The 72,089-nt window shown below is 33.6% G+C and overlaps 2 protein-coding genes and 1 long non-coding RNA gene across 3 annotated transcripts in view; 1 reads left to right on the top strand and 2 right to left on the bottom strand.

Moving 5' to 3' along the window:
- LOC100786427 (pectinesterase PPME1) overlaps window positions 1-330 on the top strand; it is a 1,897-nt gene extending 1,567 nt beyond the window's left edge. Inside the window, exon 4 of the mRNA XM_003517841.4 lies at window positions 1-330. This exon is cut by the window's left edge and continues 195 nt beyond it. The gene's annotated coding sequence lies outside the window, so the exon portion shown is untranslated.
- A 30,696-nt stretch (window positions 331-31,026) lies between these two features.
- LOC121173413 (uncharacterized) lies at window positions 31,027-35,614 on the bottom strand. Its single transcript, XR_005888241.1, has 4 exons — window positions 35,452-35,614; window positions 32,851-34,889; window positions 32,695-32,770; window positions 31,027-32,019 (listed from the first exon to the last, which is right to left on the bottom strand). It is a non-coding gene; the product is annotated as an uncharacterized lncRNA (long non-coding RNA).
- Window positions 35,615-38,129: 2,515 nt separating this feature from the next.
- LOC100785017 (heat shock protein 90-5, chloroplastic) lies at window positions 38,130-47,226 on the bottom strand. The gene is made up of 19 exons (XM_003516602.5): window positions 46,795-47,226; window positions 45,815-45,888; window positions 45,481-45,606; window positions 45,294-45,387; window positions 45,115-45,198; window positions 44,868-45,011; window positions 44,390-44,506; window positions 42,502-42,549; window positions 42,322-42,402; window positions 42,102-42,206; window positions 41,882-42,022; window positions 41,228-41,320; window positions 41,011-41,088; window positions 40,668-40,922; window positions 40,280-40,382; window positions 40,007-40,181; window positions 39,795-39,900; window positions 38,835-38,924; window positions 38,130-38,665 (listed from the first exon to the last, which is right to left on the bottom strand). The coding sequence occupies exons 1-19, from the start codon at window positions 47,056-47,058 to the stop codon at window positions 38,462-38,464; spliced, it is 2,382 nt and encodes a 793-aa protein (XP_003516650.1). The 5' UTR covers window positions 47,059-47,226; the 3' UTR covers window positions 38,130-38,461.
- Between the last annotated feature and the right edge of the window lie 24,863 nt (window positions 47,227-72,089).

Below are 72,089 nucleotides of genomic sequence, written 5' to 3'. Positions count from 1 at the left end.
AGGAATGACAATGCACCCCATATTTTAGTGGATGGTGAATTAGAAAAATGCTATTCCAATTAAATAGTAGATTGCTCAAGTTGTTGAGTTTCGGTGTCTTGTAATTTATTTGTTTTATACTTGACATATTAAAATTAAGTGAGGTCCTTATAAATTTAGATTAGTCGATACGCAAGTGGTGCATTTTGGTGTTCATGCACACTATATATCGTAACACCCTTGGTAAAAATGATTGAAAGCTTATTATAGTTCTAGCTTTAAGCTTTTAGAAAGATATAATGTAGTCAATATATGTCCCTGTAAATTCATGTAAATGAGAAATAACGTATTTTAATTTATTTAATTTCAAATGAAATAGATGTTTTGTATTGTGGATATAGCTTAAATTATTGAAATAGATACAAATAATTTGGATAATAATTATAACAAGTTTAAAATATAATAAAAATCCTTACATGATGTATTAGTTTAGCTAAAAGTATATGAAGTGGGAGTTGAAAGCTTTGGTTCAAATTTTTCAAGCACGTTATATGTCTTATGTGTGACCATCCTATTTCGATAAAAATAAAGTAGAAAAGTTAACAAAAAAAACCGAAAAAAATGATAAAAATAGTATAAAAAAAGCAAAAAGGTATTTTTCTATATTTAGTTTGATATAGTCCAATTCTATTTCTTTTGACTCTTTTATGACTTAGTTCTAAAATTAGTTTAAAAAATAATAAGAGTAAAAATAATAATAACAAAATTTGAATAAAAAAATCCATTTACTTCAATTAATAGAATACAAAATTTATTTTTTTTTATAAAATAAAAATCCAAAATTTAAATTAGAGAATCAATAAAATTAGTGGCTTTTGTTTTACTTTTTTTTTTTATCATTTTTCTTAAATTTTCCACATTGTCTCCTTCCCTCTCTCCCTCTCCCTCTCCCTCTCCCTCTCAAGTCACCCACTATTTCTCCATAACACACTTGCATGTCACACACAAGATTTCACACACACACACACACAAAAATAAAGGTTAAATTATGTTTTTATCCATCTACTTATTTATGAAATTCAAATGAGTCTCTAAATTTTTAAAATGTTTAATTTAATCTTGATATCAATATAGTTGGGATCTCTTTCATTATTGTGAGTGATGTCTTTGCTTGTCCCTTATTGTCTTAAAAATTGCTCAATTTAATCCTCTTATTAAAAAAAATTAATGGTACCCTTCAGTCTAAATAAAACTAAACTAATGATGTTAGGGAATATATATCTAACAGTGATTTTTCTTTTAGGGAACATATCTAATGGTGATATCAACACAATTTGTGGAGATTACAAAAAACCAATAAATTATATTTTTAATATAATAAAACTATAATACATATACTGACAATTCTAAACCATCACTATAATAATACTTATAAATTATAATAAAATTAATTATAATGAAATAATAATAATAATTACTGAATTAATTGATTGGTATTTTATTTAAATGATAATAAAATAATATTAATTATATAATAAATTATAATTTCATCATTTAAAATAAATATCATAATTATTTTATTACGCTTTATAAAAAAAACATAATATTACAAGTATTACAAAGTTTATAATACTTATATTTACAAATAATTATTCCAAAAATAAAATAATATAATTAAAATTTAAAATATTAATATTAATAACATGATAAATATTATAAAAAGTTAAACTATAAAATTAGTATATAAATTATAAATATGTATTGTTATTTTAATATAAAAGTTTTTGTTAATATTTATTTTATACAATATACTCATATTGATATAACAAAATATTTTAATTTAATATATTTCAATTTAAATATAAATTTATTATAATATGATATATTAATTTTACATTTTGTATATTAAATATAATATAATATATCAATATTAATATTAATATAATTTAAATATTAATTTAATCTAATAATTTTATTTTAATTTCATGAATTAATTTACAAAATTAATTTTTTTAATTTAAACTTAAAAATTATTAAATTATTATATTGGCATTTTTAAAACCGTTGGTTTGAAAACCACTTATTGGCACAAAAGTAAAAATTGACATATATATGTTCAGCTTGACTGTCAGCATCATTATCCATCTAACGAAAACGATAAGAAGTTTTTTTTTAAAATAAATAAATGATCGAATTGAACATTTAAAAAGCACAGATGCCAAAAGTAAACTTGACTTGCCTATTTAACACAAATGAACTTTTGAGAGTTGATATAAACAGAATGGAGGGGGCAAAGAAAATTACGAAGAAGGAGAAGGAAAAGGAGAGTAGAACTTTCGATAGGACATAGAGCTTAACGTCAAAACTTGGAGTTAGAGATTGTTTTTCAAGTAGCTTAACATTGAAAACTAAGATGCTAGAGTTATAGTGATTAACTATATTCCCACTAGAAAAATGCATTTTAACGACCCAGAACTATTGGTGACAACGAGCGAGCCACTAGCAACTGATTTTGCGACCGAACTTTCATTTTAGGAATGCCTACAACATTTTGTTTTGATCTCTGTTGAACATTTTGTTACTTTTAGAGACCGAATTTTTGTTTTCATTTACTGGCTTTTAAATTTCAAAATGGCCACCAAATTGGGATTGCAATGTTAGGAAACTACAAAGCTCATACCAGTTTAGCGACTGAAAATTATTTGATAATATTCAGTCACTATTTTGATATGATTATTTTCACCATTACTATTATTTAATATTAATATTAATAATATTGTATATATTTCATATATAATCAAAATGTAAGTAATAATAATAACATAATAACCATAAAATATTTAGGATGCAATTTTTTTTTAAATTAATTATTTTTCTTTTTTTAAAGAAGACCTAACATAAAAATAAAAAAGTCTTACAACATAAAAGGAACTTTACTTATTGTCATGTTAATTGTGGTTAAACATTATTTATATAATTAAAATTATAAATAATAATAGATCTATAATATTTTTGGGTAAAAAATAAACCTAAAAATAAATAAAAACATATATTACAAATAGCAAAAAGAATAAGAATATAATGTTAGAAATACAATATGACCCAATAAGACCTAAGTATAACACCGATGATTAACCTACCCAATAAAGTCCAAATATAAAACTAATGATTCACTAAAGGCCAAGTGCAATACAAATAATTGATCAAGCCCAATAAGACCTAAGTATAAAACTAAAGATTGATGAAGACCAAATAAAGTTGAAGTGAAACGTTGATGATTGTCAAAGGCTCAAGTGTAATTCTGATAATTGACCAAGGTCCAATAAGGCTTATGTATAAAATTAATGATGGACAAGGCCCAATAAAACTGAAGCATAAAACTAATTATTGATTAAGGTCCAATAAAACTCAAATGAACATGATTAACTATGATCCAATAAAACTTTAGTGTAACACATTTTATTGGTTACAACCCAATAAGATTTAGTAAGACTCAAGTGTAACACTAGTTAATATATTTTCACAATCAAATTAATTAATTATAAAATGAGTAACTATATAATTAATAAATTTTAAATTATTTATTGTAAATTAAAAATATAATTTATGTATTAACAATTTTGAATTTTTCTAAGTATAAACAATAATTTTCAGACATTTTGTCACTAAATTCAAAGTATAAACATAGTTAATATATATTTTCATGATCAAATTAATTAATTTTAAAATTTGAGTATTTATATAAATGGTATGTTTTAAACTATTTATTGTATATTAAAAATATATTTTTTATATTTAAGTTTTTATTTATTATAATTATAAATTATATAAAATAAAATAAATATTTATCTTGTAATATATTCAAATTAATATATTAATATACTACTACTAAAATAATATTTAATAACATTACTTAAGAATTTAAACATAGACATGATATCATATATAATTATAATATTATATTATATTTTATCTTACATTATACATAATACATGATACTAGTCATGGGGTATAACTCAGTTGGTTGAATCGAGTGTGTAAGTTATTGTTAAATCTCTTACGTTATCTTCGATTTCCACTAATAAAAAAATAATACATGATAATAGCATAAATTATTTATTTTGTTTAATCAAGATTTTGTTTATTGAACACACTTTTCTTAGTTAAATCTCAAAACTATCCCTATACTTGACATGTGTAAAGAAAGAATGAGGGTCAGGGATGTAATTTAGCTAGCCTAAATGATTATATAGATATTATTACTAGATAAATTATTAGATTAAATTTTATATTATATTATATTTTTCTCTTAAAAACTCATTCAAAAATATATAATATTATATTATTTTTAGTAGGAAAGAAAAATCAACAAGTTACTCATATTGAAGTTGGTTGACTTATAAAAAAATGGTTGCTTGAGACCCTAAATCCAATTCATAGCCCTAAACCCAAATTCGTATATGCATCGTCTCGTCGCGCAACTACTTGTGTCGCCAGCCTCATCCTCGCCGCGGTTGTGTGCGTCGGCCTCGTCCTTGTCACTGCTTGCATGTGCTATAAGACCTCATATCTTCAATCCTTCTTTTCATTTTTTTAGCCCTCATCCTCGTCCCTGTTTCCATTCCTATGCAGCTCAGAGTTCAATATATGAACATCTTCTTGAGTTTTTGTTAGCTTTGTTCCCCTGTAATGTGATGGTCACTTGAATAAAATTCTTCTTATTTTGACTCATGTGCCTGATTACATGAGGATACAGCTTCTTGATTTTATACGGAATTGGTAATTTCCCTTTCAAAGCAAAACTACAAAACATGCGCGCCATAGAATCCTAGAAAACAAAATTGTGAAATCGTCGACCACCTTCTTCTAGCCACACCGCCATGGGTTTACCGAGACCCTTGTTGAGACCACCTTCTCATGCTACCACTAAGCGCTTCAATGACCACAACATTTCCCTATATGATAAAATCTGAAATCCCTAACCTTCCATTTGCAAACAAGGCTCAAGCTCACATTCACATTCTCTGGTTTCGATCATTGATGCAATGATTCTCTAGTTTGAATTCTAAACTCTTTCTTTGGTTTGTACATCAATCCCTAACCCTTTCTCATTGTTGCATAGTTAAAAATTGGTACAAATTCAAAATCCCTATTTTTGCTCAGTGCCAAAAAAGAAGTTGGTTCAGTCTTATGCTAAGGTACCTATCATACTGGTTGATTTCAATCATAATTGATTATGGTTTTTTGAGATTTTGACTCAATTGCTTTTGCAAATGATAACCTTTCAATCAGTGTTAATATGATTTGGTGTTGCATTGATTCTATCTATAATTTGGAATGCCATATTGCTCTTTTGAAGGCTTGTAAATAATGATTAATAGAAAAGCAAAACACACACACATAAGTGGTAGAAGCTAGTAAAGAATGGGAGCTAGGAAGAGAAAATAGAAAGGTTTTGATTTATTTTCAATTCTCAATGTGTATTATTTTTTTCTAAATTCTTTGATCATATTGTGGAACTGCTATGATAAACTTAAGTGGCATTGCTCTAAATTCTCAATGTGAAGATTATTGATATGTCATGAACCATATTAGAGATAAGTATGCAGTTAGTTCAATTGCTTCTTTTCTGTTAGTTAGTTAGAGTTAGTTGAGGTGTTAACATCTGTGTAACTATCTATATATAAACATATGTACTATCTTGTTGAGCAAGATATCATACTCAGATTACACTCAATTTATTGTTTTTCTCTTTTCTCTCATACGTATCCCAAACTCTAATGTGTTAGGTTTGAATGATCCACTGACCATGGGACGACCTACCATATCTTAGATTTTGATGTTTACAAAAGTATAAATTATTGATGTACTTATGAGTTGTTAAGTATGCAAGATTAACTTCGTAAATAAGTTCACTCCATATTATACCAACATCTACAACTCTAGTAAGTCACATTCATACTTAAAATGGAAAACAATCAAATCACTTACTGTGAATATTAGTGTTTTCACATTGAGCTATTCTTAGTTATGTCCATTGGACTTTAAATCACTAACACACTTATTTTATATCCTCACAAGTGACATCCAACAACGTACTAAATTTTTGTTAACCACAAAAGGAAGTGCATGATTTTTCATCAAACTTGTTTTTCTCATCAGTGGATGACTCCTTTATTTCTATCTTTCTAAGCTTGTGATTAGAGTTTCTATTTATAAAAAAATTAGCATCTTTGATTAACACATTATTCAACCCCCTTCTAGTGTGATTGTTGTTATTTTAGTTGGTATCAGAGTTCAGCCTCACAGGTTGAGTATTTAAAAATACTAAAGAAAAGATCTAGAAATCAAAGAAAGAAATGGAAGAAGGATACTCTACCAACAAACCACTCATGTTTAGAGGTGTCAAATATGACTACTGGAAGGACATATGATAGCTCACTTCGAGTCCATTCACATTGATCTATAGGATATGGTAGAAAAATGGAAATCACATTCCATATGACGATGAGTTAAACAAAATTCCAAGAAGCTAGTGGGCAGAGGAGATAAAACTCATATTTTTTGCTGAACTCCAAGGCTCAGAACGTTATGTTATGCGCCTTATTTGAAGAAGAATACACCAAAGTACATAGCTTCAAGACTGCCAAGCAAATGTGGGACACTCTTGCTGTAACCTACAAAGGAACATCACAGGTAAAAAGGTATAAACTAAGTCTTCTCACTCGTAAGTATGAACTCTTCTCTATGGAAGAAGGCGAAGACATACAAAGTATGTTTAGACGCTTTCAAATCATTCCTAATGAATTAAGATTTCTAGGAAGAACTTACGACAACTATGATTATATTAACAAAATCTTGAGAAGTTTGTCTAGAAAATGGAGACCACAAGTAACAACGCTAAAGGCTCTAAAGAATCTTAAGTCTATGTCCCTTGAAGAACTAGTTGATACTCTTAAGGTTCATGAACAAGAACTTCAGCAGGACGAAGAACTTAAGAAAGAAAAGTCTTTGGCTCTCAACAGTCAAAAGATCAAGAAAGTGTCATCGTCCAGAGAGCAAGCATCCAGAAGCTTGTTGAAAACCCTCAAAGCATAAAATTATTCTAATGAAGATGAACTTGTCTTCATCTCATGAAATATTTGCAAGATGTGGAAAAATAAAGGCAGATCCAGATGGAAGAACTCTTCAAAAAGGGTGCTCAAGGAAAGGAAAGACAAAGATGAAAGCTCCATAATATGCTATGAATGCAAGAAACCTTGACATTTCAAATTTGAATGCCCAAAACTGGAGAAGTCTCAAGACAAGAACAAACACTACAAAAACAAGGAAAAGAAAGATCTCATGAGCACCTAAGAAGGTCTGGATGACACCTCGTCTGATGAAGATGAAAAAGAAGCCAATCTATGTCTTATGGAAGATACAACTTCTAAAGAATCTAAATCAGACCAGGAGGATTAGGTAAATATTAACGATCCTGAATCTCTTAAAAAGGATTATCATGAACTACTATCAAACTCATCCATTCATTTAAAAGCTTACAAAAACTTGCGACAAGATTTTAAAAAGTTGTTCAAAGATCATAAGGAACTTGAAAAAATCCTTAGATAAAGTAGATGTTTCTTTAGATAAGTCCACTCAGACAAGTGATGCTTGTGAAATTTTCAAGGATAAAGAATCCAAGCTATGTCTTGAGAATGAGACAATTGCCAAAGAAAAATCTACTCTATTAGAGAACTTTTAGGAGTTGGAAAACAAATTGAAAGGTTTATAAAAGGACCTAAAGGAACTAAACAAACTTTACGATCATCAAAGTGAAGATAGACATGATCTATGGATGGAATATGCACAAGCACCCAAAGATTATGAGGACCTTATAATAAGTAAACATAATCTTTGGGTGGAATGTGAAGAACATAAAAGATCTGTGAAATTCTTAAATGAAAAGCTTTTGAAGAATGAAGAACTTAAAGGTCAACCTCAAGATGTTGTAAAACTTAATGAGGAAATTGGAACCTTAAAATCTACATTGGCCAAATTTGTCAATGGAACAGAAAATCTTGACAAACTGTTAAGATATAGTCAATGTCCCTCGGACAGATCTAGCAATGAATATGAAGGAAAGATTTATGTTCATGATGAAGACACTATTATTTGTTACTTTTATGGTAAAGTTGGACATTAGACATCCAAATGTAGGGATCGACCTAGAATAGGTACGTCCAATGCATTCAAAGCTAACACAAGAGGACTCAAAAATATTTGAGTACCTAAGAAAAGAATAATTCTTGTTGCAGATGTCTTTAACAGTAGGAAGCAAATGCCTATCATGGTACCAGGGCAGTGGCTGCTCATGTCACATGACAGGAGAAAATTTTATGTTCCAATGCCTGACTCCCTATCATGGTGGAACCGTCACATTCAGAGGGAACCAAAAAGGAAGAATAACAGGAATGGGTAAGATAGGTATTCATCTACATCCCTCTATTGATAATGTTTTATTTATTGAAGGGATCAAACACAATCTAGTGAGCATAAGTCAATTATGTGACAGTGGATATGATGTTTCCTTTAACAAAGATGAGTGTATCATCCAAAACAGAGATAGGTCCCAACTCTTTTGGAGGGAATCAAAAAGGAAGAATAACTGGAATGGGTAAGATAGGTATTCATCCATATCCCTCTATTGATAATGCTTTTTTATTGAAAGGCTCAAATACAATTTGGTGAGCATAAGTCAATTATGTGACAGTGGATGTGATGTTTCCTATAACAAAGATGAGCATATCGTCCAGAATAGAGACGGGTCCCTACTCTTCTCTATCAAGAGAAAAGGTAACCTCTATAAGATAAAGTTAGGAGAACTATCAGATCAAAAGGTATCATGCATGCTATCTGTCAAGGAAAATTATTAGTTGTGACATAAAAACTTGTCATGCTTGTTGGAGGTTAATCTCCAAACTGCAAAAGGACAACCTCATAAGAGGATTACCAAGTATGTCATATAAAGATGATTTACTTTATAAGGCATGTCGAAAAGGGAAACAAATTAAAAACTTTTTTCTAGTAAAAACATTGTTTCCTTCTCAAAACCTTTGGAGTTGTTACAACTTAATCTGTTTGATCCAACCGGAACAACATCCACCAATGGAAAAAGGTATGGACTTTTCATAGTGGGCAACTGCTCTAGACGGACATAGGTCATGTTCCTAGCACACAAGGATAAGTCTTTTAGTGTCTTCTTTAAATTTTGTAAAAGAGTTCAAAATGAAAAGGGAGTTTGCATTACCTCAACCAGAAGTGATCATGGGGAGAATTTGAGAATGAAAAATTTCAGCTGTTCTATGAAGAAAACAACGTTCTTCATAATTTTTCAACTCCTAGAATACCTCAACTGGATTGGGTAGTTGAAAGAAAGAACAAATAGATCTCTACAAGAGATGGCCCGAACCATGCTCAATGATAATTTAACCCCTAAGAACTTATGGGTTGAAGCAATGAATATCGCATGCTATCTGCAAAACAAAATTTATATAAGACCAATACTTAAAAAGACTCCATATGAACTGTGGAACGGATGAAAACCCAACATATAATACTTCCATCCATTCGGATGTAAATGTTTCATTCTTAACACTAAAGATAACTTAAGAAAGTTTAACTCAAAAAGGGATAATGGAACATTTCTTGGATTCTCTGAAACATTTAAGGCATTCAAAGTGTACAACTCAAGAACCTTGGTAGTTGAGGAAGCTATTCATGTGAAGTATAACAAAAATGAGCATAATAAAAATTTATCAAAGCTAAATGATTCTTTTGCAAATCTTAGATTGGATGATGGTATTGAAGAAAAAGTGTCATCCAGTCAAAGTTTAGAAGATGGAGTGTCCACTCAACATCTAGATGATCCTCAAGAAGAATCAAGGGAACCCACTGGACGCATCTTAAGAAAGAATCATCCAGAAAGCCAAATCATTGGTGACCCAAAAGATCGTCTACAAATAAGATCATCATCACTTAGATCACAAGGGCACACTGGATTTATTTCAGAAGTAGAACTCAAACATATTGATGATGCAATGCAAGATGATAAGTGGGTAAAAGCTATAAAAAAAGAACTTGATCAATTTCAAAAGAATGGTGTCTAGAAGTTAGTAGAACTACTAAAAGGAAATAAGGTTATTGGAGAGAAATGGGTCTTCTGTAACAAACTGGACAAAAATGATAAGGTTGTGAGGAACAAGGCAAGGCTAGTAGCCAAAGGGTACTCACAACAGGAAGGTATAAATTACAAGAAACTATGTATTTGTGGCTCATCTAGAGGCAATATGAATTTTACTTTCATTTGCAGCTTATAGCAATATGAAGTAGTATCAGATAGATGTAAAAAGCGCATTCCTAAACGGATTAATCCAAGAGGAAGTTTATATTGAACAACCTCGAAGATTTGAGAGTGACACTTTTCTTCATCATGTTTTTAAACTTCACAAAGCTCTATATGGACTCAAGCAAGCTCCTAGAGCGTGGTATGAAAAATTGAGTTCTTTTCTTCTAAAAAATGGCTTTGAATGAGGAAAAGTGGACACAACACTGTTCCATAAAGATTACGACTCACAGTTTATATTGGTCCAAATATATGTAGATGACATTATTTTTTGTGCTACTAATGAAATGTTGTGTGAGGATTTTTCAAAGCTAATGCAAACATAATTTGAAATGAGCATGATGGGAGAGTTAAAATTCTTCCTTGGACTATAAATAAAGCAAACAAGCAGTGGAATTTACATTCATCAAATCAAGTATGCAAAAGAACTCTTCAAGAAGTTCAATATCAACAATGCAAAAGAAATTAGACACATATGTATCCAAAAACATATCTTGGACTAGACGAAGAATCAACAAAGGTGGATGATTGTATCACTGCTATATCTCACAACGTTCAAACCCAATATTATGTTCAATGTTTGCTTGTGTGCGAGATTTCAAAAAGAACCAAGGGAAGTTCATCTAACTACAGTTAAACACATTTTTGGATATCTGATTGGAACTTCTAATCTTGGTTTGTGGTTCAAAGGAAAGGAAGATTTCAGGCTCACAAGCTTTTGTGATGTTGACTATGTTGGAGACAAAGTTGAAAGGAAAAGCACAACTGGAAGATGTCACTTCATTGGTGGAAAATTGGTTGCATTGATATGCAAGAAGCAAGGTTCAACTACGTTGTCCATTGTTGAAGCATAACACATGCTAGCTACCAGCTGTTGTGCTCAACTACTTTGGATTAAGTACCAACTTGAGGACTACAACATCTATGAAAGTAAAATTCCCATTTTTTGTTATAACAAAGTTGTCAGTAGTCTTTCAAAGAATCCAACATTGCATTCAAGGGCAAAAACATATAGAAATTAAGCATCATTTTATAAGAGACCATGTTCAGAATGGGACAATGGATCTACAGTTTGTACCCATTGATGATCAACTTGCTAATATTTTCACAAAACCCCTCGTTGAGGAAAAACTGATTTTGTTAAGAAATCAGCTTGGAATGGTTTTTATAAATGAATGACTTAATATCTATATGTCATCCATCATTTCATAAAAGGACATATCATTCAATATCTCTTAGCACACACAATCATTCAACATATGGACGCTCACTTAACGTTTGCATTAATTAAGTAAAACATATTGTTTGTGTTAGTGAACATTGTAGCGTATGTGCTAAGTCATCTCTTGAATGGTGGGCCTAATGATTGCCTTTCAAAAGCCCATACAAAACCCTATACAAAGACTCTTAAACACATTTCACTCTCTAACAAAAAAACTCTTCGTCTTCAATCTTTGAAACACAAACCCTAGCCTTGAAAATCTCTTCATGTCTTTTGAGAACTCACCCACAGTAGAGATCATTCCAACCATGGAGATAACCCTGATAATGAATCGTCAATCCACATAGAGCACTTCTTTGATATTCAAGAACTTGAAAAAGTTGGTCTCAACAAGACCCTTCTCTTTTGCGGGGCAAGACACTTCTTCAACGAACCTCAAACTACTTACCTAGAACTCATTAGGATGTTCAACAGAAAAACTAAGTTTAGAAGTAATAAGGTGATTGTATCCAAAGTTCTTGAAGTACAGATACCAGTGTCCAGTGACTCCATTCCTGATGGCTCTCTTATTCTTTCTCAAAGTAAGTACATTGGAGATCTCTTGCAGAAGACAAAAATGACTAAAACTCAGCCTATATCTTCTCCTATGGTAGCAAATTGCAAGCTAACCAAGGCAAGACCAGATTGCTTTTCCGATCCTACTTTGTACAGATCAGTTGTAGGAGCCTTGCAGTTGTGGAAGCAATGTTTTCCAAGATTATTTTGATGATGCCAAAGACTCAAGTCAAGAATCAAGAGTCAAGAAAGTTTCAAAAATCAAAGAGTTGTTCAATAAAAGCAAGCTTCAAGAATCAAAGAGTCGTTCAATCAAGATTCAAGATTCAAGTAAAGAATCAAGAGAAGACTCAATTAAGATAAGTATTAAAAGAGTTTTTTTCAAAATATTGAATAGCACAATTTTGTTCAAAAGAATTTTTCAAAGAAAAATCTTTTACCAAGAGTTTTACTCTCTGGTAATCGATTACCAGAAGGCAGTAATCGATTACCAGTAGCCAACATTCTTTTAAACTGATTTACAAAGCTGTAATCGATTACCATAAGCATGTAATCGATTACCAATGTTTTAAAACGTTAGATTTCAAATTTCAAAAGTCACAACTTGTGATAAAACATTTTCAAATCATTTCAAACTTGTGTAATCGATTACACAATACTTGTAATCGATTACCAGTGTTTCTAAACGCTGGTTTTCAAATTTAAACATGAAGAGTCACATCTATTGATGTGTAATCAATTACACTACAATGATAATCGATTACTAGTGACTTATTTTGAAAATTAAATTACCAAAAGTCACAATTCTTAAAGTGACTAGTTTCTAAAGATGTTTCAAAAGTCACAACCTTTAAAGTGACTAGTTTTCAAAAGAGTCACAACTTTTAAAGTAACTAGTTTTTCAAAAGAGTCACAACTTTTAAAAAGTGACTAGTTTTAAAGAAATTTCCAAGAGTCATAAACTTTTAACTTGAGTTATCAAATGACTATAAATATGTGACCATGGCACGAATTTTAAAGGAGACAATTTTCAGATTTCTTTCATTCATTCAAAGCATTCTTCTAAGAGTTTTTGTTCAAAACTTTCTTTATTCAAGAAAAGTTCATTGGCCAAAAACTTGTGCTATTTTTCTTCTTCATTCCTTCTCTCTCTTGCCAATAGATTCAAAGGACTAACCGCCTGAGAATTCTTTTGTTTCTTCCTTCTCCCTCTTGCCAAAAGATTCAAAGGACTAACCGTCTGAGAATTCTTTTGATTCTTCCTCTTCCCTTTAAACAAAAGATTTCAAAGGACTAACCGCCTGATATATCTTTTGTTTCCCCTTACAAATATTCAAGGGACTAACCGCCTGAAAATTCTTTGTCTTAACACATTGGAGGGTACATCCTTTGTGGTACAAGTAGAGCACACATCTACTTGGGTTATAATATTGAGAACAAGAGAGGGTACACCCCTTATGGATCAATTCAAGTGGAGGGTACATCCATTTGGTTGTTCAAAGAGAACAAGGGAGGGTACATCCCTTGTGGATCTTTGCTTGTAAAGGATTTTACAAGGTTATTGGAAATCTCAAGAACCAGTGGTTGCTTGGGGACTGGACGTAGGCACGGGTTGTGGCTGAACCAGTATAAATCTTGTGTTTGTTCTTCTTCTTCCCTACACTCTTTATCTTTCCGCTGTGTACTTTTATTTCCGCTTTAATTTTTTCTAAGTTATTGTTTTTGTTCTTTACTTTCTCATAACTTAGTAGTAAAGCCTAATTGAATCTAGTAACATTAAGAAGGATAAATTTTTAATTAGTCAAGACACGTTCATAATTAATTTAACCCCCCCTTCTTAATTATTCCGAGGCCACTTGATCCAACAACAGTACTCTACAATCACCCACCCTAAACTGAGCTATGTAGTTAATAAACTGTGTCAATTCATTTCATACCCTCTTAAAGCTCATTGGACAACTATCAAGAGAATATTGAGATGCCTAAAAGGTACTCTACATCATGGATTACACTTAAGGTCAGTACTTTCAACTAATTCTATTCCTATTAGAGGCCTTTGTGATGATGATTAGGTTTCAGATCTAGAAGATCAAATCCACCTCAGGTGCAGCCCTTTATTTTGGTCCAAACTCAGTGTCTTGGTGGTCCAGCAAGCAACAAACAGTAGCAAGGTCAAGTACAGAAGTTAAGTACAGGAATTTGGCACAAGCTACAACAAAGATGTCCTAGATTCAAACTCTTTTGTAACAAAGTTGAATGTTTCTTTCCCTACACCAATTATTTTTTGTTATAATGAAAGTGTTGTCTCCTTATCTAACAATCTAGTGCTCCACTCTCAAACTAAGCATATGGAGATTGATGTGTTCTTTGTTCGTGAAAGAGTCCTAGCAAAGCAACTTCTGGTTTGACATGTTCCAACTATTGATCAATGGGCAGATGCTTTGACAAAGCCTTTGGCACCTTCTAGGTTTATGTTTCTAAGAAACAAACTCAATGTGGCTGAATTCCATTCTGGAAATCACCCACCTTGAGTTTGAGGGGGGTATTAGAGATAAGTATGCAATTAGTTCAACTACTTCTTTTTCTATTAGTTAATTAGAGTTAGTTGAGATGTTAACAATTGTGTAACTATCTATATATAGACATGGGTACTATCTTGTTAAGAAGCTATCATAATCAAATTATACTCAATCTATTGTCTATCTCTTTTCTCTCAAATCTATTACAAACTCTAATAAACCATGTTAATGAATTGATTGTAAGAACAATATAATATAACTTAGACAATGGTTGTTATGAAATGGAAATAAGGATATTGGGTTGAAGAAATTTAGGCATGACTTTCTAATTCAACTTGTGAAACAGTTGTAATTTCATATAATTAAGTCTGATTATGTTGACTAGAAGTTGATTTGATTATCAATCCTTAACATTCCATATGAATATCAAATTGCCTTAAAGTCGTTCTTGAATTCTAAATTACAATTGATAATTCTGGTTTGCTGAGTTAAGGATAGATTTTTTTGAATCAATCAGAATTAAACTAGTGACACTAACTCAAACATGGTTTGAAATTGTGATTGATTGAAAGAAGAAAAAAAACGCAAGTACCTTTTAATCCCACTTTGTAGTCAAGTCTTAACTGAAGATTTGCCTAATCAAGGAAAAGCAAAGACTAAACTTATTATACAATATGTAGGTATCTTTTCTATTAATTGATGCTTTTGAATGGCTTTAGGTAGTAGAATATGTATAGTTAAAATAGTTCCACTTTTCCAATTTATTAATTCACTAGCTTTTCTTTTACTAACTTTTCATTTATCTTGTATATATGTTTTTGGAGGAGAGCTTTTCATAATCTACAAGGGTAGTGTAGATGGGTTCAAGCTACTAGGAAGAAATCTGTAAATTGGTTAACTATGTTGGTGAAAACTTTGTAATGGTATCAGTTAAGGTGTACTTAGTTTTTGTTAGTTTTGTTTCTGCAGTTTTGCAAGCAATTTCTTGTGTGGTGATTGTGGATACCTCTTTAAATGTGCTTATCAATGCTTTTAGCATTTTTTTGTGTAGTATCTAAGAGAAACTTGAGTATGTGAACTGAGTCACAAATCAATGATTTGTCCGATGAAGTGCAATAACTGATAGTGATAGTTGATTACATTATTTTTAAATTCCATACCTGATAGTCTATACTTGGTAGTGATCATCTATATTAATTTAAGAGTTCAATTACAATTCATTTTCAAATTATGTGTTATATATGAAAATAATGCCATACTTGGTAGTGATTCCTTATTGTTCCTGGATTTTTTTAAGTTGCTTGGTTTGAATAGAACTTAACTATGCTTTGTGTTGGACAAGTGGCCTCAATAACTTAAGTGGGGGGTGAATTAAGTTTTAGATGATATACGATAGACTTAGAATGCAGAAGAAGAAGAAGAAGAAGAAGCAATCCATTTAATAATGTTCTATTAATTGCGCAAGACAAAGTAAACTGCAATAAAATAATTGAGATAAAGGAAAAGAGAAATGCAAACTCTATTTATACTGGTTCGGCCACTTCCCGTGCCTACGTCCAGTCCTCAAGCAACCCACTTAAGATTTTCACTATCTTTATAAAACTCTTTTACAACTTCTGAACCACCTAGGGATCCCTCTCCCTTGTGTTCAGGATTCTCACAATTCAAGAGACAAACAGTCTCTTGATCACAACAAATCTTTTCAGAAAATACAAATGTTTTTCTCTCTTTTAGAGAAGATGATACAAGTTGAAGATCTTAGAAGAATACTCAATTGATTTGCAAGTGTTTGACCAATGATTTGTTTTTGAGAGAATAAGACAATAAGGTTCTGAAAAACTCTTAAGATTTTCGTAGACAAGTCACATATTTATAGGCCCTTAGTGACTTTTCAGGAACTTTTCAAGAGATGTGACTTTTTAGAATATTTTTCAAAATTTTCTAACTAGTAATCGATTACAGCTTCTTGGTCATCGATTACACAGTTACACATTGAAGGGTCATGACTTTTCAATTTGAATTTCTGAAGTTTCGTTACTGGTAATCGATTACAAGCAAGTGGTAATCGATTATAGTATTTTAAAATTGAAATTTCAAACCTCTTTTTGAAAAGTCTTAATAGTAATCTGTCTCTCGTAATCGATTACAATGCCTGGTAATCGATTACTACTGGAAAAAATATTTATTTGTACTTAAAAACTATTTCAAGACGTTTTATAAAATCATTTGGAAATCAAATTTTGAGGCCAAACCTTCTTTAACCAATATGAGATTCTTTTAACAAATAAACTAAGTTGTCTTTTTCTTGATCTTGAATTTTGACTTGAAGTAATCTTTGTGTTGCTTACATCTTGGCATCATCAAAACCTTCATACATATATATTCACATTCTCTCCCTTTTTGATGATGACAACCATCTGAAAGAATGTATAGAAAATATTTCTTTGCAATACGATCACTCCCCCTTAAAGTTGAAATCATTGCTTAGTAGATTAAATATTTTCAGAATATATACCATGTACCTTACATAATTCTCTCCCCCATTGGCAACATCAAAAAGAAGGAAGCACCGTAAAAATAAACAAACATTCACATGGTCCACAAAGATCCAGATATGTCCAGAATTGATCAATCATTCACATAAGAATCAACCAAGTGTTAAACATATCAAGTCCAAAACAGAATTATAAATGACCAAATCATTCACATAATAAGAATCAACCAAGTGCTAAATATATTATGTCCAAAACAAAATTATAACTGGTCAAATCCTAAACCAATGCAAAAAGTTTGAAATTAAGAAAATTATTATTTTGTAAATTGTCATTAGCGATACAGTTAATTGTGCGTGTACAAACCACAAGGAATTTCATTATATCCTATAAAGAATTGCACCACACTTTGGAGACTTACACCTTCTCTCTTCTTTGTAGCATAACCAATACTGCCATTTGCACCAACAAAGGATTACTAGAATAATATAACCATTGGAATACTTAGACTAGGCCTAGAGACTGCACCACCAAAATCACAGTTCCACATAAAGTAGGAGAAGTCATAGGCAAAGTTGATAGTCCCTCTACAATTCCAAGAAACAATAGTACTCATAAATAAATATAAAAAATTGATCAGTCTTATTACAGACCTCAATGTTTAGTCGACGTGTTATTTTGTAAGTTGAAAGCCTACACTTTTATTATGAATAGCTACATAAATGGATTTGTCCACACAAAAAAAGCTACATAAATGGATTCTATTTTTTATACTATTTATTTCCATGAAGTGATCATGTGTATGCTTTGTTTCACTACAATACAATGTTAGTTAGTTGGCGGATACAACAATGCCCATACATCAGCAATAAAAACTAATTAACATTAAATCCAACTATGTAAATTTATTAATCCAAATCAGCTACCAAGGTAACTTGTACGTTCAGCTTCAATCATTGAACGATGAATATTGTATTATTCTGCATAGGTACCACATGCCACCCAACTGTCTGATGTGTTCTTGTTTTAGTTTTCTGCCCCCATAAAGTCAATTGTCCTTTTACTTTAACCCATTTTGGATCCTCATGACATCAATGTATGACTTCCCTTGCAGTTCACGTTTAAAGTACCCTGTATAGAAATCTTCTACACTAATCTATTGAAAGTTGTAGGTCTTGTAGGAGTAATGAGGTCGTGTTGGACCTAAAACTGAAATCAATCTTGGACTGTTAAATGTAGCAATGGAAATCCTTTCCTTCTTTGAGTTAATTGTAGCTATATGTTCAATGTTTCGGTAAATACTATTGGTCCTTATCTGCCAATTAAACCATTGAGGATATGTATTTATGCTCTTACCAAAATTCGGAATCGTGACACGTCAGGGTAGATGTGGTTGATTAGGGTCCCGAACTTCACACGTCGGCTTGGAGAGGTACTTTTGACAAGAAGGGGGACCTGCAAAATAAAGGACTCTGACACTCAAGTAAGAATATGAGTGAGGAAAGTAAAGCAAGTATATGCTTAAGTAATGCTCGTATGAGAGAGAAAGAGAGAGAGGGGCACAAGCTTGTTGTCGTGTGCTGAGTGTATGATTGAATGTTGTGTAGAGGGGTTCGATGGAACTTGTATTTATATTAGTTGAGTGTGGTTGTTGGTCCTTGTTTGTAGGAGCTATTGTAGCCTTTGCAGATAATTCTCAGTTGTAGATAATAGCCAGGAACTTATAGATAATGTTAGAGATAAACATTTGCTTATAAATAAAAGGTAGAAGATAATCATACCTTGTAGATAATGTGTGGGCTTATAGATAATTAAATGCCTGCCAACAGATAAGATATTTGAATGTATTCAAATATAAGTAGGTTAGAGATAACCTGTTCGTTGGGGAGCCCGACTGCTAAGGGCTAGGCGTTCACGCTCCTTTAGCAGGACTGACGTGGAGGGTAGACACGTGTCTCTAAGTGCCACGTAGGATGTCACGTGTATTTTGTGGGTCCTGGATAGTATATAAGCCCCCCAAGCTCTAAATCAACTTGCGTGCGAAAGAGATTGTCCAGTGCTGAAGAAGATTGTTCCGTGTTGAGGGAGTCTGCCTGATGTCCGAGGTAGTAGTCTTGACAAGCAGAAGGTGGCGAGTGTTGCCCGGTGTTAAGAGTGGTAACCCCGACGAGTGTGGGAGTTATAGGTCTGAAAGGCTTGTCAAACCCCCGAGCTTGGACAGGTGTTGTCCAGGCTATACTTTTGTCAAGTTGTTCGGGGTGGACATATTTTTGGCTTTGCAGGCGAGGTCTAACATGTCAGGTGAGCAAAGTTTGATAACCTGTGGAGAATTGACCAATGACGCATCCATCCTGGATTTTGGCGAGACTCACTAAGGGCGGACACTAGGTTTTACGAGTTATTGGAGAATCAAGACTCACCAAGGGAGAGCCTTGGATTTGTTGAGTCTAGTGTATCGCACATGTCGTGCTCTTGCATACATGTCACTTCATGGAGTGACATGTTCTAGAGATGTAGTGTCGTACTCTTGCATACGTCTCACTCGTGGAGGGGCACATACCCCCTCCGAGCCAAAGCATATTTGTTTTCTAAAAACAACACAAAAAACAACAAAAACAAAATAGAAACCCCGGGTAGGAACCACCGCTAAACCGGTGGGAAGAGCAATACAAACAACATATGCATAAAGTTGGGCAACAATGAAAAAAAGAAAATAAAATCCGCCAAAGGCGAGTGAAGAAAAAAAAGAGAGACAAAAGATCTCCAGATCTTACAAGGGAGGCAGAAAAGTGCAATAAGGATTAATGTATAAGACAAAAGGAGTAGAGTGATGTAAGCTCCATTGGAGCTTGTAGGCCTAAGATCTTTTTCATCAATGGATTCCTTTGCTTCTTGGAAGATGAATGGCAGAATAATGGAGAAGGAAGAGTGAGAGGAGACGCCACTTCAAGGAGAAGATGAGTCTAGAAGAAGCTCACCACCATAGGAGACCATGGATAAGAGCTTGGAGGAAGAAGGAGATGAATGAAGGGAGAGGGAGAGAAGAGCACGAAATTTTGTGCTCTAAAAAAGCTCTTAAATCTAAAGTTAATATTCAAATGATCAAAGTTTAAAAAAATGCACACACATGACCTCTATTTATAGCCTAAGTGTCACACAAAATTGGAGGGAAATTTCAATTTCAATTCAAATTTTACTTGAATTTGAAATTGAATTTGTGGAGCCAAACTTTGGAGCCAAAATTTCACTAATTATGATTAGTGAATTTTGTTATGGTTCAGCCCACTAATCCAAGATCAATTCCAAGATTCTCCACTAAGTGTGCTTAGGTGTCATGAGACATGTAAAGCATGAAGGACATGCACAAAGTGAGACTATATGATGTGGCAATGGGGTGTAGTAAGCAAATGCTCACCTCTCCCTCTAAAATTTAATTGGATTAGGCTTCTACCAATTCAATTAAATTTATTTCCAACCACACACATCAAATATTCATTTAGTGCATGTAAAATTACAAAACTACCCCTAATACAAAAACTAGTCTAGGTGCCCTAAAATACAAGGGCTGAAAAATCCTATATTTCTAGGGTACCCTACCTACATTATGGAGCCCTAAATACAAGGCCAAAAAATAATGAAATCCTAATATAATATGTACAAAGATAAGTGGGCTCATACTTAGCCCATGGGCCTAAAATCTACCCTAAGGCTCATGAGAACCTTAGGACCTTCTCTTGCATCTCTGTCCCAATCTTTTTGGAGTCTTCTATCCAATGCCCTTGGGGGGTAGGATTGCATCATTCCCTCCCCCTTGAAAAGGATTTGACCTCAAATCCAGAGGTTCTTGAAACTCATGGATTCTTTCCACAACACCTGTAAAAAGAATAAAAACATATGTATTAATGATGTTGGATATGTTAGAGTACGGTAAGGACTGAAAACCCCTTTCCTGGCCATCTTCCCATGAGAGAATATAGTTCCTCACCAACTCAATGAGTGGTGTTACAAGTATAGAAAAATATGGGACAAAATTTTTGTAAAAGTTTGTTAAGATATTGAAGCCCCAAATTTCCCTTATACTTGGTGGAGTAGGCCACTCAGGAATCACCTTTATTCTCTTAGGGTCCATGGGAAGCCCTTGATCACTATTTAAAAAGTTAAGGAAAGTAATGGAATAAAACATACCTTTTTTTATTTTCATGTTGATTATTCCTACAAAAAATTACGACAAACCTAAGGTGTCCCACATGAGCACCTAGGTTTGCATTGAAACAAAAAATAAGAACAAACCTACTTAATGAGTCCCTATGTACACAAATCATGAAGATGTTGGGTGCATGAGTAATTTTACAAAAGAGGGTTACACCACTCAACACATTCATCATACCACCTATCATAGGGATTTGGTGCCTCATAATACCTATTATGGGCACCAACAAAGCACAAAGATTTAAGCTCTTACGAACCAAACCCTCATCCAACAACTCCTTTACTTGAGGAATAACCTCAAGCTCAAGAGGTATGGCGGTGCTAAGAGATGTTTCCCTTGATAGGAGAAGGTAGAAAGATTGTTTAAGAATGAGTGCTCTTTTAATATCACATTTTGTTGCAAAATGATTTTCCTTCTTAACAATCTTCTTGGAGGAATCTTTTTCCTCTTTTTCCTTCCCCTTGGCCTTTGTAGACAAGGCCTTACTATCCTTCTTTTTATTTTGTTTTTCTATCTTTTCTTCCTCATGCCTCTTATCTTTCATAGTTAGTTGATCTTTGGCCACCTGCGAAGGTGTTTGAGGATGCAACACAAATTTAGTGCAAAGATGGGTGAGGGTAATCTCATTAGTTAGGCCATTGTAAATGATATTCCTATCAAATTGCCACGACCTTCCTAAAAGAATATGTCCTGCCTCCATGGGAACTATATCACAATTGACTTCATCCTTATATGTCACAATGGAGAGAGGTACCTTCACTTGTTGGTTAACTATCATTTCCCCTTGCTCATTGAGCCATTGAAGTTTATAAGGTTTTGGGTAGGGAATGATAGTGAGGTGCAACTTGGAAACTAATCTTGTGCTACAACAATTGCAACAAGATCCACTATCCACAATGAGAGAACAAGTTTTATCTAAAATTTTGCATCTTGTATGAAAGATGTTCTCTCTTTAGGACTGAGATAGATCACAAGATTGACCTCCAAGGAGCCTTCTAACCATTAAGAGGTCACCTTCTTCATGGGGGTAGACTTCATCACTAGACTCTTCACCCCTTACATCATCTTCACTTCCACTAGAGGAAGGGCAAGAAGTAGTCTCCTCTTGACTACTATAAATGTCTTGACCCCTCATGATCATGGTTTTCTTTGTGGGGCATTGAGAGGCAATGTGACCTCTCCCAAGACATTTGAAGCATTTAATGTTGCTAGTCCTTTCTTGGGAACTAGTCTTAGGGGTGTATTTCTCTATGGTCTTACCCTTATCTTCCTTGGGTTTTGAAGGTGCAGCCCCCAAAATTCTATGGGCTTGGTCCTTCCTTAGATGAGAGTGAAAGCCATAAGATTTTGAAGAAGGCTTTCTTTTAAGTTGTTGCTCCACTCTTATACAAAGTTGGACTAGCTCATCTAGGTCCCTATATGGAAGGAGTTCAACCTTGTCCCTCACTTCTATATTAAGCCCACTAAGGAACCTATCTATGCTTGTTCTTTCCTCCTCCCTAAGTCCAGCTCTTAAAAAGAGTAGTTCCATTTGTTGTCTACATTCTTCAACACTCATACTCCCTTGTCTAAGCCTTTGGAGCTTGTTCATAAGCTCCCTTTCATAGTAGGAGGGAATGTGCCTCTTCCTAAGGGCACTCTTAAGATCATTCCAATACTCTACTGGAGGATCCCCATGAATCCTTCGTTCCCTAACAACGGAAGTCCACCAATAGAGGGCATACCCTTGAAAGATAAGGGTAGCCAATGGAACTTTTCTCTCTTTGCTAATATGATGGTAAGCAAAGAGTTGTTCAACCTTCATTTCCCAATCTAAGTAGGCCTCAACATTATCTTTTCCATGGAAATATGGGAGGCTAATGTTAACCTCTTGAGGTCTTCTATCATTTTCTCTTATTTGGGAGTGATGTTTAGTATGTGAACTATGGCGCCCTCTATAATAGTCGCTAAGTTCTTCACTTAAACTCTTGCAAGAGTCATGACTACTATAGGAGGCATGTTTTTCTCTTTTCATTTCTTTCATTATTTTTCTTCTTTCTTCCTCTCTTATTTTCTCTCTTTCATCTTGACTTATTTCTTCCACTCTTTTTTTACTTTTTTCTTTTCTCTCTTGTTTTTCTTTCCACAACTTAAAGGATCTCAACTCATCTAATATCTTATACAAGGGGTCCTTAGGAGTAGAACCCTCACCATTAACACTAGATGAAGAATGAAGACTCATGTTGGTTCTTAAGTTATGGCTCTTTCTTGTTGGGGGTTTGAAAAAAAAAAGGTAAAAGAAACTATGGTTGAAACTAGCCAAAATAAACACTAAAAGAGGTGTGAAAGATAAGGTAAAAATTAATTGGTAAAAGACAAACTATCTAGGCGGTTTGACAATGGAGGGTAAAGGAAATAAGCTATGAAAATAAGCAAGAAATTAAAGTGCAAGAAATGCAAACTAGGCGGATCCTAAGAGTGTTTGGATGACCTCATTTAAGGTTCCCAACAAAACACTCACTATTCTAAGGGAAAATTGCCTAAAATTATTACACACAAATGGAAGTAGGGTGACCTATTGGAGGCTCCCAACTTACTTCCAATGAAAGGCCTTTTTGTTACAAAATTTGAAAGCAAAGAAAACTGCCAATTACAAATTACAAAAAAAAAAGTCCTCAATTTTGGTGGCTATTCTCTCTTTTGTGTTTCACTCAATTTGGAGTGCTTCTTATTCCAATAGCTCTTAAGGTGGTTGGCCCCTTACTTCTTGACTCAAATTCTTCAAGGAATGACGCCAATCCTCCTTTCCAATTCCCTATATGCAACTCACAAACAAGGAAACAAAGAGACAAGCAATAACCAAAGACCAAAAAATGAGATGAAAGCTAAACCAAAAGATTTTTGACAAGACAAATTTTCAAGGATGATTCAACTATTAAAGCAATTAAAAGCACATAAAAGTAAGGTAGGACTCAAAGAGAAACTTAGAATGGCTCTAGCGTAGAGTAAAAAAACTAAAAACAAAGAAAAGACTCAAGAAACCTCTAGTTTTGGCACTTGTTTTCACAATAATTTTCAATTGAAATTTAAGGACTAGGATTGGTATAAAATAGGCACCAATTATAGAACAAATTTTGAGCCAAAACAACAAGCACACTTCCCTTTCACTTTTTTTTCCTGGACACTGATTTTTCAGCCAACTTGTGTTATTTTTCCTTTTATCCAAATTGCTTGGTTCTTTTTTCATAATTTTGGTCCAGATGTCTAGAAAATTCAGTAACAATTTCAGATCCAAAAACGTAGTTACCAATTCCCAGTAATTTATACAAGTTCGTATGTTCAAGTTGCCAGCACCAGCGATTTCAACCTAGAAATCAAGAGTAGTGGTTATGTTGCTTAAGGCTTGGATAGTTACAATTTGTGTTTGCTTATGCTCAATTATCTTGAATAAAACAATTCAAGAGAGCTTAAGACTTATTTTGATTCACAAATCCAGCCACAACTCAACTTCATCATAGGCATCATGTAGGAAACTTAGAAAACAAAAAAAAAAGTTCAACAACAAGACTACTTCTAGGAATTGATGTAGAACATGTTATGAACTAAATAACATGTATGAATTAGACTCAAAATTCAAAAGATAGGCTAAGAATGACAAGAATACATGAATAAATGTATCTAGAATTCAATCAACAAAATAAAAATTGAACACAAACTTAGAACATAATGTGACAATTACTATGACTAAACATGACTCTAAGACAACATGGATTAAGTGATTTACACTTAGATTTTTGTGTTTTTTTTTCTAATCAATATTTTGGAAGAAAATTTAGATCTAAGGTTCGGATCAAGAATATTATGAATGAAAAATGATAGAACCTAAAATCAACACAAAAACATTATTGAAGAGTAGATCTACAAAATTTGAACCATAGAAATGCAAGAACAAGTATAGATCTAAGATTTAATCGGTTTATTTTTTTGAATCTACTCTAAATAGAACCAAGCCACAAGACAATGGAGGATATACATGGAGAATAATATGAATAGCAAGGAATTAAAGAGAATTCACCGAACAAAAAGATAGAGGAAGCAAAAGAACATCACCTAGATGAAGATGCTCTTGATACCACATGATGTAAGCTCCATTGGAACTTGTAGGCCTAGGATCTTTTTCATCAATGGATTCCTTTGCTTCTTGGAAGATGAATGGCAGCGGAATGGAGAAGGAAGAGAGAGAGGAGACGCCACTTCAAGGAGAAGATGAGTCTAGAAGAAGCTCACCACCATAGGAGGCCATGGATAAAAGCTTGGAGGAAGAAGGAGATGAATGAAGGGAGAGGGAGAGAAGAGCACGAAATTTTGTGCTCTAAAAAAGCTCTGAAATCTAAAGTTAATGTTCAAATGATCAAAGTTTAAAAAAATGCACACACATGACCTCTATTTATAGCTTAAGTGTCACACAAAATTGGAGGGAAATTTCAATTTCAATTCAAATTTTACTTGAATTTGAAATTGAATTTGTGGAGCCAAACTTTGGAGCCAAAATTTCACTAATTATGATTATTGAATTTTGGTTATGGTTCAGCCCACTAATCCAAGATCAATTCCAAGATTCTCCACTAAGTGTGCTTAGGTGTCATGAGACATGTAAAGCATGAAGGACATGCACAAAGTGAGACTATATGATGTGGCAATGGGGTGTAGTAAGCAAATGCTCACCTCTCCCTCTAAAATTTAATTGGATTGGGCTTCTACCAATTCAATTAAATTTATTTCCAACCACACACATCAAATATTCACTTAGTGCATGTGAAATTACAAAACTACCCTTAATACAAAAACTAGTCTAGGTGCCCTAAAATACAAGGGCTGAAAAATCCTATATTTCTAGGGTCCCCTACCTACATTATGGAGCCCTAAATAAAAGGCCAAAAAATAATGAAATCCTAATATAATATGTACAAAGATAAGTGGGCTCATACTTAGCCCATGGGCCTAAAATCTACCCTAAGACTCATGAGAACCTTAGGGTCTTCTCTTGCATCTCTGGCCCAATCTTTTTGGAGTCTTCTATCCAATGCCCTTGGGGGGTAGGATTGCATCATAGAGCCTAACCCAAGAGTTGAAATGAACAAAAGTAAAAGCAAGACTCTCAAGGTTCTTACTCAATATAACCCTTAAACACTCTTTCAGCCTCTCTGATCCTTTCTTTCATAGCCTTCTTACCCCTAACCACGTTACAAGCCCAATAAAGCCCATGTGGATCAAGGAATGACTAATTTTGCTTTTAAGTTTGGATTCTGGAATGGAACCCGCACACACTTGTGATTGTTGAAAAAAAATATCTATATAAAAATAAAAAATAAAAAAGAGAATCCTCGAGGTTTCGAACTTGCACACTCGAGAAGAAAACTCATTCGACCAAGAGCTCGTGGGAGATGCCCAAGGACAATTGTGATAGTGAGGTACACCTGATGTTAGTCGCTCATGCAGACACTTAGGATTCCTTTTGAATCCAAGGATAGCCTCGTTATATAAATTCTTTCGTGATCAGCCCATGTCATAAAGTTTCAGTGGGATCGACAGACCCTTGGCATCACTCTATGACCTTAAATCGGGAAAGTTTCACTGGGTCTTATACCAAAGTGTAACAATCCATTTCCATCATGCAATGGTGCATGCAATTGGTCCCAAAGCCTTTTCTTGCTATGCAGAATAATCGAAGTTTTTAAACAAAAAGAAAGTGACAAACCCTATGATCAATATTTCAGTTGATTGATTAAATGTCAAATGGCTCCACTGTCGTCATCAAAAATTGTCAAGTGATTAAATCAAACATACACTCTAAGGGAGTCCCCGAAGAGATTTGCAAAAGATAGGATGAGGTTGCATGAGTTATCATATCTTTCAGAAAGGGACAGTCAATCTGTGTTTTTCACACACAAATTAAGATCACCAAAAGAGGAAAGAATGTCATGAACATTGCATAATTTTTCATTGCATTGCATTGTTGCGTACAAAACCTGCATTTACTTCATTTTAGGGCGAAGTTTGCATGTCCATGCATTCTGAAACTCATGTTTCACATCAGGCTATGAGTACATAGATTTCTCATTATATACCAACATCCAAAATCCAATTGCATGATTCATAGGACTTAACGTCCTTTGTTTTTTCATAGGACTCAGCGTCCTTTGCTTTATGTTTCAAAAGACTACAATGTCTTCAATCATTTACATTTACAAAACTATAATGTCTTCAATCATTTATGCTTTCAAAGACTACAATGTCTTCAGTCATTTACATTTACAAGACTACAATATCTTCAGTCATTTACGCTTTCAAAGACTACAATGTCTTCAGTCATTTACGCTTTCAAAGACTACAGTGTCTTCAGTCATTTACATTTACAAGACTACAATATCTTCAGTCATTTACGCTTTCAAAGGCTATAATGTCTTTAGTCATTTACGCTTTCAAAGACTACAATGTCTTCAGTCATTTACGCTTTCAAAGACTACAGTGTCTTCAGTCATTTACATTTACAAGACTACAATATCTTCATTCATTTACGCTTTCAAAGGCTATAGTGTCTTCAGTCATTTACGCTTTCAAAGACTACAATGTCTTCAGTCATTTACGCTTTCAAAGACTACAATGTTTTCAGTCATTTACATTTACAAGACTACAATATCTTCAGTCATTTACGCTTTCAAAGGCTACAATGTCTTCAGTCATTTACGCTTTCAAAGACTACAATGTCTTCAGTCATTTACGCTTTCAAAGACTACAATATCTTCAGTCATTTACGCTTTCAAAGACTACAATGTTCTCAGTCATCTACGCTTTCCAAGACTACAATGTCTTCAGTCTTTTACATTTTAAAGACTTCAATGTCTTCTATTTTTTTTTACATTTCAAGACTTCAATGTCTTCAGTCTTTTACATTTACAAGACTTCAATGTTTTTTGCTTTATGATTTCAAAGACTTAAATGTCTTCTGTTTGATGCTTTCAAGACTTCATTGTCCTTTCCTTTTATGTTGTACAGGACTTCAATGTCCTCCATTTTACATTTTATAAGACTTCAAGGTCCTCTGTTTGGTGTTATAGGACTTCAATGTCCTTTTGTTTTTCGGTTTCACTTCTTTTGTTTTCTCTGGCGTCCAGTTTTGAATAGCAAGATCGTTTGTATGAAATTAGGGTCCTTATCTTTACCTACCTTTTATTTTCAATAAAAGATAAGTAAAAAGGGGCAACTATCAGACCTTAATTTCGTTCGGGGACTATCATTCACTAACGTTTTGATTCTTAATAGCCGAATTGCGGTGTTCGATATCAGTTACCGCACAAAGCAAAGGATCACTCAGTGTTTTGATCAAGAATACAAAAGGATACCAAGCAAGGGGGGAAAAGGGTCTTTTTCTTGATTTTTCTAGACCCCAGCTTGCCCAGGATAGCATCTGGCTCGCTTGGGCCATGGAATTACCTCCTGAATAAGCAACCAGCTTCCCTGAGCAAGCTCATTACTTCAGGGCTAAGGTTCAACTCGCCTAGGAGAGCTTAAACCATCCCAAGGTGACTATTTTCCTATAAATAGGCATGATGGGAGTTTTTTAAGGGGTTGGAAGGTTCAACACTGAAGGGAATTGAGAGAATTGAGAGAAAAGAAAAAGAAAAAAGAAAAAGAAGAAGAAGAAAGAAGAGGAAACGAAGTCGAGACGCTACCGAATCGCGATCGCGATCAGTCCCTATGTTGTTTCTTGTTTTGTGTTCTTCGTGCGGCAGTCGATTAGTTTTATTTTTAAGGATTGAATGTGATATATGTACCCTTAAGGGTCCCCCTTGTTATTATGTGCACACTCATCTCCTCCATCTATCATCGGTAATCTTGTTTTTATTTTTGTAAAGTTTAATCTCAACCGATCACTAGTGTCATAAAGTTGTCTTTAAAGAGATTGAAAGTTAATAGACAAAAAAACCAAAATAAAACCATCTCATAACTAAACTTCATTTCATCAAATATCACTTGAGATCGTTTCAAGGACCAACGCCTTAATGATTCTCTCTGCTTATCAAAATTTAAAACATCATTTCAAGGTCCAACACCTTAAACAACTTTTTGTTTGCAATTAAAATAAATCTTTCAAAAACATAAAACCAACTCAACACACAAACTTTCATACTTAAAGAACTACGTAGGTCTAAATTCCTCATCGCACCTGAGGATACATAGGAGCAATGGCAACCCCCTTGTCGACCCCAAAAAAATAAAAATATAAAAATAGAAAATAAATAATATTGAAGTCACATTTTTGCACACTCAATTAAAGGTTGTCGTCCCTTGTGACAGACGCGTGGGATGCTAATACCTTCCCCATGCGCAAAAAACTCTCAAACCTTTCTTTTCAAAATTTGCAGACCTCTTTTTTGGTTTTTCTAACATTTTCCCTTAAATAAACGTTGGTGGCGACTCCATGCATTTTCTCCCTAGCAGACGAACGCTTTGGCTTATTTGTTTTTTCTTTCGCAGTCTCGTTGTGAGGTAGGTTGCAACAGGAAGCCATGAACAACATGATCATTCTGCAACACGCTGAAATAAAAGCATCTTTTGAGACAAGCACACATGTGGTCGAACATGTTTTTAAAGTGAATTATGTTGGCATTGACAGTTCTCGTTACAGACGTATTATGAGAACTACTCATGGTCTTCCATGTGCATGTGAGCTAGCTTGATATGTTGTTGGTAGCATACCACTTGACACAGTCCATATGTTTTGGCGGAGGCTAAGTTTTTTAGACCAAGGTTTATTGAGTCCGAAGTCTACATAACCAAAGAGATGGAAGCCATTTCCAAGATATTTGAAGATCTTGATATATCTAGAAAAGTGACTCTAAAGAGTAAACTTCAAGAAATTGCATACCTTGATCTAAGTTCGATGTGTGCTCTTCCTGAAAAGGTGAAAACAAAAGGTTGTCAAAAGAAATGGATGACCAAACAACAAAGATCGATGAAGTGTGATTTGTCTTACTGGGAGTATGTGGATGCATTACATTCGGTGCAAAATAGTTCATCCACACTAAAACATTCTGCATCATCATCATCTGAACAAACAAAACCGAAGAGGAAGATGCCAATGTTGGATCAATTTCATCCATGCATGCAGAATTTCATTGAAAACATTGTCGATGTCAAAGCTAATGGTAATTGTGGATATCGTGTAATTGCTGCCTTATTAGGTTTGGGTGAAGATTCATGGTCTTCGGTTCGTAATCATTTGCCATCACATTATATGTATTGGTCATCTGTATGGCAATCATTTTGTTCAAGTATAGCAATGATAACGATGTGCGTTAATTTTTGGATTATAACACGTGTTTGTAACATTTGAATGTACACTTGTCAGTGTAACAGGTATTTCTGAGAAATAGTTGTCCTATGCTAGCAATTGCTTTGTTATGGTCAACACATTGTCATTATGAAGCAAAACAGTGGCCTACTTCTTATATTAGTCGAATGCACCAGTATACTAGTTCCATGAGATTGACCACACAACATGTTGATCTAGGAGAAGATTGAACATTTTGTTATTGTTTATGGGTTTGTAACTTACATAGTTGTAATGTCATGGATAATGCATGTAACACTTTACTAATCATATTTGTGTAATGAGCATAATGTTTGTTTCGGATCGAACTTAATAGTCAAATATAAAATAAATGCATATGTTAATCATAGTCATATACATAGTCAATCAAATAATAGAAAATCATTATCCTCATCCACCACCATCTCTCCCATGTGTATCCCTCCTTCATCTTGATCGAACATAAACATTGCATTTCTCAATGACACCTCTAGCTAATCTTAAATAGTGCTTTGTTATATTGTATGCATCAATTCCAACAATGGCCACCCTCATATCTAACATGTGTTGCAAGCTTTCTAATATCCTTTGGCAAGCAGCCTAAGGCAATGACAACAACATGAATAATAAATATTGGAGTATTTAAAAAAAAATTTAGCTTAACAAAATTGTAAGTATTTTATATCACTGCATGTCGAGGCATGTCAACATCAATAGGTGCTGGTGCAGGTGGATGTGGCATAGCTGTTGTATCAACAGGCAACACAGATGGATGTGCCATAACTGATGTAGGATCATGCACCATGGGTGGATGTCTAGAAGGCTCCCCAAGCTGTGGCAGACTCATAAATGGGTGAGATATCATATAAAATAACTCCATATAACCTATAGCACATTGACCAGGAAAAGTAACAAAATCTCTTATCGATGAAAGGTATTGTGAAAACTAAAGCCATTTATCATCAATTTCCTCTGTGGATAGCGATGGAGAACTATGGAATGGAGGAATGGACTGAACATAGCCAAACTGTCATATTACCCTCTCTGATAGGTGTCTAACAATATATGAACCACATCTAATATGTCCAGAAAATAGAGAAATTAGCTCAAATTCTTTGAAACCACAATGATTACCATAAGGTATCCAACAAACAGTATTTGTCGTCAACCTATCCAAGCGCTTACGGTAGGTGGTCACTAGTAATGCATTCCCATGCTTCCAACGACAAGCACATGGTTTTCTCTCATGGTAGTCCTCATTAGCAATCATATTCCCAATAGTTGGAAAATGCTCGTAGATCCAAGACTACACATATTTTAAAAAAATGAATAAGAAAACATTAATAGTACATATAAAGTTAAAAACAAATAACAATGATAAAAATCAATATAATTACCTACAAGATAGTGATATATCCTGCAAGATGTTTAGCCTTGTGCTTGGACACATAATTATAATTCTCATACATATGGACTAATGCAGTCGCTCCCCATCAAAACCCTCTAGATTGATTAAGGTCACGAAATGCATCCAAGAATACCACATTGATATGTGTGGCACTCTTGTTAGCAAATAATATGCAACCTACAAGATGCAACAAATATGTTCTAGCTACTAGTGTCCATTGCCTTGCGTCACATTTGCTACGGTAAATGTCTCGTAGCCAAGCTAGGAAAACATATGCCCTCTGACATTGCTCTGTTTCATCTATTGCTTTTTGTCTAGTCACTTCAAGCAACTCAACTAACAACTCCACAGCCTGCTCTACATCTATTGCATCATAGGTATATAAGGCACCTATAATGGGTAGATATAATAGCAATGCCACATCATCAAGGGTTATACTCATCTTTCCTATGGGTAGATGGAAACTGCTAGTTTCCTTGTGCCACCTCTCCACAAAAGCAAACAAAAGTTTCATGTCTCCTATCTCCAATGAACATGCAATCAAAAAACTTAAGCATGTAGGAGCCATTATACCTTCAATCTCAGGTGCAAGCCTTCCATATTTCTCCACCTTCCTCCCATGAAAGTCCAACTTCAACTCAGTATGTTCCTGGAAATAATTAAAATTAATTAGGTAAATTAAAATGATAAATAGTTATTTAAATATGTTATAATTAAACAAATAATTACCTCTCCTGCCCACACTTTGGCTACCGCATAATCAGCTTATGATGTCAACATTGATGTATCTTGGGGCCCGCCTGGAAAACCCCATGAATCAGCAGCATGATCCACATGCTCAATATCCTTGGCAACAGCTGCAACTTTTGGTTGTCTACGTGTCGATGTTGTCATCCTTCGACGCTGAGGGGCTTCTTCCTTATCACCACTAACCTGTCTATCTAAGACTCTACCTAAAACTCTGTCTAAAGCCCGACGCAATCCTCTGGTTCTAACCATAATCTAAAAATTTGCACATTAATATCAATTAATGTGATCGTTCAAATAATATTTGAGTTTCAAATTTGATAAATAAAAAAAAAATCTTTTCATTTTGTTACACAAAAAGTAACTAAAAAAATTATGATATTTTTTGAACGTATTCCAGTTATGTTTTTCTACTAACCTAAACACTTTATTCAACAATAATATACATTCACTTCAGCATTATGTGACCTAAAAATCTACATTATCTCTTTGGATGTGTGATCAAAAGATTAGACATGCCCAACTAGTACTCTAATAGTTCAAATCAACCCACAACTTCAACAAAATAGTCTTAAATTGAAAATAAAATCATAACAATAAATGTTCTAAAACCATACTAGTATTTCTTAAATGTAGTATATTTTAAGAAATGTAATAAAAAATTAATTAACTTTAAATGATCAATCGAGAAAAGTAAAATATATCATCAAAATCAATGTACAAATTTATTTTAAATATATTATAATAACTATTTAATTATTTTATAAATAATTGTTTTAATAATTTTATATATTTAAAAATCAATGTAGAAATTAATTATTAAATTTTTTATACTTGAAATCACCATTTATATAAATATTTAATATTATTAATGTAATAATATTTATACAAATATATTAATAAATAACATTTTTCTTATACAATATTACCTACTTTTATTGTTTAACAAAATTTTCAAAAACAAATTACGTTATAAAATTTCCAAATTTTGATATTTAATTATTTTATAAATAACTATTTTAAATATATAAAAGTATTAATATAGTTATTTATAAAATAATTTGATCACAAAATTAATTTATACATTGATTTTAAATATATAAAAGTATTAAAATATTTATTTATAAAATAATTAAAATATATAAAATATAACTTATACAGATTGGCAATCCGTATGGACCATACGGATTATCATTTTGCATGCTCCATATGCATTCTCAATTCATACAGATTAAACACAGCAAAAAAAAATAGACTTACCATCGATGACATAGCGGTGCTCACAGCGGCGGAGGAGAAGATACTCATGGAAGAGAAGAGACTCGTGGAGGAAGCACGGATTGAAAACATGAGGAGGAGGAGGAGAGACTCGCGGAGGAGGAGTAGAGACACGCAGATGAAATGGAACACGGTAGCAAAGAGATGGTGTATTTCAGCTTTTAAGTGAAGGTCAAATTTGATATTTCACATTATTTGTTGGGTGTAGAAGAAAAATGGCTGGTGCAGGAAGAATATCCCCAACATTTAACATTCTTTTTTCTGCCACTAATATTGTTGCTTCTTGCACCTCTAATATTGTTGTTTCTGACACTCTAAAATATTTCAGATTGGGTTTTTTGGAATTTAATGGGGTGTCGAAAGCAAAAATTAGAAGTGCATGGAGTTTTAGCTTGAGTCTCTACTATGATGTCTAATGCACATGTTACATTGGACTATAAAACAAACTGTCGATTTTATATTGTTATGTATGGATAATTTGGTTGTTGATGTTGCTTTTGTTCTTTAATCAAAAAGATGGACTACTTTAATTGTCCTTTGATTTAATAATCTTCTCTTTTTTTATTGGTTAAGTGAAATAGTGAAATGCTTTCAAACCAAAAAGAAAACATATAAGAGTTTTAGGAAAGATCTGTGGTGCTTAAATTGATAAGCTCTGACAGAGCTTTCCCACAGTCCTCCATCTTATCTGCATATTGCATTAGTCCGCGATCGTGCAGGTATGATCTGATTCCAAGTGCATCCTATAACATTAGAAACACAACACTTTAAGAAGCATATAGTTTAAGTAAGGATCAGATATGTTTTTAATACCAGTAAATATGATTAAATTTGATTTTAGTCTTCTAGAAATAATTGTTGATTTTAGTCCTCATGAGTTTTATAATTTTTGTAAATAATCAACTTCATCACTAATATACTAATATGTGACATGAAACGAAAATTAATCATTAATAAAATTAAAGAATACTTTACACCTAAATGTCACTTCAACAACTATTTTGAGATAACATGTGACAACATTATTAATGAGCGGTAATAAGGAACTATTTTGAAGAAAAAAAATCATAACAATCAAAACAAACTTTTGAAAGACTAAAATCTAAGTTATATTTACATGGACTTCAAATATATTTACTCCTTAACCAAAAGTTAGAATTGGACTTGAACATCTCATCCGGGCTAGTGTGATAGTGTTATCAGGTAAATGATAGAAGTTTCATTCTAAGGGGAATTATGATTGAATGATAAGATAATATAATGAAAGACTTGAAAAAAACTAATGATAATGGTACATCATCCCACCCTTCTTCCAACAGCTTTTGGAGCAGTTCCTTCAAAATTCCATTTCCTATGAATTCTTCCACTGAAAAAGAAGCCATTCTTTGCTTTCTATGATTGGTTGCTGTGGATGAGTGATAATCTTGTAATATGAATGTGATTATATATGCAGACAAGCTTGTTGCTCAGGCAAAAGTATCGAGCACTTTGTATTTATAAACCCTTCATAGATTATATAATTTAATGTCTTAGGCTAATGATGTGACAATATGGTTCAATATTTTTCTGAGGCTAACTAATCCATTTACCTGCCGTACTATCTATCTTAAAAATGATATTCATATAACTAACGTATGCGACAAATCATACAAATAAGATATAGGATTTAGGTAGAGAAGAAAAATAGAAATGTAGAAAAACAAAGGTGATGCGATAAAGAGGGAAAAAAGTATTTGTACGAATTATTGTATAATTTTGTTATATGAATACTATATTCCATTTGTCTATTACAGAAATAGTAAAAAATAAAAAATAAAAATGGTTTTTCTGCCTTTCTAGTTTCTAATTGTTTTGAAATAAAGTGAATGAATGAAAACCAATGTGGTTGGCTGGTGGGAGAGTTGGAATAATATGCATGACAATATAGATTTAAACCTGACCATTGTATAAAAAAAATAGTGAACCAATAAATTTTATCTATTTTAAATTAATGAATGCGTGTGTAAATTATATCATTGACTTAACTCATCGACCTAGTGGTAAGAAATTTAGATAATATACATTTAAGTTTGATCTTTATTATCGATATTGTACACCTAAAATCATATAATTAATGCCATATCACTATACTCAAACTCTGGCCTACATATCATGGTGTTACACTGTTACAGCCAATAACTAAACCAATGAGAAAAAAGAAAAAAAAAATTGAGACTAAAATACAGAACCAAAAACAAAATTAAAACTATAATATTAGTTAAGGACAAAGATACCACAATACCAAAAACTTGGGAGAACAATACAAGGTTTAAAAATCTGAGAGAAGTTCCGGCACTTCAACTAACATTTGACTTGGAGGTGCATTTGGCAAACATCGGAGGACCTAAAAATTGTTTATAATTGCCGGCCAAAACCTGCTCTAATAGTCTCTAGAAATTGTTAATATCTCATGTTTGTCCCACAAAGACATTGCTTTTAACCCTAGCCTAAAATCCTAGAGTTAACTTAACCCATTGACATAGTACAAAGAAGCTTTCACAAGGTAAAATTTGGTTAAGTTGCAAATACCACCAACTCCAGGATGCTACAGAGAGAGATCTTCGAACCCTTTTTCTCCAGTATAAATGAAAAATAGATTAATTTGAAAATAAAGAGTTCAATTTTAATCCATTGTCAAAAAGATTTAACTTTCATTTAATTATGCATTGCACATCACTAAATGGCGACAACTAATTTATTATCATGAAGACCCTAAACAATGTTTTACAACTATAATGAGTTTTAGATGTCAAACCATAATAGGATTTATCTTAGTTTAGTTAAAATAAGATGATAAAAATAAAAACTTTAATTTTTTTTTAAATCAACGGGGCTAAAAGCCCAAAGACAAGAACACTACAACTTAACTATACGCGGAGACACAGCTTCAATAGAATCAAAATGACCCAAACGCACCAGCACACTTATTTGCCTCGCGATAAGTATGAGAAATCATCACTCTCCAAAAAAATAAAAGTTTAATTTTCATATATCGGGAGTGTAAAATTTTATGATATTAACCCTTAAAAACCACTATAAATATAACCTACAAAATTGTTATTCAACAACCATACTATACAACAGTTTATAATTCAATCATAGTATAAAAATTTTAAACTATCAATTTAAATTAAATTAAATTCCAAAAATAAAAGGCAGTGACTGAAGAGCGCATATTTTTACTGTCCATCAATTAAAAACGCTTTTAAACTACTAAACTTAATAAATTTTAAATATATAATATAACAATGCATAATAAAATGAGTATAAAATATTTAAACTATCACTGTACGTCTATATCCAATTATATTATAGAGAATTTAATTGGGTAGTCACCACTTGATTTTATAACACTTTTTTTTGACAGATTTTGTAACTATCAATCTTTCCAAAAACCCAATTTTTATATGGACAAATTTTTTCCATAGAAATCGTAGACTAAGTACCAGAGATTTACAATAATCCATTGGTCGCCAATTTTTTCCATAAAACTGTCGTTGTCGTGGTCGTGTGCAATGGCCCGTTGGTCGCTAATCTCACTCAAAAGGACACTTGGACAGTACTGCTGCTTCCAAGCTAATACCGGAGGGGAAACGATCTCAGCACTTGGTTGCGGAGTTGTAGCTATGGTAAGGGGGGATCTGGTGTTAATGGTGATTTGGTATTGAGGATCTGATGTAGGAAGGGTTGTGAAAGGGGTCATGATGATTTGGGGATTTCTGAACTTGATAGACCTTACACAAGGGAAAATAAAGGGGCTTAAGTGATAAAGGGTTGTTTTTAGCCTTTCAAAAAAATTCAACACCGTGAGTGATGGTAATAGTCTGGGGGAGGCAAAAGTAATGTAATTTTAAGGAGGTACCAGTGTAATAAGTCTTAAACTCAAAAAGTCTAATGTAATTTGAACTTTAAACTGCGTGTGATATCATCCATAACTGGAAAGATTTGAACAAGGAAAAATCTTGTCATTTCAGCTTTCAAATTTGTACTCAAACACGTGAAAATCTTAAACCCAAAAGAATGACACAATGCCACAAGACCATGAAGTATAAAAAATTTGCCCACCTACGAACACTAAACTCAATTCCATTCGCAAAGGCCCCATAGGATTTGCCCCTTAGGACATTCACTCACAGTTCTATAATGATATTAGAAACTTCCTTCAGCACCATGAAATCATTGGAAAAATCAGTCTCTCCCTTTCCTTTCTCACCTTTTTGGTATGCATTATATAATGCCAAAAATTTGTAACTTATTCTATGAGGGCATAGTATGCCTAATCAGTTGTCCATGGATCACTCTCTGCAATGACTTCAGAAGGTTCATAAACTTCTGGCTCTGAACTTTCTTCACTTGTGCTTGAATCAGCAGCTTCAACAGGTGCATCTCCCTCCTCTTCTTCTGATCTACCCCATCTTCCTCCCAAGGCCAAGGCCATCATTTCATAAATCTTATTTCCCAACTCAGCAGGGCTGTCAGGCTGCATTATTGAGAAAGTATGTTAAGCAAAACTATGGAACAACAAAAGTCTTATCTCACTTGGAGAGGTCGGCTTACATGGATCAGGTGACATCATTTGACTCAGTTATGGATCAAATCTAGTCTACACATGTTACATGAAGAAAAAATAAATTTGATATTGTACTTACAGAAAATCCACTAGAAATTAGTGCTGTGTCATATAAGAGGTCAACTGCTCGCTTAGCTTCGCTGCTGTCAGGTGCATTCTTGCAGGCAGCCTGAAGGAAAAATATAAATAATTAGAACAATAAGTCAGAGTCAAAAGTGAATTCAGTTGAAAGTACCAGCCATGTATTACAAAATGTGCACATTCAATAGCTTTATCCTCTTAAAACGAGACATCAAACATGACCCAATTAAACATGTCCACCAATTGTTTTGACATTTCAAGGGGCAAACAGGATCTCTGGGCACAGGCTAATATACTCCAGTGTTTTCCCACCAGATCTTCAGTATGGTAAAGGGAAAATGTGAAGAGAAAGCCAATGTATCAAAAGGGGAAAACAATGGACAATTTATTTTACTTAAAATTCACTAATTTAAGGCTCGTTAGATGACTAACAGAGTTGTCTTTTAACATTTTATGGAAGCAACATGGCAACATTACAGCTCAGCTAAAATACTCAATAGTCATAAATGTCGTTCTGTTCAAAGATAAATGAACTTGAGAAAAGTTTTAGGCTTCCTAGTCTTATGATTCTACATAAAAGTACTATCTAATACTTTCATCAATAGTTTTCTTCAATTACTTCAAGAATATTTTCACTCTTTTTTAATCCATTGAAGTGACTCAGGGAAACACCAGATTATCAACAATTACCTACACCCAGAACAAAACATCTTTTCTCAAATGTGGTTCTCAATTTTGACAGTTAAAACACCCTTCCCCCCCCCCCCCCCACCGCCCCCCCTCCCCCCCCATGTCATTGTCTATGCTGAAAGTGAACATTTGGTGTGCAACCTATTAGAAACTAAATATCTTGATAAAATATAATATAGTTAGTAATGACTATTTATATCAACTTACACTTATTAGATATTAGATAATAATATAATATAGTTAGCAACGACTTTTTATGTCAACTTACACTCAAGTCTTTGATAATAGGGTGATCTGTATTAATTTCCAATATTCTCCTCCCCCTCATAAACTCCAAACTTGCAGTGTCCCCAAGGGCTTGCGCCTTCATTAGTCTGAAGAAATAGTAATTGAAGATTGTATGAGCCTTATGTCAAGAGTATGATAAACTGTTTGTGACCCAGAAGAATGACTTGTAAAGCCAATGAGGTAATGACTAACCTCTCCATGTTTGCAGACCAACCAAACTTCCCTGATACAAGCACACAGGGAGATGAACTCAAGCGCTTTGAGATTTGAACTTTGGCCACCTTGTCACCAAGTTGTTGTTTTATCCAATCACAGAGTAGGTTGTATTCTTGCTTGTTTTCCCTCTCTTTGACCTCGTCCTCATCACCTAATTAAATAAATGTTGAGCACCACATTCAAATCCCGATTTTCAGGAAACAAAATAGTATTTGAGCAAATGAAAGTAAGATAGAAAACTGTACAAACCTAATTCCAAATCCTCCTTGCTGATATCAACAAATTTATTTTCTTTGTATGTCTGTAGGTTCTGAATGGCAACCTCATCAATAGGTTCGACCAAATAAAGAACCTATAATAATAATAGACACACATAAGTAAAGAGAGTGAAAACTAAAAAGAAAGAAAAGCAAATCAAAATTAGCACGTTATATCAAGCATTTCAATAATATCTGCAAATAGTTTAACTTGAAACACACACACCACGCACAAACACAGAGCCTGACCCTCCACAGGATGACGGGGTGCTGCAGAGGGAGACTGGGGATAAACCCGTCCTGGTGGCTGTCACCTCACACTGACCAAATTCCCTGACTACATGCTCAAATTATCCAAAAATGTTAATAAATAATCATACCTCAATATCTTTTTGAACCAATTTCTCCAAAAATGGAGCAGTCTTTGCACTCTTCAAGCTGTCAGTTGCTAGATAAAAGATAGCCTTTTGGTTTTCACCCATATTTTCAACATAATCATCTAGGCTTTTAAGCTCCTCCTCACTTTTGGAAGTGTAAAACCTCAATAGTGGTGTAATGCGCTTATGATTTGCAGTGTCTTCAATGCAACCTAATTTTATGAACCTACCAAAGTTCTCCCAGAATTTTTTGTAGTCCTGGAATCACAGGAAACCATTCTTTTAATCAATGAAGACTGTAAATTCATATTGAAAATATAAAGATGCTGAGTTTGTCGCTACTTACCTCTTTATTTTCACTTTCAGCAAGGTCTTGAATCATATCAAATGCCTTCCTTACAAGTCTCTTTCTCATTATTCTTACCTGAAATTATAATATTGTTGAAATAAAAAATTTGGGAAAGTAACAAACAAAAATCATAAATAATTCCTATCACCGTATCCTTCATTCATGTTTATCAAATGAAATAACATGTTAACAGGCAAAAGTGCAGTTCTCTTACAATTCTGCTTTCTTGAAGGATCTCCCGAGAAACATTGAGAGGAAGATCATCTGAATCAACCACACCCCTCACAAAGCTCAGGTAACGTGGAAACTGCAAAATAAATTTAGAGCAAAGGGAACCTGAACTAGAAACAAAGGAACATAGAACACAAGCTCTATCTTAAGTTAAATGTTAATTGTACTATTCAATGCTCCTTGCTCTTCTTTTTTGGGTAGATGAGGAAATTCAGCAAAATAAAGAGCAAATGCAGAAAAGCACAAATATGACATTTTTTTTCAGTGTACAATGATAGAATTGAGGTTCAAACCTATGACCTCATACATACTACTCCAAACCCCCACCACTAGGCCAACCCTAGTGTGTTTCCCAAAACCACACAAGTTAGAGCTTGTATAATGGCTTGTATAATGTGACTAAAAGTGGTTAGATAAACGATTATTCTTTAAAAACTAGCCATGTAGGAGAGTTAAATTTCAATGCAATTGTCATGCTATCCATCTCCCTATCAACCACAAATTATGTGGTGGAGCAGATACTTGACATTTTTCTTTCTTTCATATTTCATAATAGCAATATAATGAAAGAGCAACAGTGACATAAATGTCAAAATGTACAAGACTAATCCCACTTTGAAGCTCACAGTAAACTCACCAGCTCCCCATCAAAATCATCTGAAATGAATACACGCTTAACATACAAGCGTATGTTCTTTGTTTTAGGGTTCACTACTTCTTCATTGTTAAGAGGTCCCATTCCCGGAACATACAGAATACTTCTGAACTCAACCTCACCCTGCAGAGTTTAAAGCCCAGTCAAATCGATAACTGCTTAAAGGAAATGCTCTGCCGCTGAGACAAAATCATTAGCATACCTCAGTAGTGAAGTGAGTATGTGCAAGTGGTTCTAAGAATTCACTAAATGTCTTCTTATAAAATTCATTGTACTCCTCCTTTTCAACTTCCTTTGGGTTGCGCATCTACAGAAAATAAAAAGGCAAAGTTGGACCAATAAGAGAGGCACCACAACTGAATAAGTAAAATGCAGGGCATTAACATCCTATCACCATAAAGGTAGATATAGCTCAAACTCACCCATATTGGCTTTGTTTCATTGGCCAATTCCCAGTCCCAGTACTTCTCAGTTTTAGTCTTTTTCACCTTCTTTTTCTCACCCTGGTAAGACATGCAGAAACAGACTCACTTGGTATTGGTAACAAATTTGAAAAAGTACAGCACCAGCAGTCCAACATTAAGAAATACCACACTAGTTACCTCTTCTTTTGGTTCTTCCCCTTCTTTGGGTTCTTCCTCCTCTTCCACCTGCCAATATTCAAAATTAGTTAATTAATCAATTAATAGCAACAAATTCGAGCATAATCATTTGCCACTCTATGACAAACATTTCTATAAGCTCCAGAAGTAATTTTGAAAATTGGGAATGAGAATTCAAAGTGTATTGATGTAATCTAGATAAAATGAAATCACCCTGCAAGTAAGATTCTTCGGTTTGAATAAATACTTCCCGAAATTACTTCCTATACTTTCAATTGTTTGATATAATGTTTATCTACAACACAGTTTCCATCCAATTGAAAGGAAATATGAAAGGGGCAAAAGGTTGCACCCTTTCTAGGTCGGAACAAACTAAAATCACATAACACTTGTCTATTAACCATCTCATTCACTATTAAGCCCCTCATAGCAACCAACATTAATCTTGCACGGCCTTGAATTTCCAAGCAAATATAGGCTAGTATTTCCCCATTCACCAAAACCCAACAGCTGTCTAAAACTAAAAATTAACCAGCCATCCTTATGGTGATGGAAACCATAACTGACGTAGAACAACTACCTCAAACAGACACAAATGACAAGGAACCATTTCAAGTTTCCTTTCTACCTATGATGATATGTAAATCTTTATAATTACCATCAACGGAAGACAAAATCTCGTCCATCACCATCATCATTTGCTAAAATCAATGCCCAAAATCTTGATATCACAAAGTACCTTAAAGATATTAGAATCCAACAATGTTGTCAAATGACAGTTATGGCGGCGCCATGGCAGTATGGCGTGGTGGTTTTTTGAAAAAACGCCACCAAATAGCGGTGGCGTTGCGAGTTTCAAATGGTGGCGCCATGGCAGCCGCCATAGGCTTAACGGTGGTGGCGGAATGGCGGTTATGGCGGAAGAAACTTTTTGTTTTGAAAATTTTCCCAAAATTACAGATTGGGTCATCTTGGGCTGACCCGACCCAACCCTAAACCCGGTTTTCAAATCAAAATGAGATGAGCAGCACACAGCACGCGAACTCCCGAACTCCAGCGCGAGCACGAGCAGCACGCACCAGCGACGACGGCACCATGCACCAGCGCGAGTTCTCTCACTGTCTCACCCGAAGTCAACGACGGCACCACGCACCACGCAGGCGAGCAACGGACGGCGGCGGCAACGGCTACAAACTGCGACGGCAACACCCTGGTTCTGTCTTTTTTCTGTTGGACACTTTTTTTTTCCTGTTTGACACTCTTTTTTAAATTTTGGTTCTATTTTTTTTTTCTGTTTGACACTCTTTTTTAATTTTTGGTTCTGCTTTTTTTTTTTTCTGTTCAGTCCTCTTCTACTAATTACAATGGCTGAACCATCATCTAATGCTGCAACCTTTACTTTGCACTTTGCATTATGCCTTTATCCTTTTGTTATTTTGAACTCTTGAATGAGTTTATTTGGTGTTGGTTATTGGGTGAACTCATGAAACTTTTTTAGTTTATTTGAATGCAATCCATTGTTTTGTTAATATATATATATATATATATATATATATATATATATATTGTCCGCCATTTGCCACTACGCCATCCCCCATATTTTTATGGCGGATTTTTGGTCATCCGCCATTAACAACATTGGAATCCAATGAATGAGACCTTATCACTACACATAAGTAACTCTCATGCCATTCCTCCAACAAAAAAAAATGCATATAAAAAAGATTTAATTGACAATGAAAAGAGCAGGAGAAAATTACTGCCCATAAATCACAATCAGTGTATGTCAAAATAGAAAACTACGACTTGCACACATAGAATTAGCTTATTTAGCATAATTCTCTCACCCAACATGAAGACGGGAATCTGTACCAAGAGAAGGACTTACCTCCACAGTTCTTGACTTTTCTTGCCATGTGTAGATGGGGAAGGAAACGAACTGAGAGTAATTCTTCACCAAACCCTGAATCCTGCTTGGCTCTGAGAATTCATACTTGTCATCCTCCTGGCCAGTAAAGAAGAATTTGGGTGCTTTAACTACATGTCACTTATCAGCATTAAAATGATTTTCCAACATCCAAATATTACACTGGATTCATCCCTAAAAGAAAATAACAAATAAATAACTAAAGAGGATGGAAGATTTTTGGCTGAAATTTAAATTATATTTATATAATTCATACTTGTTATCTGGCAAGACAAGAAGCAAGAATTATTTTGGTGCATAAACCACATGTCTGTATTAAATTGAATTTAAAGTTTCCAAATATTATTATATTGGGTTCAACCTTTTATCAAAAGATACTTCTTAGTTCTTACATTACATGTAAACTTTCCTACAAAAAAATGAAAGAAATACCACTCACTCTTAAATAGAGTGTAATCTGTGTACCACGACGCAGAAACTTTTCAGGATCAGTTTCTTCTTTTATCACATAAGAGCTACTGTCAGCTTCTGCTTCCCACATATACTGCTTATCTGATCTTGGGCTCTTTGTAGACACGACAACCTGATTGCCATGCCATGTAGAAATAGCCAATTAATGACAAATTCAAAACAGTTAAAATCATTAAAGTCAACCAAAAAATCTGCTTGAGAAATCCAAGCCATACCCTCCCAGCAACAAGAAAAGCAGAGTAGAATCCAACACCAAATTGACCAATCAGACCATTATCTGCTCCTAGATCCTTGTTTTCCTGTAACATTGAGGGGGGAAATTAAAGCATAATTATTGAAGTATTAAATCATCAAATATCAAAGCAAGTCACATTTCAGATCATTGACAAATTACCTTAAGTGCCTTCAAAAATTTTGAGGTACCACTCTGAGCAATAGTTCCAAGACAATCAATGAGCTCTTCTTTAGTCATTCCAATACCAGTATCTCTACAGGGTAGAGAGTTAACAGTTTAATACTCCTATTCACACATACCCAGAAAAACAAAATAAAACAAAGATCAAAACGATGCATATGCATACGTTATAGTAATAGTTCCATTGTCTGGATCAGACTTGATATGTATCTCTAGATCTCCAGCATCTCCAAGCAAAGAAGGCTCAGTCACACTTAAGAATCTCAACTTGTCCAAAGCATCACTAGCATTACTGGAAGAAGAAAAGAAAAATAAATAAATAAATAAATAAGACAAAACACAACAGAATCAAGTAACTGCACACACATTTAACTAGTTTAAATAGATGCAAAAGTCCAAAAGGGAAAAAAAACAACTGGTCCCTACTAAAGCAACCCTTTATACAAAATAAGTCATCGATAATAGCACAGACCATGCAATCGTCGTAGTCTTCAAATTACCTGACAAGTTCACGAAGGAAAACTTCCTTGTGGCTATACAGACTGTGAACAATCAAATCCAACAATCGACTCACCTGCAAAAAAAATGGAATTCACTTCCTCCAGTCAGCAAAACTCACTCACTCATTCACTTCCTTTGGCCAGTGTTGTTAAATAGCGGCCATGGTGCCACCATGGTGGAACGGCGTGACGGATTTTTTTGCCAACCGCCATAGGCAATTTGTAAAGGGAGACCCGTCATACGTCACAATGGCATGTTTATATGGTGGAATTTCGGCACCCTCCACCATGTTCCACCATCCGCCATTGATAACTCTGCCTTCGGCAATACATGGAATTCATACTTTATAAAGTAAGGCTTTCCCTTTCAAATACACGCCAAAATTCCAAGTGAAATGTAAAAAAATACATAAAATACACTTCCTTTGGTTAAAACTCATGCACCCACACACTTAAACGGAATAAGTTGAGTTTAATGATTATGTCCTGATAGTGTAAAGTTCAATCAATCAGAAATCACACTTAGTATGACTTTTGCCTTTAGAGATAATAATTGGTTTGTGATTGAATGAGCATGTAAAAGTGTTTCTTATTTTCTCATAAGTTTTTCACTCTCAATTACATGTCAAAATTCCAAACCAAATGCTAAAAAGTATTGACATGAAATTCACTACTTGAGTAAATCTCTCTCCTCTCTCTCTCTCTCTCATACACACATACCCTTCAGTTTGGTAACTTTCTCCCACACACACACATACCCTTCAGTTCAGTAACTCTCTCTCCCTCTCTCACAAACACACCCTTCACTTCAGTATATCCCTCTCTCTCTCTATCTCAAACACATACAGATACCCTTCATGAAGCAATCTTCTCACTTGCAATTTCATTTCAAAATTCCACACGAAGTGCCAAAAAGGTCGAAACTGTATCCCCAAAACGACAAAAAGATAAACTATTTAACAAATCCATCGAAAACCCACCTCGGCCTGGTACTCAAACTTCTCACCGGTGGCCTCGTCCTTCTCCGCCACGGCGGCCTCGCACCGCACGGCGAGCCCGTCCCTCCTCCCCTGGCGCCGCTGCGTCCACCGCAGCCCTGCGGCGGGGGAGAAGCACTTCCTGTCGCGCCCTATTTGCGGCGGCAGAAAAGCGCTTCTGAGAAGAGAAGCCCTCGCGAAGGGGGAAGAAGGAAGGAGCGAGGCGAGAGAGGCCGTGGCCACGGTTCTGCTCGGCACAGGAGCCATTGTTAGAACACAAAACAGAGTGAGTTTGTGTGTGCTTTTGTGAATATGGAATGGAATGTTATCTCTTTGTTGTGCGTTGGTGAGAGTGATGATTTAAAAAGAGAAAGTAAAAAAGAAAAACCCTCGTTGGGAAGGAAGGAAGAAGGGTTTAGGGAGATATGTGAGAGATTGTTCTAGAAATACCGCTGGGTGTTTGGCTGTATCTGTGTCGGATTCTAAGGTCTAGATTCTGCCACATCAGCTACATGGCAACATGCCATATCCACTTTTAATTTTGCATTTTTTTAATTTCAATAAGAAAATAAAATGAACAAATTAAATAAAATTTCGTGATAATTAAGAATGGATTTTGTTCTTATAATCTTTATTGAATTTAACTACGATTTACTAATGAAGTTTTTTTTTTATTTTGACCATTTTATAAGTTAACTTGATCAATTTCAATCTTTTAAAATACTTTTATTAATTAAATTATAGCATGAAAGTAACTTTTGAAAATTAATTATCCTCATATTAGAATTGCACTTTATGCATTTTAGTGATCAACGGAAGCATGTGGGGATCCAATTCCTAGATAGAGGGATGAGCAGGTTTGAGCCTAAACAAGTCAATTTGGATTAAGAGTAGTGCTAGATACATCTAGTATTTTTTTGTTGGTGATGCAAAAATACCTTTGTACCCCTAGCTTAATTTAAAAAAGACACGGTTCATCTCTCTCCCTCCCTCCCTCCCTCCCGCGTTGGCCTTCTTCTTCCTCGTGACCCCTCACCATTTTTTCTTCTTTTTGCTAGCGTGAAGTGGTTTCGGTCTCCTTCCTCACCCCTGACCTCACCTAAGCCGCGTTCTTCTTCCTTTCGTTTTCTTTGCGTGAAGTGGTTGCTGGTTTCAGAAAAGCTTGACCTCCTCGGTCCTCCGCGCCGCGTTCTTGCCATGAGCGTCGTCTTCTTCCTCCGCACCGGGAGTCTGTGTTCTGCAATCATGGTGCTCGTTGGTGTTGAGTAGCCCAGGCATTTTGAGGGTGGTGTTCTCCCTCCGTGTCGGCATTGTCAAGGTAAGCAGTTGTTCGTCTTCGATTGTCGGCGTTTTTATTTAATCCGTAAGCGTTTTATAGGTGATCCATAAAAACTGGTTAGCAGAAGTGAAGATTATGGATCAAGTTGATCCGTAAACTTCTTCCAGATCAACTTGATCCGTAAACAGAGTGACGTATTTCTGGATGACCCGATGGCATCAGCTGATGTAGAGGACACTGGGGCAGACATTCCTGCATACACAAGCGCGCAGGCTGCTGAGGATGAGCATGAGGGATTTCTGGGTGGTCCGAGCGACCCATCCGTGCTGACCCAGTATGCGGATCACGTTGCTTGCAGCGTATGAACGGGAGAGGTATTTATAATATTTATTTTTAGTTACTTGTTAATTATACTTTATGATTGAAATTAGTTTTCCTTTAAATGATGATTTTAACGAATTTTGTGTTCCTTTATACTTCAATTCAGGAGCGTCCTGAGTTGAAGTTATCCTCTCATGGGAGAAAGGTCCATAGTTTAAGCAGGCTTGTCCCTGCCATTGAGGGACTAGTTGCTGGGACAGGACAAAGTCCTCTGATCGCGTGTTCGGTAGACACTGGCGATCGGAGACTTTTGTCCTCGTTTGTCGAGCGGTGGCACCGGGAGATGTCTAGTTTTCATCTCCCTGTGGGAAAGGTGACGATCACGCTGGACGACATCTCCTCGCTTCTGCATCTGCCTGTGGTTGGCAACTTGCACGCCTTTCAGCCTTTGCACGTGGATGATGTAGTTCAGATGTTGGTGGACTTATTGATGGTCTCTGCAAAGGCTGTCAGGGCTGAGACAGGGCAGTGTCGTGGACCATACATATGCCTGCAATGGGTACGTGATATCTACGAGCGCCGATGTCAGGCAGGTCATTGGACAGCTGCGGCTCGCGCATATCTTCTTCATCTTCTGGGTTGCACTCTGTTTGCTAACAAGAGTGCAACCAATGCTCATGTTGTGTATTTGGAGGCCATTCGTGACCTTAGTTAGACCGAGAGGTACGCCTAGAGAGTAGCTGCGCTGGTGCATATGTACGACCAACTGAACGATGTCTCTATCAGCATCAGCCGACAGCTTGGCGGTTACATCACATTGCTGCAGGTAACAAACATATTTTCATTCGTTGAGGTTCAACAATGTTTAACTTTAAATTTTGTTAGACTTTCATTATTAATGTTTATCATTTTGATGTTACCTTTGTAATGCTGGATAAACGAACACTTTCCTTCAGTCGCGCAGTCCACTGCTGATTAGGACTACGATGAGGATTCACCGTGTGCCTGTAGGTGGATTGCAACGAAGAAGACTGTGAAGAGCATACGTACACAGGCATACAGGGAGCACCTGGACTGACTTCGGATTCCGGATGTCGTTTGGATCCTATATGGGGAGCACCGACCGGTCTGGGACTTCCATTTGATTTCATGTTATTCCGGTCTCCTGCGATGGGGGCCCGTTGTTGTGTATTACTGACCAGAGAGGGTCATGCGGCAATTTGGATACACCTAGACCATTCTTGATCCGCCTATCGATTCATGGGTGTCGTATGATGATATACACGACAGGTGGATGCACTACTCGGATCATATGGTTCCAACAGGTGAGGTGTGCGCTGTGCCAGGTCAGTGTGCCAACGACTACATGGACTGGTTCTTCCGCATCTCGCATCCTTTCATGACACCAGGCCAGGCATCAGATCCTCTGCCAAATGGTCATGCTCCACAGCCTCGAGTCGTCCCTCAGGCCCTACAGACAGATAACCCTCACGTGTCGGAGTCAGGAGCACCGTCGACATCTGCGAGGTCTGCTGTGGAGGAGCCTAGACATACAGTGGTAAGTAATACTAATAATTTACGTCAATATTTTCATAATAATTTGTGTGATCCGTTTGTTTTGTATTTAACAGAAAGTTTGCCATGGGATTGCTGAGAGGTTGGAGCGCCATCTGAGCCTAGGGGTGGTCACGCTAGGCTCATCAACACATGAGGTGATCAAAGAATGTCTCAGGATGGCCAGGAGTGTCACACAGGACCAACTAGTATATGTTAGGTCTCGACGCAAGCGGCGCATGGATCAAGCGTAGTTTATTTACATATTTTATATTGATATTCGATGTATATACAAATATTGTACTTGAACCCATTTCATTAGTAATATTGGTTTTATTTATTTCCATTAGTAATGTTTATTTTAAATTTCTCTCCTCAGATAAAAATCCATATTTATATTTTATAATTAGGCGTAACATTTATATTGTATTTTAAGAGACTAAAAAATAAAACCTCATAATTAGACATATATAATACTAAAACACTACTAACTTTTATAGGTAATAATATATATATTTTCAGCACAAAAAAAATTACAAGTAATAATATATAATTAATTCATACACTAGTAAGTCTTTTACAAAAAAAAAATTAAAGGTAATAATATATAATTAAGTCTTTTACAAGAAAAACGAAAACGACTTTAACGAATTGCCTCCTTTTTCTCTTTTTTTCTTATTAGGTGTCAAATATATTTATGATTTACACAAATTATGTTTGTATGGTAAAAATTAGTGATCACAAATACCGAATCGATGAATCTTATATTTTGTCAAACAAAAAAAAACAAATACCTAATCAAATGTGTAGATTAATTAGTGTAAACCATAAAATTGCTTCAGTTAAATTAATAGTTGAGTTTAAATATGGAATTTAAATATATAATTATATTAAATACTTGAATGAAAATTTTTACTATTTATAAAAGTTCTATCTAACTTAAATAAAATTGTTAGCTCCAACAAAAGATAGATGTGTTGTTAAAAAAAAATCAATGGATGAAAACTCATGGTCTAAATGTAATATTTACCTTTGAAGGGAGCTGGTGTCATAGGGTTAGTGAAACACAATTAGAACTTTCATAATGATATTCATCACGTGTTAAGGGAGAGAGCATGACTAGCAAATCCACATCCAACTACTCAAACAGTACATTAACTTCAACATAGTCGAACGAAATTAAATTTGCATCAAATACTACAACTAACTCATGCTAATTTTGTGACAAGGACAACTCGTCTTCCATTTCTGGTACAGGTTTACTGAAAACAACTAAAATTTCCATTGGTACAATCTTTTTCCAGTAGTTAGACTCAATCAACACCTTCATCACGTCATCGTTGGTTTTGAGTTCAATTATTTCAAATTTTATAACTTTTTCTGAATACTCATGGTGACTTGGTTTCCGAAAAAACAATCGCCTTACCATTTGTGTTTCATCAATACCATAAGGGGGAATCCCAGTAGGCGCAACTTGCTTGATCAAATCCTTCAGTTCATCCATGGTACATCTAGTGGAAATGTCAAACTTTTTGGGATTTTTTCCTGTGAACGAGTAACCAACAAACTCATTTTGGCGTGACATGTTTCACCTCCTATTGTAATATAGAAGGGCATCATGAGTAGGGGTCGTAGTAGCTTGAAGTAAGTTTAAAATACCATCTGGGGTTCTAGCAATGCTACATAATAACTCAATCGGACCAACAAACGAAAATTCATGATTACACATTAACATTGTGTTAACATCAGCATCATCTTTCAGTTGCATACATTGAAACCGAAATTGATTACCTGCATATGTGAAAGGTTGCATTTTATACAATTGCATACTTATGGTTTTTTTACAGTGTTAGGTTGTGTTATATATATAGATGAGTTTTAATATCAGTGCTGCATTTTTTAAGATTAAAAATAAGCATGCACATGCTTTCTGTATGTGTTGTCAACTACACCAATGACGTGACATGTTTTAGCTTGCATCAGATTTGCATGTGTAGTCATGCTGTGCAAGGTCCTTTCACGCGCTTTATGTTAATGCAGACAACAATTTATCATACACGTTTTTTCACAATGTGTTGTCAACTCAGACAACGATATATCATACATGCTTTTTTAGAATTAAGTAATAATTTTGTTGTGGACGTAACAAATAAATGTGAATATCCAATTCAAAATGATCAGTCATTATAAATTACATGTTCAATCATCATTTATGTTAACATAGTCTCTCTTGAACATCACAAAGCTCTTGTAATGCTGCATTCTGCTAATATATGGATTTGGCCACGGCTTCGCCTGAGGATGACAATTGCTAGACCATAACAATGTTATAGGCGGTAAGGGACAACGTTCTTTTAAATAAACCTGTTGTACATGCGAAAAAAGTGTTAACTCAATCCAACAAAACTCATTGCATAAATATAAAAAAAACACTTCATATCTACAATATACCTCAACAAAATGATTTCCATACACATGACCGATACAAATTATACGATGCAATGAAGAATTTGCCAGCGGTTGACTTCTAAGAGGAAAGAATGTCGTGCTTTGTTGTTTAGACAAGGATACAATGATTACGTTATACCTTGATGCAATGACATGTCCCATGTCTATTATATCCATCCACTTATCCGTAGTCACCTGAATGAAACATATATACACGTCAAACTTAATTTCAAAGTTAAGTCTTAAAAATCAAATACATAAATTACATACCTTGGTTAACCCATCAACAAGTAGTGGCATCCTTAATTCCTCAAATCTCTCCGTGTCACCAAAGAGCTTGATATAGTCTTCTGAGAATTTGGTAAGTTCTTTAAGCAGATGATTGCGAACCACCGACCAAGAGTCTTGACCCATACCTAATAAACCAGCAACCGACCGATATCCACAGTTACCATCAGCTTTGACATCAACAATCTTATAAATGAAGTCGTGCATAAATGGCTGAAACTGGTCCAACATGGGCATCATCGTTCTTCGATTTGATTGCTCAGAGGATGATGCAGTACGCCTCACCGACGAATTGCTATTTTGCATAGATTCAAAGGCATCTACATACTCCCAGTAAGATGGATCGCGCTTTGTTGACCTTGGGTTCCTACTCATAGCTTTCTTCGGTGCCCCCTTTGTGTTAACCTTTGCTGGAGGAGGACACATCGAATTCTGATCAGGGTATGCAATTTCCCAAAGTTTAGTCTTCAAAGTAAACTTGCCACAAATATCAAGTTCTTCGAATCTTTTGGATATTGTTTCCATTACTTCCTTGATGCTCACCTCGCGCTCAGATAACCCTTGGTTTGAAAAACTAAGTCTCCTTTAGAACATATGGATTGAATCCAGTGGGATGCAACCACTAACGTATTTGGATAGCTCACAAGCACAAGGAAGACCAAGCATAGTCAACACGCTCTAATTCAGCAGCAATATGATTTAAAGCATACCTTGAAACCATTCCGAGAAGCCTCCTGTATAAGGTTTTTTTGAACACATGTCCAACGACATGTGTACTTGTTTCAAATGATGCTTTAATCTCCGTGTGCTGCAACGTAATCATGTTGTTCATGGCATCCCACACATTGCATAAGTCTCCAAGGCTATTTTGTAACAATCTTTTTAAATCTGTCAGAGACAATAACTCCAGGGAGGGCATCACGCTTTAAAAAAAGGCCTCGAAAGTGTTGTAAAACCCAGACCAAATCATTAATGCGTTCACCCTCCACATATGCAAAGCTGACAGAGAATGTCATCCCAGTCAGTGTCACCCCAACAAAATCGAGCAGTGGGAGTCTGTACCGGTTTGTTTTGTAGGTGTTGTCTATCAAAAACACCAAATTACATGCTTGACTAACTTCACTGCATCAGGGTGACACCAAAAGATATCACGAACCACGTCTTCATCCTTTATTCTGTGCCAATGAATATATTGATCACGTTCAAAAAGCTTCATCAGATGTTGCATTTCAAGATCGCTTCCTCTTATGGAAGAACGGAATGCACTTCTTGCATTGTATATCTGTTTAATGGTCGTACAGCTATTGGCATTGTGTTCCTTCAGAGTTAGCAGAATGTTTCTTGGCTTCACCATGGACTTCGTCATATCAGCAATAAGTGTTTTTTCAGTTTTAGTCAATCGCTCCGCATATGGATGTCCAATTAATGACTTGGCCAATTCATGATTATGCACTACACAAATCAACTTCACCATCCAGCCTTCTCCTCCAACCATTGGCTTGCAACAAAGCTTGAAGGGACACCCACATTTCCTAGTCCCAATGTCTCTTCTGATAAATTCTTTTTTCCTACACCTATACTCGTCACTCCTTTCACAGCCAATTAACATAAATGTAGTCCTTCCTCTACTACCTGTGTTTGTATCCGACCTTAAAATCACCGCCACAAATTCGTTTTCATGAGCAACGGATCGAGCCCACCGTAAAACATCCTCTCTGCACTCAAACACTTACAAAGCAATCCACATAATTTAAGTTTTCTACCAAATTATTAATGCGTTCACCCTCCACATATGCAAAGCCGACAGAGAATGTCATCCCAGTCGGTGTCACCTCAACAAAATCGAGCAGTGGGAGTCTGTACCGGTTTGTTTTGTAGGTGTTGTTTATCAAAAACACCAAATTACATGTGTTGACTAACTTCACTACATCAGGGTGACACCAAAAGATATCACGAACCACGTCTTCATCCTTTATTCTGTGCCAATGAATATACTGATCACGTTCAAGAAGATTCATTAGATGTTGCATTTCAAGATCGCTTCCTCTTATGGAAGAACAGAATGCACTTCTTGCATTGTATATCTGTTTAATGGTCGTACAACTATTGACATTGTGTTCCTTCAGAGTTAGTAGAATGTTTCTTGGCTTCACCATGGACTTCGTCATATCAGCAATAAGTGTTTTTTCAGCTTTAGTCAATCGCTCCGCATATGGATGTCCAACTAATGACTTGGCCAATTCATGATTATGCACTACACAAATCAACTTCACCATCCAGCCTTCTCCTCCAACCACTGGCTTACAACAAAGTTTGAAGGGACACCCACATTTCCTAGTCTCAGTGTCTCTTCTGATAAATTCTTTTTTCCTACACCTATACTCGCCACTCCTTTCACAGCCAATTAACACAAATATAGTCCTTCCTCTACTACCTGTGTTTGTATCCGACCTTAAAATCATCGCCACAAATCCGTTTTCATGAGCAACGGATCGAGCCCACCGTAAAACATCCTCTCTGCACTCAAACACCTACAAAGCAATCCACATAATTTAAGTTTTCTACCAGTATTCACTTTATTAAATCTATGACAAACATTAACATTATAACCTGAGAAGTATTGAACGCATCGGAACAATCAACATGTGATTCATTCGCACCACATGCTTCTTCATTTTCATAATCCATATCCGCTTGTTTAGACATTATTTCATACATCCACTCATCTTCGTCCATCTAACCAACTCAAACAAAAAATGACCATACAAACAAATTAATAATTTTTTTAAAAAATGGAAACTAAATTCAAAAAACATTTCATTTTAAAAATAGTTACTTTTCTTACGGATCAACTTGATCCGTAAGTAATCTGTATGTTTGCGACACAGCCACCACTTTCTGCGTACCTCGTTTGCCGCCGCCGACCACCGCAATGCACCTTCACCTTCACCGCACCTAACCGTTCACAATGAACCAACGAACCCGAGACAATGCCGCACGAAAACCACAAAAACAGAGAAAAACAGCGAACAAAAATAGCAACTGTGTGAAGTGTAGGAAAAAAAAAGCTTTTATAATGAAAAAAAGGCCAGGGGCATTTTTGCCATTTACAAATTTTGCTGGGTGCACCTAGTAGCACTCTTGGATTAACCTGACCAATGATAAAACAAGCCCAAATCCTATCACTTTTTGCCTTTTTGAGCTTCGAATAGGGCAAATTCAGGTTACACGCTACTATTCTCACTACCAATAGTGTTATTGACATTACTGACCCTTGGAAAATTCCTCTTTTGTCGGCTAACCAAATCACTACATCCCCTTCCTTTCCCCTTAGATTTCTTAGCACCCCACTCCTGTCCACTACCACGACGACATGACCCCACCACCATCGCGACACTAGGGTCAGAGATCTAACTCCCTTTATGTTTTTGTTAGCAACTTTGACCCGGGCTAAATCAACTAGCTATGTTTTTTGCATTGTGTTTCTCATTTTGTGTGTGTGAGAGAGAGAATATGGGCGAGAGATAGCATATGAGGCGAGGAGAGGGGGAACTCAAGGAGGGAGAGGGACGAGGACCAAGCAAAGCTAATGAAAATATGACTCTGTTGATAAAATTACAAACAGAATTGTGTTTCGTTGCAGCATGGAGGTGAAAAAAATAAAACAATAGAAACATGATTTCGTTGTACAATATAGAATCATATTTTTGTTGTTTTATTTTTTCATCCCCCATGTGTGCAACAAAAACACGATTTTGCTATACAATAGAATCATGTTTTCGTTATCCCCCCCCCCTTTCATATGTGTAATAGAAACACAATTTCATTGTACAAGTCTACAAAGGAATCATATTTTTGTGGGAAGGGTAATTTTGAAATTACATATAAAACAACCACATGGGTGGTGCCCATAGCACTTCTAATAGTGCCAATAGCATTTCCCATTGTAGATTGGTCAATTGGGTCTAAATGAGTTGGGTCAATATTGGACCTAGCCACATTGGGCTTTAAAAAATTTACATTTTTTCAAGTTCCTACTTCATTGGTTCATATGGGTTGAGCCCATATTTGGGCAGACCATTTTTTTTTCTAATATAGGACAACCAAATTCTTTTGTTTTGGGTATTTGAATCTTGCACCTCTCATTTTGAAACTTGTACCTCCTAAAGGAAGTTGACTGGACAAAAATACCCCTAGAAAGGAAATTGTTGATCTAAAGCTTTTCGTGTTTGAAGCTTCTCTCGTTGACTATTCTAGAATAAGAAAAATATTATTTTGGAATAGTTATTATGGGAGTGTATATGTATTCCATAAAAGTTTTTCCATGAAGAATTTTTTTTATTATGGAATGGCTATTCCGGAATACATATACACTTCTAGAATGAGATATTACATAATAGAAAAAATCTTATTCCAAAATAATTTTTTTATTATGGAGTAGTTATTTTGGAAGTGTATATGTATTCTGAAATAATTATTCCATAATAGAAAAAATCATATTCTAGAATAGTTGTCCCAAAAAGATTTTTTCTAATCCATAATAGTTGTTTTGGAAGTGTATATGTATTCTAGAATGGTTATTTCATTATAGAAAAAAAATCATATTTCAGAATAGTTGTTCTAAAAATAATTTTTTTCTATTCCATAATAGTTTTCCATAAGTGTACATGTATTCCAAAATAGTTATTTCGGATACTATGCATTTTTTAAATGGTCATTCCAATATACAAAATAGGTTTTTGAGAGAGTGGTGAAGAATAAGGAGTGATGATGTACAACAAAGAGGAACGAAAAAGGGTGGAAGGACTTCATGGAAAACATGCTCAGAAAAAGGAAGCAAAATGCCCCTAGTGATGGGTTGCAACCTTGCAGGGTTGTTTAGAGCTATTTTAAAATTGGGAGGTGTAAAATTCAAAATGGGAGGTGTAGGATTCAAATGTCTCCCTTTTGTTATTTATTGTTTATTGTCCATAAAAAATTCTACTAGGTTCTTTAATTGAAATAAAATGACCAAAAGGTCAATTATTGATTTTCAATTGGTAATAAATCAGTTAAAAATAAAACAATAAAATAACTAGATGAGTAAATGATGTTTACATACAATAAAGCTTAAAAATGATAAGTACAAAATATTCATTTAATTTTAGTCAAGTAATGCACTCGTATAAGCTATTGCATGCCATAATAATAATTACATTTCAACAATTCCTTTATAAGAATCTAACTTTGAACTTTGATAGTGAAGAGTCTTCCTTCCATGAGACCAAAACCTTAAATTGCATCTTTACCTAAAAAATAACAACAATGTTAATTTATTGTTTGTTATCCAAAAAAAAATAACAAATACAATGATCATGATGCATAACTAAAGTCATCGGGGTACTATTTTTAATTAAGATAAATCTTCTAAATTTCATATATCGTATCCTCAAAAGAGTTAAACATCTTGAGCTTCATTATCATCTTGGTTAAGGTGATTAAGGATATGAAATAGAAATTTAAAACATGATTTCAAGTGGTTAAGTAAGTCAAAGGTGGGTTTTTTTTTTACCAAAATGGGGTAACTTTTTAAGTTATTTTCCGATCGGAAATATGTTTTAAAAAATTATTCAAAAGGATGTAAGTCGTAATAGATGTTACGACTTCTCAGTTAGAAGTCATAATACTTGTTATGACTTTCTTTTTTTTTTCACATAGGACATAAAATCAGTTGAAAAAGATTTTTTTTACGACTTTGAAGTTGTAAGGATTTTTTATTTTTTTGCTTTTATGACTTTAAAGTCGTAAAACCTTTTTTTTATAGTTTACAACTTTGAAGTCGTAAACCAGTTTTTTTTTTATTTAATGTTTAAGTTAATTTTTTTTTCAAATTTATATTTTTTTATGGTTTTTTTTCTTTTTTAAAAAAATTTATTTAAATGTATAATAAATAATATTAACTTGACTTATTATTAGTATATTTTCTTATGATTTTATTTGATATGCTATTAATTTATTTTAATGTTTTATTATTTAAAACATATTATATATTTTTAATATTGTTTTACTTAAATGTTTTTGTTTATTTAAAATATAGATAATCTATTAATAAAAATACATAATAAAATTAAAAGGAGATATTAAAAATTTGAAATACTTTAATTTAAAAATTGATTATATTTAAATGAAAATTACATATTCGTTAAACTAATAATGAGATGATGTCCTACAACGAGTTCTTCTAGATATATGTCTCGGTCTCTCATCTTGTTGGACTAGATTTGCCTATGTTTGTTGTCCTTTTGGTTTACGACCTCTACCTCTTCTTATTCTAGGATGTTCACATCTATTTGTGTGTTGTTGTTGAGGAACATGAACACCATTGTTATCATCATCATCATCATTGTTGTTGTTGTTATCATCATCATCCTCATCTTCATGACCCATGTCACGCATTTGAGTAGGTAATGATGGACAATAACAAAAAGTCGATGGTTGTAGATTATATGCAGATGGTGGAGTGTTGAAAGTGGTGACAAACATTTGTGAGGGGTCATAAAAAAACATTTGAGGTAAATGAAACTTGAAATGAGTATTGAGGCATATATGATGAGAACCCTATTGGTTGAAACTTTGTTGACATCCTTGAGATGCATATACAGAGAAGCCTACTGATTGATATTGTGCTTGTGATGGATGATGTTGGGACATAAATCTAGGAACATCCACTAGAGGTACATTGGGTTCTGCATATGATTGATGTTGGTGATGAACAGGATAATACTATGATTCAAATTTACAAAGTTAGAAATAATAATGAATAATAATATCAAGAATTTTTTTAAAATTGTAAAGTAGATTTACAACCTCAGTAGATAGTGCTCCTTCACGCAATATATATCGTCTAGTTCGACATATAAACCATTGCATGTATTCTAAATTTTCATGTAAAAGACCTTGGTCCATTTCACCATGAGCAATATAATCATTCCAATGATTCTATTTGGCAATCCAGTGACAATGATGGTGAGACCAAAAAATATTTGTTCTCCCTCTCATATCTATGTCGTGAAGTTGATCTAGGTTTGGTGGGTCATCTGAAATAATTTGTCGCAGTCCAAATTGTCTCACGACCCTGCCTATTAGATGTCATTCCACAATTGCAAAACAGATGAGGGGGACTTTTGCCCGAACAATCATTGATACCTCAACATCATTAATTAATAGCCTTATTTCTGGTTTGTCATAACGAGTCCACAAGAACTACAACACATACATTATTATTGTCACATATTTATAATCGAATAGGAAATCGGAAAAAATAGTTAAGTCATCAAAATTAAAAAATGAACCTCATTAATATGTAGTCTATGAAATATGATGCGTAGCAATCTCATTGAATTGATGAGAATATTTGTTTCGATCCTTGGATGAGACCACTTTCGTGCAAGAAGAAATTTGGGCCCTTGTTGTACTTTTTCCATGGATAAGTGATCTATTTTTGGGGTAATATATTTCATGCGGTCCCACGCCCATGACTATAGCAACAACAAACATCCATCAATTTTTGTTTGGTCTGACTTCACAGCTCGATCTAGAGCTTAGAAAATGGATGTTAATACTACTGCATCCCAACTGTAATGACTTGTCTCAGTTAAATTTGATAATAAAATAAGATACATTAAATGAACTCTTGCACCTGATGTATCTGCCATCAAACAGCTGCCTATGAGCATCATGATATGAGCTTTAGCATGTTGTGCAATGACAACATCATCAGCATCAACGGGAATTTGCTAAAGATTTTGCCACAACCAACTTAGGTAAATTATTTTACCCTTTACATACTTATCAGGTGGAGTTTCCCCTAGTAATGCCTAGCAAGCAACACGTACATAACCGATGATGATATCGGTTACTGGCAATCCATCAATCTTCAAGCCCAACTGTAGGGCCATATCCTGCAGAGTAATGGTTGCCTCTCCGTGTGGAAAAAATAAAATGTGTGTTTCTTGGTTCTCCAACGTTCAACCAATGCACTAACCAAATGCTGGTTAATATCAACTTTTCTGACATTTATAACATGACTGAAACCAGCTAAGGTGATTAGATTTTTTACCCGATTATTTATTCAATCCAAGTGGGCAAAAGCCCAAATAGAATTATACCTCAAATGAATTATTCTCTCTTGGCCTTACCACACTTGATTTGAAATATGGTTGTCTTGTAAGTGCAACAAGGAGCCATTAATTGGTCAGGGTCTTGCATGTGCCATTGGTAAATGGATAGAAGGATGAAAATAAGAATGGAGAAAAATGAAAGGAGGGTGGTGTAAGGTAATGGTTGACAATGTTTTTTTGCCAAAGTATAACCTTCTGATATGTTAACTTGTATAATATTGATGCACACTTGCTGGAGTCCAATATACACAACTTAAAGCAAGTTTGAGTGGTTCGTGATTCAAGTACATTATTGCTAGCAACATAAGTTATTATTGACTGCCTTTATTTCTGGCAAGATTCCATGGCATAATACATCATTTCATGTAAGAGATCATATAAGCATGCTTCACGAGATAGGAACTGTGAGTGGCAAGATTCCACGGTCTCATACATCATTTCATGTACCTATAAGCATGCTTCACGATATACCAACTTTGAGTAGCATGTGCATGCTTCTTACACACCACTTTACTTTTATACTATTCATGCATGTGCAACCTTCATGGTGCAGTTCATTGGAGTGTACAAAGCTTGTTTTCAACATCCTCTTCTGAAGCTATCATGTGCAAACATTAAAACACTGCATGTTCCTATGCTTTTTCAGTCTTAGCTTTTTCATTGCTAGCTTCACAATAATCATAAATGGAAGTCATGTGGTAGCTTCACGAGATTAAAACACTGTTGTTTTCGGCTTTTTTTATTGCTGCACATTGACTGAACAACACACTACATTAAACAAGCTCTATGTAAAACCAAAATGGTGCAGTTTTCGACTGCAGTTTGCATCATTTTAACTACATATTAATCCTTGCATTAAACATGAAAATATCACTGCATTATGCAATGAAAGTAGGCAAAAATAGCAAACCAAGTAGTTGCAGATTCACGAGCAAAGAAGTTGAGAAGAAACAAACGACTTTGAAGTCGTGCTCTTTCCTATGACTTCACTGTTAGGGATCAACGGTCAAGATTGAAGCATGAAAGAATGGATGACATGGATTGAATCATGAAAGAATCATGAATTATTGAAGTCGTGAAAGATCACACGACTTCACTATTCATGGAAGTTATTTTATATATATTCATATATTGATTGCATGCTATTGGTGTATACACATTCTTATAATTATGTTTTACTAATTAGTGTTTAGTTATTGTTAATTTAGGGTTTAATTAGAAAAATTATTATACATGTTAAATTCATTTTATTTAGTTATCATTTTATGTTTTACTAATTAGTGTTTAGTTATTATTAATTTAGGGTTCAGTTAAATAAATTATTATACATGTTAAATTAATTTTGTTTAGTTATTATTTTATGTTTTACTAATTAGTGTTTAGTTATTATTAATTTAGGGTTTATTTAGATAAATTATTATACATGTTAAATTAATTTTGTTTAGTTATTATTTTATGTTTTACTAATTAGTGTTTAGTGATTATTAATTTAGGGTTTAGGTAGATAAATTATTATACATGTTAAATTAATTTTGTTTAGTTATTATTTTATATTTTACTAATTTTGTTCTAAAACATTGTTCACTTCAGTGTAACTTATAAAAGGAGGGTTCGTTGACACTTATAATTCACATTTACACAATCTTGCATCTGTTGCATCTAAACAACCAGTTGGTTCTCTGATTTTTACGTGTTACTTAGAGTGTTACTGGTATAATTTTTTTAGCGTTACATATACAAAATTAGAAACTTTTTCAGCACTTTCGTATTTATTTAACAATTTTTAAAAAGGTTTTTTTTTTTACATTACATACACAAAATTGGTTTCATTTCACTAATAAATTACTTTTTTTTACAGATGGCTAGTGAAGAACCCATAATACGAGATAATATTAACGACTTCAATGATGACGAGCAACAACGTGATTTTCATGAACATGGTGAACCAAGCAATCAAAGTGAGTCATCTTCATATTTTGAAACTATTAGTAGCCAACTTTCAGAAAATCAAGAGTACTTAAATCCTTATTAGAGAAGAAAGAGTGCTAATACAAATGACCTTTACGAAGGGTTGACATTTGAATCAAAACAAACAATTGTGAATGCCATTAAACAATTTCATTTTATGCATTAATTTAATTTTGATGTGGTCGAGAACAAGAGTGACAAGTATATTGTCATGTGTAGTTAACATGGTAATGGATGTTATTGGAGGGCGAGAGTATCGTTAGCAAAATACGCAAGAGGTGAGAGTTGAAGAAATTAAAATGTATTCACACCTGCACAAATTCTTTCATATCAAAAGATCATGTTAGGTTAGACTTTTTTATAATTGCCTATAATATTGTTCATTTAGTGAAAACAAGTCTGGATATCGAAATCAAAACCTTGATTGCCGACATGCATCAATGGTTTGGTTACACTATTTCATACAAAAAAGCATGGACAACTAAACAAAAAGCCCTTGAAATGAAATTTGGAAGTTGGGAACAATCATACAATTACCAGTCTATATGGTTGATAGTTGCTCAACATTTTGTATCAGGTACCATAGTAAAATACAAAATTCATCTTCAATGGAGGAAGGTGACAATGACCCTCCTAGGGTGATTCTTAATCGTGTATTTTGGGCGTTTAACTCATGCATTGAAGGCTTCAAATATTGTAAGCCACTTGTGCAAGTAGATGAGACATTTTTAACTGGCAAATATCGTGGTACTTTGTTGACTGCCATCGAACAAGATGGTAGTAAGAACAATTTTCCATTTGCTTTTGCAATTGTTGAGAGCGAGACTAGAGAAGCTTGGATGTGGTTCTTCCATTTGCTTTTGCAACCGGTTGGCTAGCAGCTTTACAATCGGAACGTGTTGGGTGGAATGGACTAGATGTTTCGTCTGTGTATTGGATTCGCCATATTGCATCAAATTTCAACAAACAGTTTTAAAATGTTGACTTAAAAAAACAGGTCATCAATATGGGTATGCTTCTTCCTATTTCATGCATCATATTCTTGCTTTATTACATTTTCACTATATTTATTATTCATTGTTTTATCTTTTGACATATGATATAAGATGAGGAAATCACGATTTGAGGCAAAGTTACTCGCGATGTGAGCAAAGTTTCCACGAGCAGCATATTGGTTGGACCAAATTCCTAAGAGTAAATGGACTCAGACCTACAATGAAGGAAAACGGTATGGCCATATGACTACCAACCTTGCCGAATGTATGAATTCTATTTTGAAATGAGTCTGAGCATTACCTATTACTGCCTTAGTCAATGGAGCATTTAATAAAATAAATGATTCATTTGTTACTAATGGCATCAAAATCATGAATATGATAAAGGCAGAACATAGGTACTCTGAAGACGTATATGTCATGATGCAAGAAAATCAACACATTGCTACCTCACATTATGTTTGCATATATGTTTGAGAAACAGGGGAGTTTGAGGTTCAAGAAATTACAAATACGCGACTTGGTTGATAAGCAATGGCATGCATTATCAAATTGAATGAATGATCGTGTGATTGTGGACAATATCAAGCACTTCGACTATCTTGCTCGCATGTAATTATAGCATGTGCTTTTTGCAATTTAAATTATGATGACTTTGTTGACCCTGTATACAAGTTGGAAAACATTTTCAAAGTTTATTAACATCACTTTCATTCCCTTGGAAGTGAAGACACATGGCCTCAATATTTAGGTCAACATTTTATGCTCGATCCTTCAAAACGAAAACAGACATCATACAGGCCAGCCACTACTCGAAAACATAATGAGATGGACGAACCAATTTCAAATAGGCCTAAGAAATGCTCATTATGTAAAAGTGAAAGATATAATCATACTAATTGTCCATATAAATAAGTACATGACTAATATAACTTGTACTTTTTATGTTTTTCTTTCATTTGTATTGTTTGTTTTATATTAATGTATTAATTATGTTGTTTTTAATTTTATTATGTATTTTTATTAATAGATTATCTAAATTTTAAATCAACAAAAACATTTAAATAAAACAATATGAAAAATATATAACATTTTTTAAATAATAAAACATTAAAATAAATTAATAACATATCAAATAAAATCATAAAAAAATATACTAATAATAAGTCAAGTTAATATTATTTATTATACATTTAAATGATTTTTTAAAAATTTAAAAAAAGAAAGAAAAAAAACGTAAAAAAATTATAAATTTGAAAAAAAACTTAAATATTAAATAAAAAATTGGTTTACAACTTCAAAGTCATAAACTATAAAAAAGGTTTTACGAGAGTCGTAAAACCAAAAAACAAAAAAAAAATTTCTTATAACTTCAAAGTTGTAAAAAAAAAATTAACTAAAGTCATAAATTATTTTACGACTTTAATTTAAAAAAATAGAAAGTCATAACTTACACCATCTTGGGTAATTTTTTAAAACATACCCCCGATCGGAAAATAACGTAAAAATTTACCCCTTTTTGGTAAAAAAGCCTCAAAGGTGTCTGAAATAGCAAATATCACACTAAAGGAGGTTGAATAGTGTGCTAGATTAAAAGATAAACATTTTTTTCAAAATGAATGTTGTTTTCACAAAGAGATTTGAATGATACTAAAAACAAAGTTTCTAATGGATGGTCCAGTGTAAAACAGTGATTTAGGATTATTGTACACTCTCTTATAAGATATTTTCACAAAGATTTTTCATATGCAAATTTGTGGGTTCAAGTGTGTAGAAATATACTTAAGAGAAAATAAGATAAATAACTAAGGAGAGAAGTAGAAAGAGTTAGTTTAAATCGGATAAAAAATTCACTTGATTAACACACAACCAAAACATAATCCACTAACTAACAATAACCAAGTTAGTTCAATTAAGGCACAAATAGTTCAAACACATGTACATTCATAACATTGGTTGTAACTAAGATGATAGACCAACTTCAACTACAAATCCAACTCCTCCCGATGCTCCTTCTGCTAACTTTCAAAAATTTTTATGGAACATTAAAAAGATATAATTAACTTGTACATAACACAATAACTAAATAATTTGGATAAGAAAAAAAGACAATTTGATGTGTTACAATCTTTTCGAAAATTTTAATGTCTTCAATAATAGAGATCTCTCAATTGGGTTATAGTTGGTCTCAATTAGTTTCAATCACAAATCAATGCCTTTACCGTTTCAAGGTTTAGAGAAGCTTTTATAACAACTTATGACCCTAACAAGTGCTAAATGCACTTTCTTAAAGAAGCATTTTGTTTTCACCAAACAAGATCATCAAAATTAGCACCATCATCTACACACTTTTTCATTCAAATACTTTTTAAGCTCATTTTGTTTATCTATGAAATCTTTTACCTTCAAGTGCTTCTTAAAAGCATTAGTGCTAACCAAATATGATGGAATTTCAACATGGACATTTGTTTCAATCGTAAAAGCGCACACTGATGTTGGCCCATGTGAAGACTATCCATATTTATTTTGTTTCATATAAACTTCGTGTGAATGATACAACTTAAACAACTTTTTCTTATAAAAGTGAACAATTTATCAACAAAGTTTTTGTCACATTTAAACATATTTTCAAACAATCGTTCCACAGCCTCTAACTTATACCAAAATACAACAGTTGATTCATATTATCAATAGTCCTTGTTATACTTGTGCTTCATTTCTAAAACCATAGTGGTCAAAATGGTATTCATTCAAGTTCATAATTGACTTGTTGAGTTCATAATGGATGTTAGCCAACTGATAAAATGCAATATCCAAGCTTACATGTAATGAAGTTGTAGGCACACTAGTGGCATCATAGAAAATTTTCAAAAAACTTGTTAAAGCTTGATTTTTTGTTCAATCATCATCAATTGGAGAACCAACAATCCCAAAAAATTATAGTGAGTCTTCATCCACAAGTTTCTCAAAGGCAACTTGATATTTTTCAGCAACATTTAGCATTAAATGTGGAATTTTATCTTGTTGAAACATTAAGACACTAATTTTTTTTACATCCAACACTTGAAAACTCTATGCATTGTTTAAACTTAGCAAACCTTTGGGGTGAAGATATTACAAATTTAACATTTCATATACTAGTTAAAAAAATTGGTTTTCTTTTAAACTATCACTTACAACTATATTTAATATATGGACACAACATCTAACATACAAATGCTCATCATCCATCCCTAGCTCACCCAAATTGATTTTTTTTTTCAAAATGTCATTGCTACATCATTAGAGGATGCATTATTAACTGTTATTATTGACTCATTTTTAATACACCATTCTCTTAGTATCTTTTCCACTTTCCTACCTATTATCTCTCATTTGTGGTTAGGAATTAAAGTGAAGTTAATAATCCTTTTTTAGTATTTCTATTCAATATCTATAAAGTGAGCTATAAGTGTCAAATAATTCAAATTTTGAGTGGAAGTCTAATAATTTGTTGTGAATGTTACCCTAATACATTTTGACTTAAAAAAGTCTTTAACCAATATTTTTTTCATCATATAACAACTGGAAATAATCTTTAACTAGTGTGAATCTTAGTGAGACAATGAATTGAGGTTGAACTACAATAAACATAAGTGCTTAAAACCATCACCCTTAATGATCCTAAAGGGTTGCTCATCTATAATCACAAAAATAATAACAACTTTCTAAAAGCTTTCAACATTACATATTTGGCTTGCAACCATAAGACCATTAGCTTGTCCACTCTTGAAGGTTATGGCTAATTAGTTAAGGTCATTAATGATAACATAAATATTTGAAACATTTGACAAATGACTAAGTAGCTTAAATGTACCATATTTTTTGGATCACACAAATATCTACTACCACAGTAATTACATGTTATAGTTGATTCCTTCATTTGATTTTTAGAAATAACCTTGAATTGATTATAAACAACAAAAATTTACCTTTTACCACTTGTATTTGACTTTCATTTTTGTGTTGGTTTTGGGAGTGAACATTAGAATTAGCTTTTATAGTTACATTTGTTTCAATTGGTTGTTTATTAGGTTAGGTTTCATCACCACCACCTCTTGTTTCTTATGCATAATTGGTGAGATTTAAAACCTCTTTAAATTGAGATGATGTAAGTTGTGTCATAGCCAATAATAACCTACAATGTTAAATATTTTCAAACTTTAACAACTCTTAATTTATCATTCAATAATGTTTCTAAGTTTGAATTTATCATTGAAATGTTTAATTTTTTTAGTATAGATCATATGTATCTTCTACTAGAAACAATGTTGTTTGAGACCACTATGGTTGACAAAACTTTCCTATCAAGTATTTAACGCAGTTGCATAGTTAGTGTGAATGATTAATAGTTGATAATAAATTTAATTATAAGTACTAATTTTAAAAAATATAGGATTAACAAAATAATGCAAACAATCAATAGTCTCACACACAATGATATTTAATGTCTAAATAAACAAATTTAACTATAGCAAGAAGTTATTCAAAGCCACAAGATATTTTTAGTTCCAACTTTTTTACAACAACCAAATCTTAAAAATACAGACAAATATAAAAATGATGTTTAGTTTGCATAGACAAGTGTAGAAAACATACATAAATAAAAGAAAAGCTAACAATAAGAATGATAAATATTATCAAATTATTGACCTTTCTTTTTGTATTATGATCAATTCAACAATAATTGTTGTGAATGTCCAAGCTCTTTCATATTTGAGGATCCAAAAGGGGGATAAAATATTTAAGTGAAAAAACATATTGAAACAAGACAAATTAAAAATTATCACATAAACAAGACATAAAAACAATAATAACATAAATAAATACTAACATACTAAAATAAAATAGATTTATCAGATATAACATAAATTATCGTTCTAATATTATATATTGTGTAGTCTCTATCACAACCAGGGTCACGACAAGGACGATACAAGAATTGTTTGAAAATGAAGTTGCTATCAATATTTTATTTTAAGGAAAAACATTGGAAACCCTTTCAAAAATGGTCATCAAAATCAAAGATAGATTCCAGTGTGTAGGGAAGATATTAACACCCTATAACATCCGTTAAAAATGGTACCTATAACTAATTACGCAAAATTTTGTAACTTTATAAAAATTTATTTTATCCCAAAAAGAAAATTGTTTTTTTTTTTTTGCCTTTTCTCCTTTAAAAAAACACCTTTGATTGTCTAAGATATTTTTTTATTTAAACTAAAACACTTGTATAAGGATTTAAGCTACCAAATGAATGCCATTAAACCCTCACAATCGAGTAGCATTAAGGATATAATTGATATTCATTAGTGTTATTGATTGTGTTAAATATTCAAATAAAATTTTCTTAAAAAATTCTATGCTCAAAAGTTTTAGATAGCAAATGGTTATATTATGAATTTTTATGATTTAAGTAACATTAAAAGGTGTTATTGCTACTCAATTAACGTCACAAACCATTGCAGAAGTTGAAATGATTAATATTTTATTTGAATTAAGAGAGAGAGAAATAGGATTTTCATCTCACAAAGTTTATTTATCAAATTCTAAAAAACATTATAAATAAATGGTATGAGTAAACATACATGTTCCAAAAACTAAGCCATGACCTTTTTTTGTTTAAAAAAACTTGAGAAAATTTAAACTATGCTAACCTATACACTAATCCTACCTTTAGGGACATAATGCATCACCAAAACAACACATTTAAATATTTTATTATTATTTTATGAACACACTAAAAAAGTATAAGCCTAAACACGTTTTACACATACAAAATGAAAAAGAAAAAAAAAAGATATGAATGTAAAATCTAAAAATGCCTTTTATTTTTTTTTAAAAAGAAAAAAATATTGGAAATCAAAACAAGTTCCCTTAATATTTCAATCTTACATTAAGAAATTGAGAAAAGAACAATCATCAACATGATCACTTATATGTTAGGTGTTTAATTTGTTGTTTACGAAAAAAATGAGAAAAATAATACAAGTAAAAAAGATAAGAAAAGAAAAACTTGACATTGAATAAAAAACAACGTGTACTATCAATCCATCTCAATTAAAAAAATACATAAAAACATGAATGGAATAAGTATAAAAGAAAAAAATTCCATTGACATATAATGTTTACAATAATTAAGAATGAATGATCATACTTTCTAGACTTACATAGTAAAAAATGAAGGTGAAAAAATCTCTTAACATGGCACAACAAAATTGAAAAAGAAAGAAAGAAAAAGAGAGAGAAAGAGAAAAAGAGAGAATTCACTTTCTTAGGGATCAAAATTGTCATTTTTTTTTGTTTTTGATTTTCCCTCTACTTTCTCTAATGGTTGTGGGTCCTTTAAATAGCTAAAAACAACTTGATTTCCAAATAACTAAGTGCTTACATTATTTTCAAATTTTCATTTTTAGTGATTGTTGCCCATTATAACTACTTATTTCCATGCCCCACTATTTTCTCTCACTCACTATGTGACCGTTGTCTTTACTAGTAGTTGATTTTCCTTTGCTCTTCTCCATATTTTATTTGATTATGTCTTTTATTTTCTTTTTAAAAAAATATTGTATTGGATAAAATTGGATATTCACAGTGGTCTTTATTTATGAATGAGAGAATATAAGAAAAATCAATCATTTTCAAAGAGAAAAGTGGGGTGAGAGAGAAAATTATATGTTAGTAAGAGACTTGAGGAGGAGCTTTAAAGAATTTCAACCACATTTTAAAAAATATGCAAGATGACCTAGTTTAACAAATTGACTTAAGAATTTATTTAATATCATTACAAATCAAAATTTGCGCACACTAACCAACACCATACACCAACTAAAAAGAATAAGAATTATTATAAGTGATAGATGCCAAATTCTAATACATAGTTAGCTCAATACTTATTCAAATTATTCATTATTGGGTTTCAAATACAATTATTCAAAGATCATCATGCTTCAAAATTTCTATTTCCAAATAGTTTAAACCAGTTACGTATTATTGATGGTAGTTCAAGTTTCTTAATTTATGGAGAATTTGTATTTATATAATAATTTTTATGTACAAAAATATGTATAACAAAGAGAGAAATAGAAAGAGAAGAGAAAGAAGTGTGAGATAAAATGGTTGATGTAATGAAAGAAGATAAAGAAAAAAATAATATGAAAAAAACATATTATTTGAATAAAATAACTATTTATATTACCCCAACAATTATGTGTAAGTGGATAAGCTTAAAACAAGCATGAATAAAAAAATGAACGGTAAAAGGTTGAAAGCTAATTTCATTGACAACTAGTTTTTTTAATTAAAAATATAGGGCCTAAGCACTATTAACCTAAGTTGATTGAAGTGTATATATATATATATATATTGTCCTCACTTATATTTATTTTATTTTGCTATATGAAAACTTTTTTTAAAATTTAATAGGTATATAATCGATTTTTTTTGTTAGCAAAATAAAATATATTATTAAAATAGGTACCAAAAATATATTAACCACTTACAACAATCATAAAGTCACCAACACCATGTAATAACATCTATGTTCCTAGAAATAAGCTAGTTACTCAATATTTTTGGCAAAGAATTTGCATAAATAAAAAAATAACCACCTCATACACAAAATCTCAGGACAAAAAACCAACCTCCCTAGTACATTTACCAAACCGAAACCCCCACTAGCCCAAGCCGGAAAACATCATATAAATAACTAGTCCTAAACAAATTAATCACATGTTGTTGAAACACATTGACTCCTCTAACTGAACAAATCTTTTATCCACCAATAAATGATAATTCATAAGTGATGGTCTGTGGAAAAAAGAGTTGTCCAGGACAACAAAATCCATTTGGAGATCTACCAACCTTCCTTAATCACGTTCAAGCCAAGCTAGTCTTGGTTCGAGTAAATACCCATTAGAAGACATGCACATCATCTGGTCCTCATGATAACCACAAAAAACATGTCTTCACTTCATTGCCTTCCTTAGACTATTTTGTTGGGAATAAATTTGTGTGCCCACGATCCAAGTCATCATGTAATCAATTCTAATTTTAATAATCAAGTATTATTTTATTTTCATTGTCATATTTCACTATTTGATTAAATGGTTCATTTGATAATATCCTTGATTAAAATTAAAGACTTGTTATTATAATAGAGATTATGATAATAAGAAACAAGTTTGTTCTAATTTTAATCTAAACCGTTCTTGATCATAGGATTATTGTAAATAGGATATTAATGAT

Source organism: Glycine max, chromosome 1 (genome assembly GCF_000004515.6).
Source record: "Glycine max cultivar Williams 82 chromosome 1, Glycine_max_v4.0, whole genome shotgun sequence".
Taxonomy (NCBI): domain Eukaryota; kingdom Viridiplantae; phylum Streptophyta; class Magnoliopsida; order Fabales; family Fabaceae; genus Glycine; species Glycine max.
Note: the sequence above shows the minus strand (reverse complement) of the source record. Positions and strands in the feature narration are given on the sequence as shown.

Bases quoted from the DNA above. Each gene is read 5' to 3' on its own strand.
- LOC100785017 (XM_003516602.5), bottom strand. From the start codon at position 47,058: ATGGCTCCTGTGCCGAGCAGAACCGTGGCCACGGCCTCTCTCGCCTCG. The intron at 42,403-42,501 runs GTAACTAGTGTG...ATGTCTTACCAG, and splicing joins GGGAAGAACCAAAAGAAGAG to GGTGAGAAAAAGAAGGTGAA. The intron at 42,207-42,321 runs GTGAGTTTGAGC...TATTTTCTGTAG, and splicing joins ATGAAACAAAGCCAATATGG to ATGCGCAACCCAAAGGAAGT.